General features: G+C 38.3%; 2 protein-coding genes across 4 annotated transcripts; one reads left to right on the top strand and one right to left on the bottom strand.

Moving 5' to 3' along the window:
• Nucleotides 1–5,001: 5,001 nt before the first annotated feature.
• OSGIN2 (oxidative stress induced growth inhibitor family member 2) lies at nucleotides 5,002–25,124 on the top strand. Of its 2 annotated transcripts, none has more exons than XM_049854151.1 (6): nucleotides 5,002–5,076; nucleotides 14,958–15,112; nucleotides 16,957–17,093; nucleotides 17,781–17,972; nucleotides 21,863–21,954; nucleotides 24,094–25,124. In XM_049854151.1, the coding sequence occupies exons 2-6, from the start codon at nucleotides 15,046–15,048 to the stop codon at nucleotides 25,121–25,123; spliced, it is 1,518 nt and encodes a 505-aa protein (XP_049710108.1). In that variant the 5' UTR covers nucleotides 5,002–5,076; nucleotides 14,958–15,045; the 3' UTR covers nucleotide 25,124. The 2 variants fall into 2 exon arrangements, with proteins under 2 accessions (XP_049710108.1, XP_049710107.1); XM_049854150.1 differs by lacking the exon at nucleotides 5,002–5,076 and adding an exon at nucleotides 5,750–5,879.
• A 9,448-nt stretch (nucleotides 25,125–34,572) lies between these two features.
• On the bottom strand, nucleotides 34,573–70,186 carry NBN (nibrin). Of its 2 annotated transcripts, XM_049853995.1 has the most exons (16): nucleotides 69,994–70,183; nucleotides 67,263–67,396; nucleotides 65,560–65,708; nucleotides 64,957–65,116; nucleotides 62,231–62,334; nucleotides 60,447–60,564; nucleotides 59,623–59,816; nucleotides 57,877–57,974; nucleotides 52,086–52,215; nucleotides 50,206–50,481; nucleotides 46,250–46,694; nucleotides 42,374–42,445; nucleotides 40,986–41,141; nucleotides 38,710–38,823; nucleotides 35,920–35,969; nucleotides 34,573–34,734 (listed from the first exon to the last, which is right to left on the bottom strand). In XM_049853995.1, the coding sequence occupies exons 1-16, from the start codon at nucleotides 70,028–70,030 to the stop codon at nucleotides 34,704–34,706; spliced, it is 2,268 nt and encodes a 755-aa protein (XP_049709952.1). In that variant the 5' UTR covers nucleotides 70,031–70,183; the 3' UTR covers nucleotides 34,573–34,703. The 2 variants fall into 2 exon arrangements, with proteins under 2 accessions (XP_049709952.1, XP_049709953.1); XM_049853996.1 differs by lacking the exons at nucleotides 34,573–34,734; nucleotides 35,920–35,969; nucleotides 38,710–38,823; nucleotides 40,986–41,141; nucleotides 42,374–42,445 and adding an exon at nucleotides 42,463–42,555 and having other exon boundaries at nucleotides 69,994–70,186.
• Nucleotides 70,187–72,089: the final 1,903 nt, after the last annotated feature.

The following is a 72,089-nucleotide window of genomic DNA, read 5'->3' as shown; positions in this document are numbered from 1 at the left end:
CCCTCTGGGGCAGTTCTACTCTGTCCTATAGGGTTGCTATGAGTTGGAATCAACTCGACGGCAATGGGTTTTTTATGGCTATGCATTAGGCACTGCTCCAGACACTCGAGTTTCATTAGCAACCAAGACAAAAAACCTTGCCTTCTTAGCTTACTTTGTAGTGAAGGAAACAAACATGAAACAGTGGATACAATAAGGCAAATTATGTAATACGTTAGGAAGTGATAACTGCTACAATAAAAGCAGAGCAGGCTAAGTGAGACTGGGAGTGCCAGTTTGGAGTATAGGGTGCTGGTTTCAGTGTTAAGCAGGGTGATGAGGGTCAGCCTCATTGGGGTGATATTTGAGCTGACTGCAGGAGGTGAGAGAGCCCTGTGAAAGCTGTGTGAAAAGTGTTTCCTGCACAGTGATCCGCGAGCACAAAAGTCCCAAGGAGAGAGCTATTTGGCATCTTTGGAGAACAGCATGGGAGAACTGAGAACAGTAAGAGGTTAAGACCTGAACTGCAACCTGCTGTGTGGGTGTAGAGGGGCTTTTGGCCATTGAATTAACTTTATCAATGAAATAAAAGCTATACAGTTTCTATTTACACTGTAACACTAGAACTAGGTGTTATGATATCAAAGAAATGAGGGCTCTTTCTCAGACTTTAAACTGTATTATGAATATCAGAATTAAAATGGCTAACAAAGTGGCTTGAACCTGTCGTTTGTGTTGCCCATTCAATCAACTGTGCATAAATTGCATGTTAACTGTATGCTAATAATTTGAATCATGTGCCTGAGGCCCCTTCGCATTGTTTTCTTCACTACAATGTAGCAGAGTTGTGAATTTAATTGGTGGGAGGGGAGTGATCCTGCCTAGACATTGATACTTTGCAAAAGTTCGTAGGGTGATTGTAAAATGCAGCCATGCTGGAGAACCACTACTCTGGTGTAAGCGAGTGGACCACAGTCTACTCAGTATGCTAATCCTTGCTGCTTCAGCTCATTTCAGTGTTGTCACTACCTGGAACTGCAAGACCACAAATCCCCCCAATAAAAATCCTGGGACCTCTCCCCGAATCCCACTGGACTGGAAAAGTGGGACAGGCCACATTTCTCCTTTACCTCCATATCCAAGAATTCCCCACACCAACAAGGCTGTGTGTGATGTCTGACTACTGAAGAGTTTTTAGTCAGAGAATGAGAATGTAAGAAAAGGGAGAAAGAAGGAAGAAACATGATTGACATTAATTGCCTAATAACGATTTTTGAGAAAAAGGATGCTTACTGTCTAACTTCAAATGTTTTGCATTATTGTGATAGAAAACATCTTTCTCCAAATCGTCAGTAAAGTCTGTTTTATTTAGGTGTGGCTGGCACATTTTAGAATGAATGAGTGAATTCAAGTAAGCCGATAACAAAAAGCAATGATTCCCCAGCCCATCCTTCCCTACCTCCGATATATATATACATTTTTTAATTGTGCTTTAGATGAAGGTTTGCAGAGCGAGTTCGTTTCTCATCAAGCAATTAATACACATATTGTTTGGTGAAATTGGTTGCCAACCACACATGTCAACACTCTCCCCTTCTGGACCTTGGGTTCCCCATTGCCAGCTTTCCTGTCCCCTTGCTCCTGGGTTGGTGTGCCCATTTAGTCTTGTTTTGTTTTATGGGCTTGTCTAATCTTTGCCTGAAGGATGAACCTCAGGAGTGACTTCAGTACTGAGTTCAAAGGGTGTCTGGGGGCCATACTCTTGGGGTTTCTCCAGTCTCTGTCAGACCAGTATGTCTGGTCTTCTTTTGTGAGTTAGAATTTTATTCTACATTTTTCTCCAGCTCTGTCTGGGACCCTCTATCAGATCCCTGTCAGAGCAGTTGGTGGTGGCAGCTGGGCACCATCTAGTTGTGCTGGACTCAGTCTGGCAGAGGCTGTGGTCGTTGTGGTCCATTAGTCCTCCCTCCAATCTTGCTCTCCAGAGGCAATCTCATTTATGTCATTCTTTTTAGTTACCTTCTCATCTCTACACAATATGCTATGCTGTGAATTCTTGATACATCAATGTTAGATCTTAGATGCTCACTTCCTGTCAAGATAGATAAGTATTTAACTAAAGCCACTCCAAACTTCACCCTACCCACAACACCTAATATATCACTATTGTTAGCTTTCCATTGCTTACACTTGTAATTTTAAATAACATACCTAAACTCTTATCTGTTGTTTCAAAAATAATTAGTGTATCTTCACCTTGGCATGTAACAATACTGTACCCCTTATCGTTTCTGTTATGAGTTGAATTGTGTCCCTCTAAAAAGGCACATTGACGTCTTAACCCCCCTGCTGTTTTTAAAGTGAATGTGGCTTTATTTGGAAATAGGGTCTTTGCAAATATAATCAGTTAAGATGCTGCTGTTTTTAAAGTGAATGTGACTTTATTTGGAAATAGGGTCTTTGCAAATATAATCAGTTAAGATGAAGTTACACCTACGTAGGGTGAGTCCTAATCCAATATGAGTGGTGGCCTTCAGAGGAGAAGAGACACATGGACAGACACAGAGAGACGATGGCCATGTGAAGATGGTGGCAGAGGTTGGAGTTATGCTGTCACAGGTCAAGAAGCACCTGGGGCTCCTGGATGTTAGAAACAGTAAGGAGGGATGTTTCCCTGGATCCTTCTGAGAAAGCATGGCACTGCCAACACCCCGAATTCAGACTTCTGGCCTCCAGGACTGTGAAGAAATGGATTTCTGTTGTTTGAGGTATCCTGTTTGAGGTGCTCAGAGATGCTAAGTAACCTGCTCAAAATCACACAGCTGGCAGAGTAAAGATAACAACATAGAAGTTCCTCTTAGTGACTACATTATAATTTAATGTGTGTAATACTGTATTATGCCAATAAGAAGAGCTGTTTAGTAAGAATTGTATAACCATGTGACGCTGGAAGCCCAGGAGGTACCATGGACTGGCGTGGTTACTAGTATGAGATAAGCCCTTGCTCTAAATATACCATGGGGGGCACTGAAAGGAGGACTGAGGTGCTATCATGTGGTGGTGGGGGGATGTGAGACTCACAGTTTTGGATTACACACCTATTTATGCTTCTACTAGTGAGGTCCGAATATCTGTTTTCCCATGACCTCACCAACCCTGGGTCTTATATTTAAATAAGACCTCACCTGAACTCTCAAAATATGAAAACTCTGATATGCCTCATTTGCATAAGAAAAAAATCTTCTATGTGGCCTGGTTTATCACCGGACATTCTCAAGTATAAACCACAAGCAATGTAGCAAGTTCCCGAGGTTTAAATATAAACCAGGTTAAGCCTAACATTTGCTACGCCGACTTCATTATTTGAGTGGAAGCAAAGCCATAACATTTTATACAAAGTACTGGGTTTTTACTTATAAATTAAGCATTCTTATAATTTTATATATTATTTAGATTGTCTGGATTGGCTTGGCATACCCTTTGGGACTTGGGCCCTTTAAAAGGATACTATGAATGTTAACAGAAAAGTAACCTCACGCTTTACTTTATGAAAAAGTATTACAGTAAAATGAAAGTGTCAAATTGTCAATAGTTCAGAGAAGAGAAAAACAGAATTTTTAAAATGGTAAATATGCTTACAGTGTATAACCCTGGAGACAGGAAGAGCCCTACTATTTTCGTTCAAGGTCCACAGAATTTAAAATACTTGCACACGGCAAGTCTGTTCTTTGACAACGCTGCGCAAAATCTTTAAGCAAACTTTTTTTTTTTAAACTTTTATTGAGCTTCAAGTAAATATTTACAAATCAAGTCAGACTGTCACATATAAGTTTATATACACCTTACTCCATACTCCCACTTGCTCTCCCCCTAATGAGTCAGCCCTTCCAGTCTCTCCTTTCATGACAATTTTGCCAGCTTCCAACTCTCTCCATCCTCCCATCCCCCCTCCAGACAGGAGATGCCAACACAGTCTCAAGTGTCCACCTGATACAAATAGCTCACTCTTCATCAGCATCTCTCTCCTACCCACTGCCCAGTCCCTTCCATGTCTGATGAGTTGTCTTCGGGAATGGTTCCTGTCCTGGGCCAACAGAAGGTTTGGGGACCGTGACTGCCGGGATTCCTCTAGTCTCAGTCAGACCATAATAAGTATGGTCTTTTTGTGAGAATTTGGGGTCTGCATCCCACTGATCTCCTGCTCCCTCAGGGGTTCTCTGTTGTGCTCCCTGTCAGGGCAGTCATCGGTTGTGGCTGGGCACCAACTAGTTCTTCTGGTCTCAGGATGATGTAAGTCTCTGGTTCATGTGGCCCTTTCTGTCTCTTGGGCTCATAGTTACCGTGTGACCTTGGTGTTTTTAAGCAAACATTTTTTAAAAAATATTACCTAAAAGGGGCCCTGGTGGCACAGTGGTTAAGTGTTCGGCTGCTCACCAAAAGGTCACCTTTCCTTCAGCTGCTCCTTGAAAACCTTATGGGGCAGTTCTACTCTGTCCTATAGGGTCGCTATGAGTCAGAATGGGCTCGACGCGAACGGTTTTGTTGTTGGTTTGTTGACACATTTAAAAATTTTTTAAAAAGGTATTTTTATAGATCTTATACTTTATATACTTTTTTTTAAAATATACTTTAAGTGCAAAAATACTTGGAGTAGTAGAAGGGTACCTGCAATCAATCCCTTCTCCTATTTTTCCCCCCTTTAATTTTTGACAAGCATCGAATACTGATACTCACTATTCAGTGCTTCTCGGACTAACAATTGCATCATAGTCATCCAGGGGGACTTAAATACACGTTCCTGCCCTTTCTCCTCCCCTAAACCGACTCGTAGGTCTGGGGCGAAGCTGAGCTTTGGGATTTTTAAAGAGCGATGCAAGCGATTCCCACACTCTTGGAAGTTTGAGAACCACTTAAACTTTAAAAGAAGCTAACCTCATTCAGTAAACTGGCTTCCATAATCAGAAGCTTTGGGGTGGGGCCGGGCACCTGTGCTTTGGCGAGTTCCCCCCGGCGATTGTGATGCGGCGTCAAGTGCGCAAAGCACCTGGGGGCTCTGGACATCTCTGCAACCAGGCCAGCACGAGGCAGTGCAGGAAGGTGGGTCCCCAGGGGGTGCAAAGCTCGACTGTTCACGGGTGTCCTCGGCCGAAGGCCTGCACGGCCGAACTCAGGCGACACCGCGGCGCTCAGGTCGCAGAGGCCGCGCGGCACGCAGGGGTTTTCCCCGCGCCGTCCCGCTGGCCCGGGTTAGCAGCTCCTTCCGTTCTCGTCACTTTGCCCTGTCGCCGCGCATCCGCCAGCCTCGGCCGTGCTACCCTCTTGGCCGCGTGCCGGACGCACGCCGAGGGGCCGAGGGGCCGAGGGGCGCACGCAGAGGCCCAGGCGCCCGCTGGCCGCCGCCGCGGTCCGCTCGGCCCGCCGACCTCCGCCCCAGCCCCGCGCAGCCGCCGCTCCATCAGCCTCGGGCCCTGCTCGGGCCGCGCCTCTACCAATCGCAGGCCTCGCCCGCCGCCGCCGCACCTGCGAGGAGGAGCCCGCGCACCGCCGCCGCCGCCGTCGCAGCGTCCCCGTCCCGCTCCGCCCCCATCGCGGCGCCCCTAGATCAGCCGCTGCCGGCCCCGGCTCCCAGCAGACGAGGGGCATAAGTCGCTTCCTCTGGGGCGGACACCGGCGCGCCTGGGCCGCCTGGGCTGCTGAGCCGCAGCTTCCGGGCCGCTGCCGCAACGGCGAGGCGCAGGGCGCGGGCGCCCCGCGGACCCCACGACCCGGAGCGAGCGGGCGCCGGGAGCCGGCCGTCCCACCGGAGGAGGCGTGGGCGGCGGCGGCTGCGCTCGGGCGTCCGGCGAGCAGCGCTCCATGCCCGTGTGGTGCTGCCGCTGCTCTCTGGCCGGTCATTTCAGGTGACTTCTCGTCGCGGAGTGGTGGGCAGGGGACTCGGTAGGAGGTGGAGAGCGTCCGGGGAGGTGTGAGTAGAAGCCAGGCGGCCCGGGCCGTGGTGGAGGGTGGGGGCCTGGACAGCAGCGTCCTCCCGCCTCGGTCCCCCGCTCCCGGGGAGCAAATCGTCCGGGAGACCCCTTCTCTTGCCCCCTTTCCTCGCCCTTGACTGCACCAGTCGCGGGACTGGGAGACTGACTAGGCCTGGACCGAGTTACAGCGAACTGAGACTTCAAAGTAGTACAAAGTTTGGAAAAGGGTTCCACCAAGGGGCCCCCTTTTCCGATTTTTATTACTTCTTGAAAAACGTCTCCTGATGACGTAAGTTACAGGATTGTAGAAGGTAGGGAGCTACTTTTTAAGTGCCGTGTCTAATTAAAAATAGGTTCTGAGTTGTTAACCAAACGTTAATCATTGTAATTCATATATGGTGTAGAAATTTGGAAAATACGGCGATTTTAGACGCAAACTAAGGAGAAGGTTTTTAGGATTAGTAAGCATGTACATTTTAAAGGAAAAGTGAGTCTCTGTTCTAGGTCTGGCACAGTTGGCCAACCCTTCTGTCAGTTAAGGGGAGAAAGATCAAAGATAGGTTTTAACCTGGGGGTGAAGAAATGTTAAGAGGAATTTCATTGAGCTTAGTGAAGATAGTGAGATACGCTGTTTTACATACACAAATGCTCCGGGTTAACTTGGTTTTTGGTAAAATATGAAATTAAGTAAGAATTCTTAAATTGGGGTTCATAGATAGAATTTAGGTGGTCTGTGAACTTGGATGGAAAGGTACAACTTTATTTTCACTGAACTACCTAAAAACTAATATTTCCTCTAGGTATGAATATAGGCTACAACTCAACAGTATTTGTGGACTTATCAATAACTGATCAATCATCAGTTGCCACAGAGCCGATTCTGATTCATGGCAACCCTATGTGCATCAGAGTAGAACTGTGCTCCATAGGGTTTTCAATGGCTGATTTTTCTCAGGTCGGTCGCCAGGCCTTTCTTCCAAGTCACCTCTGGGTGCAGTTGAACCTCCAAACTTTCCATTAGCGGTGGAGGGCACAAACAGTTTGCACCACCTGGGGACTCCTTTGTCATCAGTAGACATTACTAATACTTTCATATCACATGACAGTTTTTGCAGACATCTAGAAATGTATTTACAGTCATTTTTTCAGAATTAAAGTGATTATTACACATCACCAAGCTTGTTATTTAATGCAGTAGAGATGTATAAATGTATATTGCAAGTTTATTTTTATAACTAGTTTAATATACTCGATGTCCTGTAAATCTTTATTTTACCTATTTAATAACGTTATTCAGCAAAAGGACCCAGAGGCTTCACCACATTGCAAAAGGGGTATAAGGAGCAGAAAAGGTTCATAACTCTCCAGCTGTAATGGAGAGCAGTAATTCAAATTTGTCTAGGTTCTCAATAATTTTGTATGGGTCTCTAAGTTCTGAACATATTTTGGAACATGTTTTATGTAATAAGCTGTTGGAGTTTAAGCTCTAGACAAATTTGTCCATTGACCCGTTGCCAGACGGTGGTTTGAGAGTATCAGATTCACTTTGGACAGTTTTAGAAAACAGATTATCTTACTGAAATCTTGTTAAACTGAAGTCCCCTGGGAAATTCAAGTGCTTTTCAGACAATATTGTCCAAAAGGATTTTGACACCTTTTTGAACAATTGAACTCTAAGGGAAAAAAAAAAAAAGGGAACCAACTAGCAATTAATAACGATTCAGTTAATGCTAGACTGTAAATACGATATGATTACCTTTGTGTACAGAAATATGGAGGAGGGGACAAAAACAAAGTATTTGCTATATTTTGGTCTTGAGAGACAGAAAGAAAACCAGAAGTGTGTGTTAACCAGAAGATAAAAATCATGACTAATAAACTGCATTTGCCTTGTGAAAACGGCTGTCGTGTCTAAAATTAAAAAATATATATATATGTGTGTATATATACACAGTTTGCTTACCAGCACCATCAGGAAGGTGTTTCTGATTTACTAATGCTATTCTTTGGGCAATTTCATTAGAAACACACATCTTAAAATAAGTTGTGACATCTACGTTTTGGCTCTCGTTTAATACATGAAAGAATAAGCATTATGAGAAAAGTGCCCACTAACATTCCAAAGGAGAATAACCCACACTTTCTGTTCTGAAGTGTGTGACTGACTTCATTTGTGACTTCAGAACGTTTCTTTTCATGTGGTAGTATCGATTTGGTAACAATCTAGAATTGTGCTCCCGAAGACTATACTAAAGCGTTCCATCTGAGTTTGATAATTTAAAGAAGTACTGTTACGATTTAAAATGTTTTAGTTATCCAAATATTGTGCCTATGTCATCCTTTTAAATTTATTTTGAAACTCTGGATTTTAACGTTTCAAAAACAAAAAGCAGTTCCCTAAAATCATCTTAAATTTCAAATAGTCTTTTAACTTGATGCCTAACAATACTATTTGCTCCCTGTGAAACTGCTGTTTTTCAGTATTTCCTAAACGATAGTTTTACATATATTCCAGTTTAATTTGTGCCCCAGATTAAGGAAAAGTAGATTTAATTTTTATTACACAAGAAATACTTTTCGTAAGTAGAACAAACATTTGTCGAGGTGGATATCCAAAGTGGAATATGTGATTTAGTATGCGTGTGCTCTGAAACATTGACAGCAATACTAAATTTATAACTTAGGCTCTATTTTTTGGAAAGAGTAATTTCTAGTTGTGCAGGCCCTTGTTTCACTGTTACATTATGTAAAACCAGTGAATTAGACTTTTGTTTTTTGCTTGTCTTGATTCAGAGTTGTCTGTGTTGAACCAGTATTAAATTTATCAGGTAGCGTGCATGTCTATTATGAATAGTTTGTCACAGATTATGGCAATGGCTACTGAAAAAAACAAAACAAATCACCTATATTGTGTAGAGAATTTAGAGAAGCTAAAACTTTGGCTCTACTTACTGTTCTTGAGTCATGGGACGGATTAGAGTCAAATTGCTTGAGGCCCACAAAAAAAAAAAAAAAAAAACCACTAGAACTAATAAACAAATTCAGACATATTGCAGGATACAAAAAACATATAAAAATCAATCGTGTTTCTATACACTAGCAATGAACAATTTGAAAATGAAATTAAGAAAACAATTCCATTTATAATAGCATTGAAAATACTTAGGAACACATTTACCAAAAGAAACCCGAGACTCGTATGCTAAAAACTACAAAACGTTGTTGGAAGAAATAAAAGAAAGCCTAAACTAATGGAAAGAAATCCCAAGTTCTTGGATCAGAAAACAATATTCTTAAGAGGGCAATGCTCCTCAAATTGATTACAGCCTCAATACAATCGCTCTCTCAAACCCAGGTGCCTTTTTTGTAGAAATTGACAAGCAAGGCCTAAAATTCGTGTGAAAATGCAGGGAACCCGGAGTAGCCAAACAGTCTTGAAAAAAACAGAGTTACTTGCTGATGTCAAAATTTAATACAAAACTACAGTAATCAAGACAGTGCAGTGGCATTTAAAAATGAATATATAGGTCAGTGGAATATAGCTGAGAGTTCAGAAATAAATCCTTACATGTATTTATGTTCAGTTGGTTTTCATTGGGGATGCCAAGACAATTCAAGTCGGGAAGAACAGCCTTTTCAGCTGGTGGGGCTTCAACAACTGGATGTCCACATACAGAAGAATGACGTTGGACCCCTGTACAAAAATTAACTCAAAATATATCGAAGACCTAAACATAAGAGCCAAAACTATAAAACTCTTAGAAGAAAACATAGGCACTAATCTTGCGATCTTGAATTAGGCAGTGGTATCAAAAAAAAAAAGAAAAAAAAAATTTTTTTTTTTTTTTTAATCTTAGATAGGACATCAAAAGCACAAGCAATGAAAGAAGAAATAAATTGGACTTCATCATGATGCAATTTTTTTGTGTGCTTCAAAGGCCACCGTCAGGAAAGTGAAAAGACAGTCGACAGAATGGGAGAGACTATTTGAAAATCATGTACCTGAAAGGATATTTGTATCCAGAATATAAAAAGAACTTTTGCAGTTCAACAATAAAAAGACAGCTCAATTAAAAAAATGGGCTAAGGGTTTGACAGGAGGTTTCTCCAGTGAAGCTACTCAGTAAGCTTATGAAAAGATACTGAAAATTATTAGTCACTAAAACCAGTTGCTGCCAAGTTGATTCCAATTCATGGCAACCCCATGAGTGTCAGAGTCGAACTGTATTCCACAGGGCTTTTAATGGCTGATTTTTCGGAAGTAAATGGCAAGGCCTTTCTTCCAAGATGACTCTGGGCAGACTGGAACCTCCAGCTTTTTGGTTAGCAGCCAAACCTGTTAACAGTTTCCACCACCCAAGGACTCCTGGTCAGGCCTTAGACCAAGTTAAATAGAGGGAACCTCAAAAAGAAAATGCCTTTTTTTTCTGAAACAACTTTATTTAAATGTAATTCAATGATAATTCAATAGTAAGTACTAAAGCTGTAAGCTGTAATAATAAAGCTATTTATATTATCTATTGTTACTAAATGCACAAATTATCAAACAATGTTATTAATATCACATGCAAGTAAAATTTTGCTGAAGCTCATTCAAAAGCAGCTGCAGCAGTATATCGACAGGGAACTGCCAGAAATTCAGGCTGGTTTCCGAAGAGGACGTGGAACCAGGGATATCATTGCTGATGTCAGATGGATCCTGGCTGAAAGCAGAGAATACCAGAAAGATGTTTACTTGTGTTTTATTGACTATGCGAAGGCATTCGACTGTGTGGATCATAACAAATTATGCAAAGAATGGGAATTCCAGAACACTTAATTGTGTTCATGAGGAACCTGTACATAGATCAAGAGGCAGTTGTTCAGACAGGACAAGGGGATACTGATTGGTTTAAAGTCAGGAAAGGTATGCATCCGGGTTGTATCCTTTCACCATACCTATTCAGTCTGTATGCTGGACTGTATGAAGAAGAATCGGCATCAGGATTGGAGAAAGACTAATTAACAACCTGCATTATGCAGATGACACAACCTTGCTTGCTGAAAGTGAAGAGGACTTGAAGCACTTACTAATGAAGATCAAAGACCACAGCCTTCAGTATGAATTACATCTCAACATAAAAAAAAAAAAAAAAAATTCCTCACAACTGGACCAATATGCAACATTATGATAAATGGAGAAAAGATTGAAGTGGTCAAGGATTTCATTTTACTTGGATTCACAATCAAACCCATGGAAGTAGCAGTAAAGAAATCAAATGACACATTGCATTGGGCAAATCTGCTGCAAAGGACCTCTTTTTATAAAGTGTCGAAAAGCAAAGATGTCACGTTGAAGACTAAGGTGCGCCTAACCCAAGCCATGGTATTTTTAATCGCCTCATATGCATGCGAAAGCTGGACAATGAATAAGGAAGACCAAAGAAGAATTGACGCCTTTGAATTGTGGTGTTGGCGAAGAATACTGAACATACCATGGACTGCCAAAAGAACGAACAAATCTGTCTTGGGGGAAGTACAACCAGAATGCCCCTTAGAAGCAAGGATGGCGAGACTGTGTCTTACATACTTTGGACATGTTGTCAGGAGGAATCAGTCCTTGGAGAAGGACATCATGCTTGGTAAAATACAGGGTCAGCGGAAAAGAGGAAGACCCTCAACGAGATGGATTGACACAGTGGCTGCAACAGTGGGCTCAAGCATAACTATTGTGAGGATGGTGCAGGACTGGGCAGTGTTTTGTTCTGTGGTACATAGAGTCACTATGAGTCAGAACTGAGTCAGTGGCACCTAACAACAACATTATTTATTGTTATTATATATTATATAAAAATCCAGTTGCCATCCTGTAGATTCCGTGAGTCCCTCGGTGGTGCATTCAGTTCTGTGCTTGACTACTAACTGATAGGCACCCAGAGACACCTTGAAAGAAAGGCCTGGTGATCTGCTTCTGAAAGGTCACAGCCTTTAAAACACCGTGGAGAGCAGTTCTACTCTGCATACATGGGGTTGCCATAATCATAAATAGCCTAAACCCATTGCCGTCGAGTCTATTCCGACTCATAGCGACCCCTAAAGGACAAAGTAGAACTGCCCCATTGGGCTTCCAAGGCTGTAAATCTTTTTTGTTTTAATTTTGATTGTGCTTTAATTCAAAGTTTACAAATCAAGTCAGTCTCTCACACAAAAATTTATATATGCTTTGCTATATACTCCTAGTTGCTCTCCCCCTAATGAGACAGCACACTCCTCTCTGCCCTGTATTCCCCTGTCCATTCAGCCAGCTTCTGTCCCCCTCTGCCTTCTCATCTCCCCTCCAGACGGGAGCTGCCCACGTAATCTCATTGTGTCTACTTGAGCCGAGAAGCTCACTCCTCACCAGTATCATTTTCTGTGTTATAGTCCAGTCCAATCTCTGTCTGAAGAGTTGGCTTTGGAAATGGTTCCAGTCTTGGGCTAACAGAAGGTCTGGGGACCATGACCTCCGGGGTCCTTCTAGTGCCGTGTTCCCTGTCAGGGCAGTCATCGGTTGTAGTTCTTCTGGTCTCAGGCTGATGTAGTCTCTGATTTATGTGGCCCTTTCTGTCTCTTGGGCTCATTATTACCTTGTGTCTTTGATGTTTTTCATTATCCTTCGCTCCAGGTGGGTTGAGACCAATTGATGCATCTTAGATGGCCACTTGCCAGCATTTAAAACCCCAGATGCCACTCACCAAAGTGGGATGCGGAATGTTTTCTTAACAGATTTTATTATGCCAGCTGACCTAGATATCCCCTGAAACCATGGTCCTCAGACCTCCACCCCTGCTACTCTGGCCTTCGAAGAGTTCTGTTTATTCAGGAAACTTCTTTGCTTTTGGTTTAGTCCAGTTGTGCCGACCTCTCCTGTATCATGTGTTGTCTTTCCCTTCACCTAAAATAGTTCTTGTCTACTATCTAATTAGTGAATACCCGTCTTCCTCCCTCCCTCCCCGCTCTTGTAACCATCAAAGTACATTTTTTTCTCTGTTTAAACTATTTCTTGAGTTCTTATAATAGTGGTCTCATACCATATTTGTACTTTTGTAACTAATTTCACTCAGCATAATGCCTTCCAGATTCCTCCACGTTATGAAATGTTTCACGGATTCATCATTGTTTTTTATTAATGAGTAGTAGTCTATTGTGTGAATATACCATAATTTATCCATCCATTCATGGGCACCTTGGTTGCTTCCATCTTTTTTTTTCGTTATAAACAGTGCTGCAGTGAACATAGATGTGCATATGTCTGCCCGTGTAAAGGCTGTTATTGCTCTACGATATATTCCGAGGTGTGGGATTACTGGGCCATATGGTAGTTCTATTTGTAGCTTTTTAAGGAAGCGCCAAATCGATTTCCAGAGTGGTTGTATCATTTTTACATTCCCATCAGCAGAGTATAAGTGTTCCAGTCTCTCCACAACCTCTCCAACATGTATTATTTTGTGCTTTTTGGATTAATGCCAAAGGCTATAAATCTTTATGGAAGCAGATTGCCGTATCTTTCTCCCGTGGAGCAACTGGTGGGTTCAAACTGCAGACCTTTTGGTTAGCATCTGAGTGCTTAACCACTATACCACTATGGCTCCTTAGTGACATATAGCTATAAAAATAAAGCTGTAAATATAATCAAATTCTCTAACTTGGCAGAAAAAAAAAATTGCTTGAGATATATTGACTTGGAATATTAAATGTCTCCTAATAATGATGAGGAACTGGAGCCCCGGTGGTACAGTGGTTAGGAGCTCAAGCTGCTAACCAAAAGGTTGGCAGTTCAAATTCACTAGCCCCTTTTTTTTTTTTTATGGGGCAGTTCTGCTCTGTCCTGTAGGGTTGTTATGAGTTGGAATTCACTTGACAGCAGTGGGTTTGTCCTTAAAGAATGTGAATATCAAGTTTTCATTCCACAACACTTATTTATAGAGTTAAGAAACTGATCAAGGCATTTTAGATTATTGAGTTTTGCTTATAAAATCAAATATGGTTGCTGTCAAGTTGATTCTGACTCATGGTGGCTTCAAGGATGTGCAGTAGAATTGCTTCATAGAGTTTTCAAGGCTGTGACCTTTCAGAAGTAGATCACCAGGCCTTTCTTCCGAGGTGCTGCTCGATGGGTCGAAACTGCCACTGTTTCAGCTAATAGTCAACTGTTCAACCATTTATGCCTCCCAGGGACTCCTCAAATATGGTAGTAACTGCTAAAATGCCTTCATTCACAGTCATTTGCAAAGGATCATCAGTTTGCTTTGAGAGTAGTTAGGGTATTAGATAATATTTAAGTAGTCTAGCTTAATGTATGTACTCTCAAAATGACAACCCCAAGCAGATCCTCATTTTTTTTTTCTTTTGGTTTGTTTTAATGTGAAATCTTTGTTAAAGTTTAGAGAAGGAAACATCTTTGTACTTGCCAAAATCTTAGAGTGATAATCATGTTTATTATTTCTCAGGTTACACATGAAAGCAGCAGTGTTGAGGTAGGGATTTCTGGGAGAGATTGAATGTGAGGCCTGCATCTCCTGAAAAAGAATTGTGACCTTTCCAACAACAGTAATACTAGTCAGGCTTGGGTAGCCAAAAGAACTTTGCTTAGGAGCATCCAAAGGGGGCTGGGGAATCTTTCCAGGGCAGACACTTTGGAGAAGTATCCAGGACAGTATAGTAGAGTAAAAAGTAACCATTCTCGGGAGATGGAAACACTCCCTGTTTCAATGCTGTGTCTTTGGTTGTTAAAGATAGCTTATTTAGTAGGGACTTGCCTACAAGGTACTATTTAGGAATTAGCCATGTAGGAATTTTGGCCTTAAAGGTGGTATAGGTTGCCAGGAAGCTAAGTAACTATTTTGAAAGCATAAATCAGAAGGATGTCTTTTTCTTGTTCTATTGAATAATCTATAGTCTACATAAATTTTGGAGTAAAGCTAGAAAAATCCGAGACGAGAATGCTTTTTCTAAAGGTTATATTGACTTTTGTTTCTGTTACATGTTTTAAAGGAACTATAGCGACTCTGAAACCGAAGGAGAGATTTTTAATTCCTTAGTGCAATATTTTGGTGATAGTTTGGGGCGAAAAGTTAAAGCGATGCCATTAGTTGAAGAAACTTCTTTACTTGAAGATTCATCAGTGACTTTGCCTATGGTAATAATAGGTAAGTTATTGCATTGAATTTCTTAAAATAGTTATGACCCTTACCATTTTTACAAGTTCCTGGGAATTGTATTGAAAAATATTCTTAGGTTGCTTGATGTGTTAAAATGACAATCAAATCTTTGGGTAGTGTAATTTATTTAACATTAGATTCTGATGTTAGAATGCAGCATATTTTTACGGAAAGATTGATATTACTGTATTATGTTCAAGTACTGCCTGTCAGTGGTAAGTGGTAGGTGTCACGGTGATGATGGTAACCAACAGGATTATAGTACTGTACAGAGCATTCGCTGTACATTGTAGGATTATAATTTATAACCCTACAACACTCTGTTGGTAGTGCAGATGCAGACCGGGAAACTGATTCAGAAGTTCAAGTTAGTAAGGGTGCAACCGATTGTGCAAGTTGGTAATCAGTGCTCAGTTAGCAGTGATCGTTGTAGCACTCTGCAGTAATGTTGGTAATTATGATTAACCATAGCATTGCTATTATTATATATCCTTTGTATCACCTTAATAAATAGGCATATGAAATATTAAAACTTAAGCTATTAATAAACCTAATTACTTCAGAATTTTAAAGGTTTTTATGATTTACTTTTATTACATCCATTTAATTACCTGTCATATTTATCTTCCGCCTAATATTCAAACTGAAGGAAGTCAGACAAGCACATAGTGAAGCCAAGTCAAAGGAGAAATTTGTAGGAAATAGGCATGCTGGTGGCTTGGAACTTCCTCAGCTTCTTTGATAACCTGTTTCAAAGTTAGTGGGAAGAAGAGAAAAGTCCTGTCACCTGACTGGCATATGCAAGAGGTTAGGAAGGAAGGAAGCAAAGGAGGAGAGCAAGACTGTTCTTCTATACTAGATTCTCCTCTAGAGGATATTGTAGAGATGACAGTTTTTTCAGTAATCCTCATTCAGGGTAGATCTCAGGGACCATACCTAGTGTTCCCTTTTTCTGCTTATGTTTAGTGCTGGCTTTCCATGCTGGAAGTCTTGGAATAAGTAAGGACGCCTTGGCTTCCTCTTCTAGCTGGCCTGTGGGAGTGTTAGAAAAGGAAAAACCGTCTTCATCTCTACCTGCCCATCTCAGTTCCCCTAAAACAATCTATCCCTATCCCTGTGTTTGTCTCAGCCTATGAGTAGCTTAACCTAATGTTTATAGGGCCGTTGGCAATAGCACCACCAGCCTGAGCACAGGGAAAATGCTGGTTTCCATACTATATGTATTAGTTTTTATTGCTGCAGTAACAAATTACTGCAAACCTAGTGTAACCGTGTTCTGTTCTTAATAATCCAGTCTCTCACTTCAGGCTCCTGAAAGTTTCCTGATGTGGGAGATTAGATTATTGGCAGGACTGTGGAGAGCAACACACATTCAAAAAACCTCCGTTGGCCACCGTCTTTGAGTGGGCCACAAGAGATTTGGTTGCAATGCAATGCCTATGCTGCCCTGGTTTCCCTTGGCCATGACTGAACCAATTAGAAACAGTTTGAAGCCCTGGTTATTAGTGGGCCAGTCAGGTGGAATAAAGAAATAGCATTTGGAAATGTAGGATACATTTTTGGGAAAGAAGTCAGCTTAGAGATCTAATTTTGGAAGTCAGTAGCACAGAGAGTCTTGAGTTGGTGAGAGTTGAAGCCTTGAGTAGATGAGACTCCCAGAAGAAAACAGGAGAAGAGAAGGCAAAGGTCAGAATCTGGTTTTAAGAGATGATAGAAGCAAGAACTGGTGAGGGGTAAAAGCCATCTAAGAAGTAGGAGAAAAGCCAAAGAACAAGAGTGTTAAGATGCGTGTTATACTCTTTCCCATTGTTTTTATTTTTGTTTTTTAATAGGAAATGGACCCTCAGGGATATGCCTTTCTTATATGTTATCAGGCTACAGACCATATTTATCAGCAGAAGCAATACATCCAAATACGATCTTACATAGTAAATTAGAAGAAGCAAGACATCTTTCCATTGTTGATCAGGTATTTTTTACATGTCAATTCTTTTTATTTTTTTTAATGCTGAAACAAGATTAGTTTTATGTTCCTATAAACATGTTTCTTAGTTGCAAATTAAAAAAACTGAACCCACTGCCATCGAGTCGATTCCGACTCATAGCGACCCTATAGGACAGAGTAGAATTGCACTGTAGAGTTTCCAGGGAGCACCTGGTAGATTCAAACTGCTGACCTCTTGGTTAGCAGCCATAGCACTTAACCACTACACCACCAGGGTTTCCTAGTTGCAAATAATCTATTCTAAATAAAGCTTTCTCTTATTTTTCTTTCAGATTAATAAATATATCCTACTAAATTTCTTCTGTTTATTTTCTTAAATTGATTAGAGCAGAATTTCCCAAATTATTTCCTGATGGACTTTTAGTAGGTGCTCTCTGTTGAGATAAGTTTGGGGAATGCTGCTTTTTATTATTGGAGTGTCACGGTAGACATTAAGATACTGAAAGCATCTTCAAATTTTGCAAAAAAAAGATCTAGTTAGCTTGGTTGAAACTCAGCCTTTTCCCTTATTTATTTTGTCCCAAGAATCTTCTATTAAGATCTCAAGGAAATGTTGGGTTAGAGTGATGGCCTTCACCATTATCGTACTTGTTTTATTTCCATTGCTAAACTCTTTCTGCGCCGCCCCCCCACCCTTTTTTTTTAATTCAGGACTTAGAGTACTTGTGTGAAGGCCTAGAGGGCCGATCATCTAATCCAGTTGCAGTACTTTTTGACACACTGCTTCATCCAGATGCTGACTTTGGCTATGATTATCCATCTGTTTTGCACTGGAAACTAGAACAACATCATTATATCCCTCACATAGTTCTTGGTAAAGGTCCTCCTGGTGGGGCTTGGCATGTGAGTATTTTTCTTAACACTTTGCTTCATTATCATGTGTCATCTTGATAAAATCAACTTGATTGTTAAGCGTTATGGTAGTGCTGTTATGTGTTTACCACATTTTTATCTGAGGAGAATTTTAATGCAGTTCATTTAGTTAAATATGGGTTAATTACTACTGGTAGTAGTTAAGCTACATTTGATTACTGACTTAGCCTTAGAATAAGTGTATCTCTATTATGAGAATTCCATAGAAAACATTACAGGAATGTTTTGCATAGTAAAAAATTAAAAATTCAGTTATTCAATTTAGAATTTATAAAATCTCACACATTTGATTTCAAATCGATTTCCATTATTTCCCTATATTTTCAAAATCTTGAATGAAAAATGTAGTATAAAAGAAAGAGGTGTTTTTAAACTGAAGAACTGGTAAGGATTCATTCAATTGCATTTGATTAGGGGACCAGCAACTAGTAATGACTCTTCACCCCTGTGTGGTCAGCAGTTAACATAGTGTCTAGCGTATAGTGAACGTTCATTTGTTGTACAAATAAATGGTAAATATTTTTGCTGCTTAGAAAAATATGCAGACAATAATTGAACTCTATGTGACTCCCTTTCCTCTGCTTATATAGGAAAGTTAAAGTATTGATAAGCTTTGATTACTAAAAACACATTTGAATCAGTGGTAAAGCTTGGAATATACATAAAGCTTTCTGATTTTTTCTGGGCATTTATTAGAGCCACTAGAATGTGATGTAAGTAAATGATATTTAAGCTGCAATCCAGTCCTCAAGTATCACCTTCTTGACGCCCCCAAGCTCATTATTTGTTCCCATCTCTGCATTCCGTGCCTTATTCTTGCTCTTCCAGTGTTTGCCTGTAGTACTGTTTACCTGCTTATGCAGCCCTCTCCCCTGCCATGCTCCACATACATCCTTGGTTACTACCCAAGATGTAATCTGCTTAAGTCCTCTGTCCTCTCATCCTCATCCTCATCCTCATCCAGTTCTCTCTTTCTTTTGTTATCCAGGTTCTCATCATTCTTCACCGTCTCAAGCTTCCCAGTTATGCTCTCTGGTACTCCAGTTAGTGGTAAACAGCTCTCCCACATCCTTACCCCTTTTGGCCAAATGCTTCTACTCCCTTCCTTGAAACCTTGCTCTTTCCTGAAGATTCCTCTCCGGTTGCAGCTCCCCGAAATGGAGCCTATAGTCCCCTATCCTGGAAGATGAGCTAGTGAGCTTGATGTTCTCTTTACTCCCCATTGCTTTCTGTAAAAGCCTCTATTCCCTTGAAAAGGCCTTGCTGTTTTCTCGCTCCTCTACCATTCCACACTATGCCCATCCAACACTGAATCTGTAACACTTACTTCATGGTCTTCCATTGTATCTGATTTTATCATCACCTTAAATGACCCTACTGTCTACATACATGATACAGAACCAACACTTTAACTTTTTAGTCCAGAAATTCATTTCTGAGGAGCTTTTCTTCCATTCTTCATTAGCTACGAACTCGAGTGGCTGCACTATAGATCTTATCTCACAACACTTAACTGTGAAAAACTAAGTCAAAAATATCTTACTTTCTGTTCACAACATCCTCTGTACCTAATCTTCAAACACAGAGAGCACTTGAGGCCCCCATCTTCACCTCCTTACCTCTCCAGTTAGGTTCTATAATTCAGGATTGAACTATTCTCCTTAAAACCCATTGTCCTTCCATCACGTAGCTTGAGCAAAAAAAACAATTCATCTTACTTTTCACTTTACCTTTTCCTATAATTAGGCTGTCAGATGTTACCAGAGGAAAATCATACAACTGTGAAAATTGTTCTCCAGTCTCAGCTGGGCTGTGAAACTGTTTGGTAATCCTTCGATATTTCCTTAAATTCTGTCTTCTCAAACCTCTATCCTTTTTTCCCTCTTTATGCTTAGAAATATTCTTGTTTCTTTACAGAGAAAATGGAATCCATTAGGATTGAACTTCCACAGTTTCACACCCAAACCTGCAGACCTGTCTGCATTCATGTTAATTCTTTGTTTCTTGTCCCCTGAAGTAGTTCTCTATGCATATAATCTCCATGCCTTTGCCTCCTACTTCTTAGCTTACTTCACTCTAGCTTGTGTCACTGTTTTTCGACTAGAATTGCTCTTTTCCATGGTTAGTACCTTCCTTTTTTTGCTCAATTTGATGGAGTCTCAGTTTGTTTTCCCTGACCTCTGCAACATTTAACAATGTTGATGTCCTTCTTGGATTCTCTTACCCTTCATTCTGCTTGTTCGTCTTCCTGTTTGGTCACTCCTTTCTAATTACCTTTGTGGATTCTTATTCCTCATACTGTCTCTTTAAAAATGTGCTTTTCTAGACTCTGTCCCAAGCCTTGGTCTTTCTGATAATCTTCATTCTCCCTGGGCTACCTCACCTACTTCTGTGGCTCATATGAATGCTGATGATTCCCAAATCAAGATCTCTGGTCCAGATTTCTCTGTTACGTATCCACCTAGATTCAGTCTCCTAATTATTCCACAGGTGTCCTCAAACTCATCATGCCTAAAACCAGTCATTTTTATCTTTGAATTCTGTTTTTAATTTCTTTATCATCGTAGTTAAGAGATTGGCTGCTAACTGAAAGGTCCACAGTTCGAATCCACCAGCAGCTCCTTGGAAACCTGATGGGGTAGCTCTATTCTGTCCTATAGGGTCACTATGAGTCAGAATCAAGTTGATGGCAACAGGTTTAGTTTTTTTTTTTTTTTAATCATCGAATGACATGATCATGTAGTTTACTCAAGCAGAAATGTGAGGGTCATCATTGATTTCTCTTTCCTCAACTCCCACATGAAATGCGTCACCAAATCGTCTCCATTTTTTACTGTAAACATATTTGGAATCCATCTACCCTAATTCTGTCCATCACCATTGTGTGATGAAATTCTTGGTAACTTTTCTTCTGATGATTCTCGTTTTCCATCTTCTTGGTTCATGTCAGAGCCAGTCTGGCTCAAAGCAGGGGCAGTCTGCTGCATTCTCTCCCTATGGTGATCTTCTGTGTACTTCACAGATAATGCTTCATAGGACCTACTATAGAGTAAGTGCTCTGTAAATTTTAGCCAGTAATAATTTTTATTATAATAACCATGTATGCCGTTCCTAATACTGGGCTGTGTAGAAGCAGGGGCAAGAAGAGTTTTGAGAAAAGAAGCCATAAATTAAAAGAGTTGGCTCAAAGAGATTATCTTTACTCTTGGGACAGCTGCCTGGTCTTGGACTTCTCTTGCTTTGTATTGAGAAGGCAGAAGTAAGTAGGAGAAGGGAGCTTGAAGTGCTCATGTTCCTTGAGGGCAGCATTTCCCTCAGTGGTCAGTCCTTTCTTTCTGAGGCAACCATTGCTTATTACCCTACTCTTCGGAAGAGATGTTGCTATATCCAACCAGCCTGTACTTCAGAGTTAAAATTGATGAAGAAGGAGAAACTGTTTTGCTGCCAATTTTTAAAAATCTAATATTATTAGAATAGAAAGACATCTAAAGTATTAGAAATTAATGAACTTGTCTTCCTTTAACAAGTGAAAATATTGATCTGTAACATAATATTGTACATCTCAATTATAGATTGTATTCCAAAGTTATCAACATTATATAGGCATTGTGCAGTATTGTAAATTTGTTTGTATAAGTCTGTAACTATATGAAAGAAGGAATGTAGATGGATACTACCAAATCATGAAAGTATATAAAAGTTTACCAGAAAAAGTTTCAGGTGATTTATACAACCATTTAGAACTGTTTTCAATACTCCTTATCTAGAGTCTTAATTATTGTAAATGAAATGGTTTGGTAAAGAAAACCCATGTTACTGCTTAAATATGTTTTTTGGTTGTACTTTTTTTATTCTAAAAGAATATGGAAGGCTCCATGTTGACAATCAGCTTTGGAAATTGGATGGAGCTACCTGGACTTAAATTTAAGGATTGGGTGTCTAGCAAACGAAGGTAAAGATCAACCTGTATTAATATTCTTTGGTGTACAATGAAAAAGAGACTGTGAGTAAATTTCAAAATATTGTGATCATGTTTTAGATGAATAATGTAAATGTGCATTTCTTACAAATAAAAATACCTCTTTGCAGTGGTGATTGTAATGAGGTAGTTTAGTTTTGAAACTAAGCACAGAGGTAAGGAATTGCCTGTAGATTGGCTTCATGTGACTTCTCTATTAACCACGGATTTATCTCTCCCATTAAATCTTTGTTTAGTTACTAACTTTCTTATCTGCCCACACGTACTTCCCATGCTTTTATCTTAATTTTTATGGTGGATATATATATATCTTCATGTATGCATATCTCCTGTGTAGATATCTAGATATCTAAAATGTTTGACTTTAAGGTTAGAAGAGTGTATGATTAAGAATTTAGAATGATGAAATGAAACTAGAATATAGGTCAGTCGGAAGATGTGATTGGCTGAGTATGAACATAAGTGTTTAACAAGAAATCTGAAAGTAGGAGTAACAGAAGAAATCTCAACTTGGAAGAATACAAGTTTATTTATTTTGAGGGAGAAAACCTAAGATTTAAAAAAAAAAGGTATGAAAAGCCGTAACATTTTCAAGGATAGTAAATATTCAATTAGATAGGAATTACTAATACTGTTTTATCTATTCACAAAAACAATAAAGCAGGAAGTTATTTAACCTGTGTTAAGAAAGAGATGTAGCATTTGAATGCTTGACACCCTGCTAGACACCATATTAATTCGTACAGATCTCTCTAACTGGAGAAGAAGAGCAAATTTAGACCAGCTTTTTAAATAATTGAGATTAAGTCTTCCCCAAAACTTCCATTTTTTAAAAAGGAATTACATGTGTGTTTAAAACTTAAGGTTGCAAAACTGGGCAAGTCGTACAAGTTCTTGATTTTCAAAAGTAAACAAGTGGAATTGCTCAATACCTGCCTCCTTTTGTGACATGGGTAAGAAAGGGAATGCTTCCTAATTTGTGTACCAGAAGTATTGTTTCTAAATTACGCTTATTGTATATTAAAGTAATATGTGAAAATGAATCTTTTGATAAATATTTGCTTTTAGTTCTGGCCTTTGTATAATGTTAAGAGCAGACTCTTAGGTCACTGTAGATATTGACAGGGTTTGAACCCTGACCCTCTAACTTCTCATGTTGTGACTTTGGACAGATACCAAACTAGCTGTCATTTCCTTGACTGTAAAATGAGGATGATAATAGTATTAACTATTACAGAGGGTTTCTATAAAAACTGAGAATTAATACATTCTAAGTGTTAATTGTTAATTATAATCATAGAATTTTAAGAAGAAAAAATTTTATGAACCTTGAGTAACAAAAAAAAAACAAGTTACACTGAATTAAGTTAAATGATTTGGTATGTTCTTGCTGCTACTTATCTCTAATTGGGGCACAGTATTTAGGAGCGCTAATGCCTGCCATTGTAAAGTACAAATGGAAAATGAAAGATGTAATAGTGCCATTTTTTCATAAAAAGATGATATGTTTAGATCTCTTTATGAGTAGGACAACACACAGAAATGTTGTATTTACTTGGACATAAGATCTTTTTGTTCAGCAGAAGACTATGATCTGAATTTTTTTCTGCAACTGGGAAAATAGAGCAGATTACTAAAAATCTTGTCAGGATGGGTATACATAACCCTTAAGAAACCCATGCTTTAGAAGTAGATCTGTAGTATCTCACAGTTATAATCTAAATGAGTTAGCAGTCTAATTTTCAGACATCCACATTTTTAATCACTTCATTTATTCAGTAAAAGTTTATCAAGCTAATTTGAGCAGACACTGCCAGGTACTGAGGAAACAAAGATATGTTAAATACCATCCCTGCCCTCATGGGACTCCCTCTATTGATAAAACTCATTCATTGATATTTTTAACTAAAGGAAAAAAAAAAAAAAAAGCTTTTTTTCAAAGTGTTAGAATAATTTGTAGCTAAGACAGTCCAGAAAAATTAAAAAGATATAGAAGCTTATAGGTGGAGCAGTAAGAATCATGGAAACTAAAAGTAGTACTATATACAAAAAAGTTTTTTTTTTTTTTAGTACTATATACCTCATAGAATATTCTTCCTTTTCCTTTTTAAGGAACCTAAAAGGGGACCGAGTCATGCCAGAGGAAATAGCTCGCTACTATAAACATTATGTAAACGTCATGGGTCTTCAGAAGAATTTCAGAGAGAATACGTACATAACCTCTGTGTCAAGACTCTACAGAGACCAAGATGATAATGCTGGTCAAGACAGAGATATTTCAACAAAGCATTTACAGATAGAGAAGTCAAAATTTATCAAGAGAAACTGGGAAATCAGGGGTTATCAGCGAGTAGCTGATGGTTCTCATGTTCCCTTTTGTCTCTTTGCTGAGAATGTAGCTCTGGCAACTGGAACGTTGGATTCTCCTGCCCATCTGGAAATTGAAGGGGAAGATTTTCCTTTCGTGTTTCATTCAATGCCTGAATTTGGAGCTGCTGTAAGCAGAGGAAGGTTGCGTGGCAAAGTGGATCCGGTGTTAATTGTCGGTTCAGGGCTTACTGCAGCTGATGCAGTACTGTGTGCTTACAACAATAATATCCCTGTGATCCATGCATTTCGCAGACGAGTAACTGATCCAGGCTTAATTTTCAAACAGCTTCCCCAAAAGCTTTATCCTGAATACCATAAAGTCTATCATATGATGTGTACTCAGTTATACTCTGCAGACTCGAGTTTATCTGACTATACCAGTTTTCCTGAGCACCATGTGCTTTCCTTTAAGTCGGACATGAAATGCATTCTTCAGAGTGTCTCTGGATTGAAGAAAATATTTAAGCTTTCTGCAGCAGTAGTATTGATAGGTTCTCATCCTAATCTATCTTTTCTGAAGGAGCAAGGGTGTTACCTAGGCCATAACTCAAGCCAGCCAATTACATGTAAGGGTAATCCTGTAGAAATAGATGCGTATACCTATGAGTGCGTTAAAGAAGCCAACCTTTTTGCCTTAGGTCCTTTGGTCGGGGACAATTTTGTTCGATTTTTAAAGGGAGGGGCACTGGGTGTTACACACTGTTTAGTTACAAGACAGAAGAAAAAGCAGCATTTATTTGTTGAAAGAGGAGGAGGAGATGGGATAGCTTAAAGCAAGTATACGCGTAATTTATATGGACAGTTTACCATTAAAGATTTTTAATATAGTGGTTTTGCAGTGTACTCGCTTGAATTTTCTGGACCTGAATTGCCTGGAGGAGAGCCACAAGCTCTAGTAATCATTTTTTAAAGTTACAAGAACTCTGTGTCCTGTTTCTACTGTAATGCATCAAAGGCATCACTGTCAGGCAAGGACTGCCAAGTTGCCTGGTTTACGTTATGCTCTCATTTAACTGAAACGTGCGTTTCTTCCAAGACATGCTTTTGATGGTTTTTGGTTATTTCTTACATTTGATTCCAAGATACTATAGCCTTGAATCTATAAAATCACACAGTGATCAGGCCAGAAATTGTCCTAATTGATATCTGGTTACCTTGCTGGTTAAAGGTGGTTGAAGCACCAGCAGCATCAGCTTCACCCGTGGCTTGTTAGAAATGCAGACTTTCAGGCCCCACACCAGAGTTACCAAATCCAAAGCTTCATTTTAACAAGATCCCAAGTGGTTTGTATGCGCCTTAAAGTTTGAGACACACCGATCTAAAATGGTAGATAAGGTATGTACACTGGGGGTGGAGTAGGGACTAGGGGCATCTAAAACTCAGGTTTTATTTATTTTGAAATTATCAACTATATAAATCTAATTTATTACCAAATATGATGGTCTTTAAAAAAAAGATTTTTATTGCTGAAAACTTGACAGGAGGTTCATATTCTTAGCTTCTCATAATTTAAACAGTCCAATAATGTTGGCGTATGCTTATATATCAAAGAACCAGCCAAGATAGTTTTTGGAGATTTGTTCTCTTCTTAACAACTGTAACGGTTAATTATTCTGATTTGCAGTTCAATAAATTGGTGATTTACTTATCCCTGTGTGTATAATGAGTTAATTTCTATCACTGAACCTAAGATATTTGGACATGGTAAATACTATCATAATACTGTTTTGGTATTGCCAGAGTTACTAAAGGTTAAAATTGAAAATAAGATTAAAAGCTGTCTCTTCATTCCCAAAGTCATTATTACTCTGAAATCTCTAACCTGGATGTTTTGCTCATTGGAGATGATAAAGCAAGTTATACTATGGTTGTTATTTATTGAATTTATCTGCTGTAATTAATCTTGATTTATTTAGATGTGCTCAATGAGTGTATTTTCACACAAATTCCCGGAATTTTTAGTGTTAAACCAAAAAAAAAAAAAAAAAAAAACTTCTAAAGTTCTCCCTGGCAAATTGAATTTTTTAGTGTTTTTCTTTTGGTGAAATTTATTTCATCTGGAATGTGTTTGTTGAGCATCTAATTCTGTTTTTCTTAGGATAAAAAATGGATCAAATTGTCATTTTTTCTATTTTATTGCAATGTTATGTGCTTGTTTTACCAGAGATCATAACTTACCTTAAATATAGTTGTTGAGAATATATTTGCTTCTGCCAACTAGCTGCTTCAGATGAATTCTTAGACTTTTGATAATTGTCATGCCTGACGAAGTTCAACTTGATGTTACTAACCATGTCATCCAGTGTTAGTATCCTATTATAACTGTTTTTGAACTGCTTTCATGCCTTATTGAAATAATGGCTTAACATCCTCTGACTGTACTTGATTCAGTATTGTCCTGTTGGCCTGTTCTTTTAAGGTTCTAAATGAGTTGGATTAGATGTTTTTCTTAATGTCACTTCTAACTTGAAAATGATGACTGTATTATAAAGATGAACTCTGAGGAAGGATAGACCTGTTGTCATCCCCTTGTGTTTTGAAAGCCTACTTTGACTCAGCTGATACAATTTTTTGCGATGAGGGTATGCACAAAAAATGACTTCAGGGAAAATAAAGCGTCAGTAGGGCCCTAGGTAAACCTGGTGAATAATTTATCTCTGGAACCTTCCATGTCCTTCAGACGCAGCTGCACTGTGTTGCATGTAACACTCAAGCCTTTTCTCTGCTGTACTTTACCCCTGTACTTCAAAACTTCCCTACCTTAATTACTATTTCATAATAACAAATTTCCCTTGTTCTTTAATAGCTATTTGGGGGAAGGGAAGGGAATGTGTCACTAAGTATTTGACTAGTTAGCCATACCATGATGTGGGCATCTTCCTTTCCTCCCACAACAACTTTATCCCCCAAAGCCTAGCACAGTATTTGACACAGTCCATACTCAATAGCTATTAAAAAGAATGTTTACAAAGCAGAATCAATTTGGGGTTTTTACAATGATGTAATAATAAGATTTAGTCACCTCTATAAAAAAAAAAAAATTTTTTTTTTTTTTTTTTTTTAATCAGTATTTCGGAGCCCTGGTGGGGCAGTGCTTAAGAGCTATAGCTGCTGACCAGATCAGCAGTTCAAATCCACCAGCTGCTCCTTGGAAATCCTATGGGCAGTTCTACTGTCCTGTAGGTTTGCTATGAGTCAGAATTGATGGCAATGGGTTTGGTTTTTTTGTATCAGTATTTTAGACACAGTATCTGAATTTAATACGAACGTTTATTTTTGGAAAACCTTAGAGGCTTTACCATGTAAACATATTTTAAAAGCATCAAATTTAAACATTAAAAAAACTGAAAGGTGTTTTAAAAAGTTATATAGTCACTAGAGGTGAGAAAATTCTTCCTAAACCTTGCTGTTGAAGAAAGTTGTGTTAAGTCCCAGCCTCTGCAACACTGTGGCACCCAGAATGAAACAAAATTTAGATTGAAAACGTTTAACTTGGTTACAGAGACTATTGCATAAAGCTATTTTGGTCAGATTTGGTCACATAATTTAAAAAAACTCAGTTGGATACATTTCTATGTGGGGGCTGGGAAGGAGGAGGAAAGAGCCAAGGTCCCTGAAACTAGCCTGAAAAGAGTGTGTAGAATAAGGATTGAGGAGATATTTTGCTGTTTCCAAATTACTCCACCCTTTAGGATATATAAGAAAAATTGTGAAAGGAGCAAGATAAAAAAGATAAAGAGATGAATGATAAGCCACAAAAAGAACTAAAAATAACCTTCAAATTTAAAGATCGAAAGGACTGATGGAGTAATGAGAATTGGACTTAATCATCACTGTAATCAGGTTTAAAACTAAGAAATATGTGGGAAAATAGCGTGGGGGTGATGTCTGACCTCTAACTTCACAAGGGAAAAGGAAAATCAACATCAACAACCCAAGGCAGATCCCTATGAGGCAAAAATCAGACACACCTCCTCTCCCCACCGTCTTTACCAATTCTGGCACCAACCATCCCTCCCATTGCACTCCTACTTCTCTGCTGGGTTCGGTAATTCGTTGCAATGGCCACACAGAACTCACAGACAATACAATTATGGGGCTTATTAGGGAAGTAACAAGTTACAATTCAGGTTCAGGAACTCTACTCCCCACCCCCAAGCCTCCCGCCCAAAGGCACTCAGCTTTATTGCTTCATTGGCCGGGAAGTCCACCACGCTGTCTCCCGCTGTTGTTTCTCTGTCACCAATTCTCGAGCTCATGCTCTTTCTGTCTCCTGGTTCCAGGAGCTTCTCAGCACAGGAATCCTGGGTCCAAAGGGTGTACTCTCTGCTTCTGGCAGTTAGAGTGGTCCTGGCTGTTCTCCCTTGGTGGTGATGGGATTTCGTCTTTCCTGCCTCAGGGGTGGCTCATTTCAGGCCCAGCGGGGTGGCAAAACTAATCAGTCCCTTCGGTGGGCCACAATTACCTTCTCCGCACAGTCCCACCCAATCACTTGGGTGGGAGCTACAAGACCATGGCTAGAAAGGCCACACAAAAGCAACCCAATACATTGCAATATGTAAAGCAATATTTTCAGGTACTGGACAACAACCGAGGTCTGACTTTTTTTTAATACTTTTTAAAATTGGTGTAAAAATAGAGAACACATTTGCCAATCCACCATTTGCATGTACAATTCAGTGAGACCAATTTTAATCATGTTGTGCAAACATCACCAAAATCTATGGCCAAATTTTCCATCACCGTAAACAGAAACTCCCAAAACTGATAATTTTAAGAGGAAGAAATAGGTGAGCTCTACAATCTTGACTTCTGCCTGTGGGCACTTAACACAGGAAATGGATCTCTTGTTAGGTGCTGATAATCAGTCTGACTCATACAGACCCTAAGTACAACAAAAATTCATCTGGAATGTGCTTTCCTCACAATCCTCAGATCCTGCGTCATCCTCACAGTCATTGCTATGTTCCATCTCGTTCAGGGGTCTTCCTCTCCTTCACTGACCCTGTACTTTACCAAGCATGATGTCCTTCTCCAGGAACTGGTCCTTCCCTGAAAACATGTCCAAAATACATGAGAAGTCTTACCATCCATGCTTCTAAGGAACATTCTGGTTGTACTTCTTCCAAGACAGACTTGTTTGTTCTTCTGGCAGTCAATGGTATATTCAGTATTCTTTGTCAACACCATAAATGCATTAATTCTTCGGTCTTCCTTATTCGCTATCTAGTTTTCGCGTGCATATGAGGCAATTGAAATCACCATGGCTTGGTCGGGCAAACCTTAGTCTCTAGATGGGGAAAAACAGGTTTGCAGAGAGCATGAATATGTCAGGCAGGGTATTGAGGTGCAAGCTCCAGATATTTGCATAAGGATTTAAGTCTGGTTGAATACTAAATGTTGTTGGGTGCCCTGTGGAAGGTTTCCTAAGCTGTGGGTGAGGTCTTTTCTCACAGGGCAGCTGGTGGATTCAAACCTTTGACCTGGTTAACAGCCAAGCGCTTAACCCTTGCACCACCAGGGCTCCCTTACTAAACTGCATAGAGGGAGAGAAACCAGGATACTTACCAGAGATTGGCTATTGGGGACTAGGAGCTGATCAGAAATCCTGGAGGTTACACAGTTCTGGAAGACACTGGATTTCTAACCAGCCAGAGAAGGAAGGAGACCTTGCCGAGCACCCTATCTAACCCTGCAAACAGGATAAACAGGAACACATCATGCCCATCACAATCAAACTGATGAAAAAGACAATTTTAAAAGCTGCCAGAGGAAGAAAGACATAACAGGAAAGAATGATAAGAATGAACAACTGACCAGGAAAAAATGCAGTTAAGAAGATAGTGGAACAATGCCTTTAAAATGCTGAAGTAAAAACCCATCCAATTCTGTAGCAAAAATATTGTTCAAAAACAAAGGTGAAGTAAAGATTTTTTTGGATAATTGAAAGCTGAGAAAATTTGTTACTAGACCTGCACTACAAGGACTGTTAAAGGAAGTTCACACTGAAGATATGTGATACCAGATTAAATATACACATATCTACATGAAGGCAGAAATACAATTATTTCTTTTTCTCCTTAAATTATCTAAAAGCCAATTGGCCACTGAAAGGAAAATAACTGTTTACAACAAAAATAAAGATTACAAAATTGTAAGATTTATAAGTAGCATCTGGGGTCTTAAAAGCCTGAGAGTGGCCCCCCAAGATGCTCCACTGGTCTCACCCTGTCTGGAGCAAGGGAGAATGAAGAAGACTAAAGATACAAGGGGAAGATGAGTGCAGGGGACTACTGGACCACGTTTACCACAGCTTCCACCAGACTGAGTCCAGTACAACTAGATGGTGCCTGGCTACCACCACTGACTGCTCTGACAGGAATCACAACAGAGGGTTCCAGAAGGGAGAATGTTGACATGTCATGGGCTTGTTAACCAATGTCATGAAAAAATGTGTACTGTTTAATAAGCTAGTTTGTTCTGTAAACCTTCATCTAAAGTACGATTAAAAAAAACTGTAGGATTTAGGACATGTAGAAGGAAAATATGCGGCAATACAATAATAGCACAAAAAAAAGTAAATGAAAGTACAGATTTATAAGGCATATACATGAAGTGGTATACCTTTATTTAAGGTAGACTGTGATAAGGATGGAGCCCTGGTGGTACAGTAGTTAAGAGCTTGATTGTTTACCAAAAGGTTGACAGTTCAAATCCACCAGTTGCTCCCTGGAAACTTTACGGGACAGTTCTACTCTGTCCTATAGGGTCACTATGAATCGGAATTGACTCAGTGGCAACTGGTTTGGTGATAAGGACACACACATCCACACAGCAACTACTAAAAAAAAAAAAAAAGATAAAATGGAATACTAGAAAGTAATTGATTAATCCAAAAGAAGACAGAAAAGGACGGAAAAAGGAACAAAGACCAGATAGAAAACAAGCAAGGTAGTCTGCAACCCAGCCATATCAATAATTATATTACATGTACATGGGCTAAACACCACCAATTTAAAGGCAAAGATTATCAGACTGGATAAAAAAGCAAGCTTCAACAATGTTTACAAATGACTCATGTAAATGATAGGTTATAAGGATGGAAAAAGTTAGATCATGAAACACTGATCATAAGAAAGATTTCAAGACAAGAAACATTACTAGGGATATAGTCATAATGATAAAAAAAAAAAAAGGCTTAGTTAATTCAGAAGGCATCCCAATCCTAAATGTGTATGCACCTGCTTCTCCTCTTCACTCCATTGGTGAGGGAGGGAGGCCCGTCGTAGGGTTCTAGGGTTGGCCAAACACATTAACACCCAACACTGGATAGATGAGTTTGACAGTTTATTAGTCACATATACCCCAGAGCAGGCACTACACCATGCAGGACCACACTGGGTTGTTTTTAGGAGCTGAGTGAACCAGCACGGAGTGTGGGAGGCAGGCTTTGCAGTAACAAGAGAGTGGGGTGATGCTGTTTCCCATGGAAGGTGGTGATTGGCTTGTTTGAATAATATCATGAGCTGAAAGGACTAAGTGGAGTGCAGCTGGTCTGCCTGATAAGGAAACTAGCCAGGTGGGAAGCCTTTCCTGTTAGGTGGGGGTGTTTTATAATCATGTATGATTATAGATTCTTTGGGTAATGTAACACAACATAGATACTCAGATAGATGAAAAGCAGACTCATTCTTACAGCTCTAAATGAGGGAAGGTGACCAGGCAGGGCCACATGGGATTGCACCTGGGGACAGGGTAACAGCCAGCCGGAATTGTAGGAGGCAGCTTACGTGAGTGGGGTAGGGTTAGCTAGGTTTTGCGGGGTTTCCTGTGTATTGGGTATAATTCCATGGTCCCAAAGAAGAGGCCATCCTTGGGTGTTAGGTATTTGGAGGCATCCATGTATTAAAACCCAGAAGTGTTGGAGCCTGACAAGGAATTAGTTGGTGTGTGGGCTTAGAAAACTGCCTGCGAAGGAAAATTGAGTTTTTTAGCCATGATCTTAAAACCACAAGATAGCACCCGTGAAATAGTATATTGCAGGGGGGCATATCTAGCAAGAGTGGGGGAACTGAGGCCTTTGGATCTGAGTCTTACAAAACCAGTGATGGGAATCAGAATGAGGTGGAACTAGCCCTGGGGAAAAGGACGAAAATGGAGAACTGTGGCATTAGTCCACGTCCTCTAAAAAGCAGATACCAATAGGACTAAAAACGCAACAAATTAGTGGAATCACCTGTAAGGGAACAATGGCTTCAACATTCAACACTCTGTTGGTGGTCCTAACCAATGTAATAAGGCAAAAAAAAAAAAAAACAGATTGGAAAGGAAGAAGTAAAACTTCTTTATGCATGGATGTGCACATAAAAATCTTAAGGAATCTACCAAAAAAAAAAAAAGTTACCAGAACAGGTGGGTTTAATAAGTTTGCAGGATCCAAATTGTATATACAAAAAGGAATTGTATTTCCATACACTAGCAATAACTTAGAAAATTTAAATTTAAGAAGTACCATTGGCATTAGTATCAAAAACATTTAATACCCACGGATAAATTTCTTAAAAAGCTCTGCAAGCCTCTACACTGAAAAAACAAAACTGAGGGAAAGAAGATCTAAGTAAGTAAATGAACAGATGTATTATACTCATGGACTGGAAGACTGAAGATTTTTAACGTGTCTATTCTTCCCAAATTGATTTCTTAAATCCAACATAATCCCAAACGAAATCCTAGTAGGTTTTTCAAAATAGAAATTGACAAGCTTGGAGAATTTATAGTGCCTGAGTTCAAGCCTTAATTCAAGCCTTAATATAAGCTATAGTTATCAAGACAGGGTGGTGCCAGTATGGTGGTGGTGGTGGTAATTGCTATCAAGTCAGTTCCCACTCATGGCAACCCCGTAAGTTCAGAGCAGAACTGCTCCATGGGGTTTTTAAGGCTGTGACCTTTCAGAAGCAGATCCCCAGACCTGTCTTCCGAACTGTCTCTGGATGGGTTAATTCGCCAATCTTTCGGCTAGTAGTTGAGCACTTAACGGTTTGAGCCACCTAGGGACTCCATGGTATGAATGTTAAGGACAAATAGATCAATGCAAAGTACAGAGTCCAGAAATAGACCCATTCAAATACTGTCAATTAATTTTTTACAAAGTTGCCTAGATAATTTCATGAGAAAAGGACAGTTCTTTCAACAAATGGTACTAAATACTAGAATGACTGAATAATCATATGGGCGGGGAGGCGGGGAATGGACCCTGACTCATACTTTCAGCATATTCAAAAATTAATTTCAGATGGATCATGGACATATATATGTATATATAAAATTTCTAGAAGAAAACATAGGAAAATATTTTTGCAATCTTGGGGTTGAATAAAATATCCTAGAATACAAAAATAATTAACCATAAAATAAAAAAGTGGATAAATTTGACTTTAGCAAAATTTAAAGCACCCTAGCTTAGTAACAGAAAACCCTGGTGGCATAGTGGTTAAGTGCTATGGCTGCTAACCAAAGGGTCGGCAGCCCGAATCCGCCAGGCGCTCCCTGCAAACTCTGTGTGGCAGTTTTACTCTGTCCTGTAGAGTCGCTATGAGTTGGAACCGACTTGACAGCACTGGGTTTGGTTTTGGGTTTTAGCTCAGTAATATCACCAAAAAGTACAGGCCTTCCCTATTCTGGTGAGACCAATCTATAAGTCCGATAAAGTCTTCTAGATTGTTTTCAGTTTCCAATACTAGAATAACATGTGGGTGGCAGCTTCCCCACTGAAATGCATTTTAGCTCAGCAAAAGCTAACACCATAATGGAAAAGAAACAAAATTAAAAGAAAAAAATAATGTTCTGATATGCCTTTGATCCTCAAACCTATTACGTGAAACAGACCAAGGTGTCAGCCTTATATATGTTCTGCTATCGTTTGTGTAGAAACTTATGGGGAAATGGTATATACGGGAATTTGGATATACATAAAAAATCTCTAGGAAGACTCACAAAAAACGGGTATTACGGCTTTCTTTCGGGAAAGGGAAACCAAGTAGCTGGGACACAGTGGTGGGAGGGAGACTTTACCCTTTTGTATGTAGGAGAACTTTGAACTGATTATTTTAACTAAAATAATAATAAAAAAAAAATTTTTTTAATAAAAATTTACTGTGAGAGATGATGAAATCTGAAGACAGAAAAAATGATATTCATTTTCACACACAAAAGAAATGGAATTTTGTGCATTTTATTTAACAAACTTAGGCCACAAAATATGTGTAATTTAAATCTTCTATAGACTATATTCATGTACTCTGGGAAACATGAAGCTTGCTAGGAAAGGTTTTTCCATGGCTTCTTAAAAATTGTTATCTTCTCCTTTTTACATTAGGATTATATCTGCAAAGAGAGAGATGGAATTAAATGACATCTAGATAAAGGATGGCATGTCTTTTTCACTTTTAAAGTTAAAAGGCTTTCAAAATATAATCTCTTCTTTTGTAAAATAGGATAAGAATGCCAATTTCATCCTTACGATCAGATTCTAGGCACTGACATTTTTCCTTCCATTTATCCCTTGGATGAATATTTCATAAAAACAAAACATAACAACAAAAAATCCTGTAAAGCACTAAAATAATTAATGAAAACAACAGCTTAAAAATCAGTATGTATTTATACTTGTAATTTTGGTTTCAAACACACACATACAAAATAGTACACCATTTGCACAAAAGAACATAATGAAGCGAAAACGTAATTTCCTTTTTACAAAATTTTCTCCTAAAGTAATGAACCAAATGTAGCTAGGTGGCCAGATATTCTCATTTGACTATTTATTGAAATTAACAGTTTGTCAATATCTTCACCATTAATTTATATTGTCAATAATGAAATTAGAGAATCAATCAAACTGCCTGCAAAATAGACTAAAAAATATCGTACTTCTTGGTTCTACCTTTAAGTAGGCTTGGGAAAATGTTATCCTCTGCCAGCCATGACTTATCTATAATTATTTTATGAGTTTTTAGAGGTAAATTGTTATAATGTTTATTAGGCCTGCAGGAATGCTAAAAATGTGTTAAATCAGAAATTATAATCACCCACTATAATGCTTCTAAAACTATGTACAAAAACCTGCTTTGAAACTCTAATCTAGCCTTTTGTTTTTATGCATATACCAAGTAAAACTAAGTGGTTTGGCATTTTACTTGCCTTAATTCAAAACCCATTCATTCATGGTTCTGTTAATGCTGAAAATGTCACAAATTTATAAGCCAAATTAACCCAGCTCAGGAACCTTCTTTTGGTTGAATGCCCCCATACAAATTTTAAGTACCTTGTGATTTCAGCAAAACAGAATCAACCTCAAACCTCACGGCTATATCCGGTAAACCCAATTAAGAGGTACTCAAAGAGTAAAAAGAAACAAGTTTAAAAAAAAAAAAAATTCTTCAGGTGAAGGGACTAGTTATCTCTTTATAAGGAGAAAGGAGAGACGGAACAATTACTTAATTTTTTTATGAACAGAAATGTTATGTACATCTCTCAAAGGTACACGAGAAAGCTGAAATGAAACTTTACCTAAAGAGATCATCGGCAAGAGACTCTTCTTTCGCATGTTGATTTTGCACCTGTCAAAATTAAAATAATTTAAGTACCTGCTCAATGATGAATGTATAGTTAATGACCTGCTACACTGGGAAGCCACAGTCATCTCTGAGGTTTTCATATCCAGCAGGCCACTGAGTCCTATAAGCTCTTGCCTCTACATCTCTCCTAGCCAACAGATCCTCTCCATTTTCACTTCATGTCAAGATTATTGTGGAAGTCCCTACTTAAACCACTTTCTCAGTCATCTCCTCTCCAAAGCCGCCAACATATTGTTGCTAGCTTGTTAGTTTTTAAACATTCTTCCCAGCAAAATCATTTTACCAATGAAATTTCAGTGCTTTGAGGGTCAGAACACTGGTGAAGAGTGCAATATTGACCCTTAAGAGTCCTGGTGGTGCAGCGGCTAAGAGCTCAGCTGCTAACCAAAAGGTTGGCAGTTCGAGCCCACCAGCCGCTCCTTGGAAACCCTATGGGTCAGTTCTACTCTGTCCTATAGGGTCACTAGAAGTCGGAATCGACTCGGTGACAATGGGTTTGTTTGTTTTAACCAGAACAGTTCACAGGTGACTTGGCTCCCTTTTTCTGATCCCAAATCAGGTCTAAGAAGCTGTTGTTGAATTACCTCACTCACAAAGTAATTTTAAATATAATATCACCAAACTCCTAAAGCACTTCTAAGAGGTAGGATCTGAAAAACACTGTCCTGGGTATATATTCCTAAACTCCAGCTATGATCCTACCGTTTACCATGTAAATTCAGTTAGCAACCTAAAATGCTAAGTTATTTCCTGTGGGGGGTGGAGTACACACCCTGGTACAGGGTATTTAATTGAAATTCCAGGAGAGGGCCAGCCCCATTTTTTCCATAAAAGCAGCACATAGCTCCAGCTGAGCCCTTCCTTTCCCCATTCACTGTCTTTAGGCAACAGAAACTCTGCAATGTGCCTGACTGCTTGAGTGCGCTGCCATGCTGACAGTGAGGTCCCAGGGTAACTCTGTTCTTTAAGGGCAAGCTGAGAGGGCTAGGAGAATTCTGATTACAGGCAGTTCCGGGGTCACGAACATCCACTTTGCAGACAGCTCATACTTAAGAATACTTAAGAATGCATTGCCATAAAACCTATTATATTAAAAATTTGAGTTAAATACAATGGTTCATAATAACAAATGCACGCACTATTTTGTGACACTCATGAAAACATTGCACAGTTTGGAAGCATTTGATTTACAAGCGTAGAAAGGTAAAATATATACTATATAGTAAGACAACATTTAACTAACTGATGCTTAATAAGAACTGTATGTATTTGTTCTGATGTACCTACAAATTCGACATAAAGACAGACTTAGGAACAGATCTCATTCATAACCCAAGGACTGCCTGCACGTTAAATTTTTTGCCTCCCAAAATGGCTTTAGAAGCTAATCCCTGCAGAAGATGGTACTTGCTGTTTCATAAGGCAAACAGAATCCCTCTTTAGGCAGCTGTTAGACGGAAAAAAAAAAAAAAAACAGCAAAGTTACTCCATAAACTAGAGAAAAGAGAGAGAGAGATGTTGGAACAGAACATGCAAGACAGATGAAGAACCCAGTCTGCACCAATAACCTGAAACAAAAAATAAGAACATGAAAGCAATAAAATAAGAACAAAAGATTAGATGATTAGAGAACCACAAAATATATACTTAGAAACAAGACACCATGAAAGAACTAGCTGAAACAGATCCACAAAGATTTCAGGTACTGGTATTATTAGGCAAAGAATATAACTGTTTAATATGCTTAAAGACACAAAAGAGGAGCTTAAGATATCAGCAGGAAAGAAGATTTAAAAAAGAATGAAACAGACTTCTAGAAATGAAAAAACAGGTTTAATTTAAACTCAGTAGATGGATGGGATACCAGACAGCTGAAGAAAAAAGTAGTAAACTAGAACACAATTTGAAGAAATTACTAAGAGACAAAGAGATGAAACACATAGACAAGAAGTTAAGACACATGGAGGAGAAAGTGAGATTTAACTTAGGTCAAACTGAAGTTCCAGGGGAGATAACAGACAAAACAGGAAAAAGACATTATTTGAAAAAATAATGATGAGAAATGTTCAGAATTGTTGAAAGAAAATTCCCAGATTTAGAAAGCCAAGACCACACATACATTAAAACCAAAAAAAAAAAAAAAAACACCAAACCCAACCCACTGCCGTTTAGTCAATTCCAACTCATAGCAACCCTAAAGGATAAGATAGAATTGCCCCACAAGGGTTTCCAAGGCTGTGAATTTTTATAGAAGCAGAACGCCATGTATTTCTCCCGTGGATTGGCTGGTGGGTTTGAACTGCTCACTTTTTGATTAGCAACCAAGCATTTTAACCATTGCGCCACGAGAGCACCTATCTTATATATTATATAACTGATATATTTATAATAACCTAACGTCTTTTAATTGTTACCCTTCACTTAAATTTTTGTAGTCAGTCCTGAAGTTCCTTTTACATTAAGATACAAACTGAGCTGTTTAGTTCCCATTTTATATACATATTTTTTTCGTTAACAAAATAAACCTAGAGTTCCCTTAAAGAAGTGTTAGGGATGATGCAAAGTCATCTTAATGCTTTGGCATCAGTTTTCCTGAACGAATGACTGAATGATCTTGGCTCACTTATTCTAAACTTGGTTTTAAGAAGAATTTGCTCTAAGGAAACCACAAAGGACCAAAAATGCAATTCAAGTACAAGTCTGGGCCTCAGTTCTTACGAACCTCCATTTCCTGCCTTAACCACTCTTCTAATTCTCTGTTCTTCTGAGCATGATGAGCTATCAGATCTGATCCTCCAATGATGTGTGGAAGTTTTCCTGCTCCAGGAAACGTGACCTGTTAAATAATGTAAGTAATGAGGTTAAACACAAATTGAGATAATTGTTTTTTAAAAAGCAAAGACTGTAAATTGAGCATAACCTAAGAGCCAAAGATAGTTGTATCCTATAGATGAAAATCAGTGAGAGGTAACTATGTTGCTGGACCCATCTGTTTTTGCCCTCATCTCTTCTAGCTATTACTATATCCAGATTTAGACACGACACTGAGATTTACGCACTAGGAAAAATTTAAGATCTTTATTTTGGGGTTAGGGCCTCAGCTCATCATCTAGCAATTAAAGCAATTCAAGGTGAACGTACACTCCAGAATTTAAGGCACTCTTTTTTGTTCTAAAGATTTTAAAATTGAAGCCATTTCTAGCATCCTGAAAATCTAAGTTTTTTGAAAACTTTCTAGTTTATAGATCCCTAACAAGAGATGTTGAAGATGGTAACAGTTTATACTTTCAAAATAATTTTTCATTGTTTATAAATAAGTGACTGCTATAAAAAGGGGGAAATTCTATGTGAAAGGCATATCAAGCACACTGTTAATATTGTATTTAGGGAGTAAGTAATAAATTCTTAATATTTATGGGACATACTTTTAAAATTTCAGTGTATGAAGTGGAAAGTGAATTTTAAATTTGTCTTCATCAATAAGCAGTATCTTAAAAGTACAAAGAGAGCCATGTCATTGGTTTAGAGATTTAAAGAACAACTCGATCAAAAAATGCCTTCACTACAGAGACCATCCAGTTAAATATCTTTCTACATTTTGGTTTGAATTTGATAGGTTCAAAACAAATTCCTTGGTCAAAGGTATTAATATTTCTGAAGGTTTTAAAAGTTTTTCCAAAACACTTTCCAGATGTTTGTACTACTTTATACTTCTTTCTAGTATTAATATGACACTCCTGTGCCAACAGAGAACATTATTACTTTTTCCTTGGTAATTTAACCAATTAAAAAAAAAGAGCACGTCTGTTTAATTCTGGTTTCTTTAACAGTTACATTTTTTAACACCATACTGAACATGAAGTAACCATGCAGTAAGAATGGCCCTGTGAGACTCACAAGACACAGCTGTGGGGTGGGACAGAGTAAATGGTATAAAACACAAAAGTAGCAAGTTAGAGATATTCTCTTCTTCCACTCCAAGTAGAAGAGATTCTTCCTGTCGAATTAAGTTCAGAATCCTTTAGACACTGTCATAGCAGGCAGAAAACTAATTTAACCTTGAAAATGTTAATAGTAAATGCTCACATTAGAGAAAGCTACAATACCTCATAATCATGGCAAGAATCGTATAAACCACATGTAGAGAAAAGCAGTCTTGCACAGAAATCACTTTTGAAATAATAATTATTGTAGTCTCATCAATGTATAAGCAAAGGATAGCAGTTAGTAGGTCTGCAGCAAGAAGCAAGTATCTCAGAAGAGATTGCAAAAGGATAAACAAGAGAATACTGACTGGATCAGGACTATTTGTTTAATCATACTGATAAAATAATTACCATTTCCTTAGGGAGGAGGAACGCAGGTCTGATGGCAATGCTTACTGTATATATTTATATCTCATTGTATTTATACAGAAACCCATGTGGCATAGTGGTTAAGTGCTACGGCTGCTAAACCAAAGGGTCTGCAGTTCAAATCCGCCAGGTGCTCCTTAGAAACTCTATGGGGCAGTTCTACTCTGTCCTGTAGGGTCACTATGAGTCGGAATCGACTCAACAGCACTGGGTTTGGTTTGGTTTTGGTGTATTTATACATGTATAGTAAAGGCTATAGTTTTCATTATTTAATGTGCTCAGTTATTTTAACAAATGCCATCTTTATAAAGCCCGGAATTAAAGAACCCCTTCAGGTAGTCATCAAACAATATTAGAATTGGTAGAACCATGTCCTTACACAGCTAGAAGCCTGTTGCTTAAGGTGGGGAAAACCAGGTAAATAGCATTCTTTTTAAAGAATTCAGTCTTGATGAAGTTTCTTTCATTCCAGGTGTTTAATATATTCACTATCACGTTATGTCTTTCCTCATTTTTTAAACTGTTTTAAGCAGAAGAATATCATCAGGTATCAACATAAACCGCTTTTCTTACTATTTAGCACTAAGAGTAGCTCTAAAAACATTTCAAACACTGCCCTCTTGTGATGTAAAGAAATACCTACCTTTTTGAATTTCTTGAAATTCTTTAGTTGACCATAATCATTATCTACAAGGGATGGATTTCTGGAGGCAGAGTTACTAACCACCAGTGATCTAAATTCAGTCAGTATCACCTTTCTTGGAAGCTTCTCACCGTCATCCTGAAGTTCATCATTGTTCTGAAATGGGGTAAAGATGGAGAGACAAGAAAGAAAATAAGTTACTTGTTATTTAGGGATCTAGAGAAAAAAGTTCAACTACTTGAAAAACAGTAAAAAAAAAAAAAAAAAAGGTTTATTTCTGGTACCTGAATTATTTTTTTGGAATCAAATCATATATATTTCAAAACCATAAAATTACTCAAATGTTCTATAACTTTGGAAATTTTATAACAAACTCATCTATAACAGAAGGCTGAAAATGATACAGTATTTTTAGTTTAGTAGCCTATCCTAATATCATCTCAAAAAACAATTTACCTTCTAGAATATTTTTTGACACAAAATCTCAGCACTGTCTACTTTTCATTAAAAATGTACACCAAGATTATTATACATATTGTTTCTATCGGTCTTCATCTTTAAGTTTTATCGATTCTCAATAGTTTGTATTTTCAGTACCGCTGACACTTCAAAAAAATCAACCATTTTGGACAAACTACCTCTTCAAATGACAAGCTACTTTTTAATTCTAAAAGATTTACTTGAATATATATGTTAAATCTGCCTGAAGATTTCCTCTTGTTACCATTCAATTGCTGGATAAAATTCTTTGCTTTACGTCATTTACTATTAACTGTCTAATTAGTTGCATATCAGCATTTCTACAGCTACTCAAGGCTGACCATCTTAGTTCTTTTCACTGCTGAACTATATAATTCAAATGGAAGTAGCTAACAGGTCTAAGATAAAGGTAGTCAGAGAGAGAAGGAAAAAAAAAGAAAAATTCAAAAGAAAAGCTTCATCTGATAGTGACAGAATGAATTAGGATCTCTAATAATTTATTATTTTTTATATTTTTTTAATAAAATACAGAGCCTACTACTTTTGTACTGTGTGAGTTTATAAATATTTCATATCCATTACCCTATGCAATAGACACAACAACCTTGTTGGAAGAATAGCAACCTCGCTTTAGAAACAGATGGCTTAATGTTCATAAATGTGAACATGATTCGTTCAAAGCCACAGATCTACAGACTAGCAGATCAAGCACCTACACCCAGGCTTCTCTCCACACTCACTCTTTTCACTGTATCATGTCATAATATGATCTATTTCCAGAGGAGGCACAATTGTGAAACTGACCAAAATTGCAGAAAAAGAAATAATCCTAAGGTAAATGGACAGAAATCGATGAGATCATGGTCAAATCTTTGTAAAGAGTAAGTAATACATAAAAACTTCCTTACAGACAGTTCTTCTTTACTTGACAATAGTGACTCTTCCTTGTTCTCACATTTCTTTCCAATTTCATTTTCTTGCTAAAGAAATAAAAAATATTTGTTCTTTGGAGTATAAAATGATACCTTTCAGAAAACTTCAGACATATTCATCATCTTTGACCCAGTGATTTGACTTTCAAATATCTTTCCTAGGAAAATTAAGAGCAATGAGAATAAAAGTATATGTAGACAGAGACATTACAGCATGAGTTATAATAGCAAATTAGAAGCAATCTAAGTTCATGTAAGTAATATGTTTAAAGAATATTTAATGAGAAAATGATCATAATATAAGTAAATAAAAAGTGGCTTCAAAATTGCATTAACAGTAGATTCCAAGTATGCAAAATAAGATTTAAAAACGAAAGTATCAAAATTCAGAGAGTCTGGGAAATTGAAAGTAAGGCCAACACTAAGGCAGAGTTATCATTTACATAAGCATAAACTAGTAGGAGTATCCTGCCAATAGTTTTCCAAATATTTTCAGCGTAACAGGAAATCTTACAGATATACTTTATACTTAGAATTCAAAAATAGAAAAATGGCAGTTCTGTCAGCAACATGTTTTCGAGATTGCCTTTCTGAAATAAAGGAATCCATCATCAAAGTATCACATTTTGGCTTTGTTAAAATTACAAAAGATTTTTTAAATAAAAGGATACAATTTTTTTTTCTGGTAATCTCTTCTGTAGTTAGAAAAATTAAGTGCAATTCCTTCAATCCATCAGTATTCACAAGGATGTCTAAACAAATTCTTAAAATGATAAAAATAAAGAGTTAAAAATAAGCTCACACCCTCTGAATAAGGTTGGTGGATTTTACCAATCAATGTTAATTTCCTGGTTGTGATATGGTACTCCAGTTATGCAAGATGTTACAATTGGGGGAAACTGGGTGAAGAGTTTATGGGACCTCTGTGTATCTTCTTGACAACTGCATGTGAATCAACAATTATCTCAAAATAAAGACTTTTAAAAAAATATACCCCACTTTGGAAGCCAACATAATTTTGTGACTAGTTTTCTTACTGAAAAAATGTAATGTTGGAATACAATGATTTAAATCTTATTATATCTAACAGCATATCAAAATCAAATTCACTTTCTAAAGGTCTAGTACAACATATTTTGTACTGTAGTTTTTATTTAGAATGTCATGAATGCTGAGATACTAAAATAAGAATAAAGGAACTTATGCTATAGAATCACAGAATAAAATAAAATAATTACATTCCTTTACATCATTATATACCATGTAAACAAAGCTTGGATATTAAATCAAGGTCTTTTTTGGTCCAATGAAGACTGTTTAATGGCTCCCAAGTCACTGGTACATGGTGCTCAATTCTTGCCTTTCCCAATCTGGGCTCGAATGCCCAATTCCTTGGGTGATAAGGGCTCTGGGAAAATATGCTATGAAAGCTGGGATTCAGGAAGATTAATTAGCAGCCATACAGGATGGACCAAAGAGTTCCACGACTAACAAAACCACCACCATTTCCAGACAGAGCTGTGGCCACTGTGAGCAGTAGGATAATCTGTGATAGAATTTAATGAAAAAGAAATGGCTATAAAAGAAAAAGGATAAAGTATGCAGTATGACAAGAAGACTAGAAACAGAAAGTAAGAATATATCAGAGAAAATGAAACAAATACAGGAGGAAAGGGTACCACAAGGGAAATGGACTTCCAAAGGTCCACCCAAAATAATGTAATATAAACAGGGTCTAATTTTCTTAAGACTAAACACTTACAATAGAAGTATCCTGAAGAGTTTGGAGCTAAGGTGCCAGTGTAAACTCATAATGCAAGCAGAATAAACATATCTTTATGAAGGTATGTACATTTATTAAACTTACCAAATCATCCCTTGCATTTCACCAAACACCCCATTAAACTAATTTATCTACTTCTACCTTGGCCCCTCCCTGCCTTCTCTTTCTCCTGGGAAAGTAGACCTGATGGCTGGAAGAGGGGCCATCTCATACAGCAAAGACTAAGAAATTGATTTAAAAAGAGAAAACACCAGTTGCCAGAGTCAACTCTGACTCATGGCAACCCTACGTGTCAGAACAGAGCTATGCTCCATGGTGTTTTCAAAGGCTAATTTTGGGGAAGTAGATTACCAGGCCTTTCTTCTGAGGCACCTCTGGGTGGACTTGAACCTCAAACTTCCAACCTTTCGGTTATCAGCCGAGCAAATCAACCATTTGTACCACCCAGGCATTCCAGGAAACTGATAATACCATGAAACTGACAATGCAGTTTTGGATTACCTACTTCCAGGCTTCTTTTATTGGAGAAAAATAATCCTATCTTATTTAAGCCACTGTTTTGAAACAAGTCAAAAGGAATTCTTAATACAATCAGGAAACCTTCTCTGGTAGAAATTCAGTACTGAATCCAGATCTCTGGGGCTCTGGCCCGTGAATCCATACTTTCAGAAAACTCACCAGGTGATTCCAATGCAACTGGTTTACAGAGGGCATTCAGAATTCAAGCAGGAGAAATCACAGATGCTGAGGATTCTCTACCTTTAGGGAAAGTCAAAGGCGCCTACACATGATTTGTTCTTTTAATAGCGGTTATCGACTCATGTGGGGGCAGTGGTGGTTCAGTGGTAAAATTCATGCCTTCCACGCAGGAGACCTGGGTTTGAATCCTGCCTTGGCAATGCACCTCAAGAGCAGCTACCACGCATCTGTCAGGTCTTCAGTGGAGGCTACGTGTTGCTATGATGGTGGCCAGATTTCAGTGGCACTTCCAGACTAAGACTACGAAGAAAAGCCTGGAAACGTATTTGTGAAAATCAGTCAATGAAACCCCACGGATCACAATGGTCCAATCTCGTTGTGCTTAGTTAGGGTTGCCATGAATTGGGGGCTGACCTGATGGCAGCTAACAACAACAACAGATTTATGGAGCGCTTCACCTGGTAGCACAGTGGTTTAAGAGCTCAGCTGCTAGCCACAGGTCAGCAGTTTGAATCCACCAGTGCTCCTTGGAAATCCTAAGGGGTAGTTCTACTCTGTCCTATAGGGTTGCTATGAGTTGGAATCAATTCACGGCAATGGGTTTTGGTCGCACACACCAGGTTTTCAACAAATGCTTATCGAAATGATTGTAGCTTCCAATAATTCAATCCTCATCCTTTCACTTAGAATTGTCCTTATCTTGTAGCTGTTTATAGGAGGGGGTGCCTACTGCCAAGAATACAGAATGAGCTAACAAACCCAGGCTGGAAATCAGAATATGAACATTTTGATTTCATCAGGTCTGTGCTCTCACCTAATGAGCTAACCAGTCTACAAATGATGAGTCACTTTACTGATTCAGAAAACAGGATATAATCTGAAGGATTTCTTAAACCGAAGTGGGTAAGACAAATTATCACCATTCACGAAAACAGAAAAAGACATTAATGACCAAAATAAAAATAAAAATTCCTAGTGACAGTATACATGTTTTATCCTGAAAATTTGTTAGTAAACACTTTGTTTTAGTAACTTTCTTCTGCTTTCTCTGCCTGTTTACTCTGTTAGGGCACCTCCTATACTTAACATTGTGGCCAAATTTCTGATATAATACTACCGCCTAATCTGGAAGTCTATGAAAAAACCACATATATGAGTTCTCATTCATTTTATGCTATTGACGTATCAATGCATTTTACCATATTGACCAACAAATTCTTACACTTAATGGCTTTTGAAGACATTAATTTTTTTCCTTTTTTCCCTCAAGTATTCGTAACAAATGCTCATACTGTCAATACAAAATCTAAAGTACTTCTTAACATTCTAAGTTTTTGTTTGCAAGAATTCTCATTAAAAATGTTACTTACAGATACTTTGTTACTTTCTGATACTGTTTCATCATTAAACATGCCATTTGATTCTATAAGCAACTTTGGTTTTTTTCTAATATTGATATCTTCCTCTTGTTTTTTAACTTTCATTTCAATTTCCAACTCTGGTTTTGTGTTCTTGAGTAACTGCTCTAATACTTCATCTTCTATGGCCAAGTCATCAATTTCTTTTCTTTTTTTGGACGTTAGCTTTTCTGGAGGAAGAGATGCGTTGGTGGGATTTTTCACATTCGATTTTAAATCTGTATCTGTAAATACATGGTCTGGCTTTTTGTCCACAGGCTCATTCTGAAACGGATTCTGTTCCTCGTGTCTCCATGTTGACAGTGTAGCCGGTTGTGTTTGCTCCAAAAGAGAACAAGACATTTCTATTCTGGCTGATTTGGATGAAGACATTTCTTGATTTTCTTCACCCCTCCCCCTTTATTTAAAAAAAAAAGGAGAGAAAAAAACAAAAACAGAAAATGAACTCAGCTAGGTAATTTTTAGTTTGGCAATAGTTGTCCCCCTTTCCTGTCCCCATATAATTCACACTGTACTCTTGATTTTATTAACAATCACTGCAAACCAAAAAATAGACATTTTAAAAGAATACACAATTCACATACACGCTACTGTTTTGATAGGACTGATCATCTCTGTGGCTAAAACAATATGGGGATGTCTATGTTCTCAGCTGAAGCAGTGTTAGTTGACAAATCAACACGGTGGAAAAGGTAGAAAACGTAAAAATACAAAGGACCTGTTGCCAGGAGACCGCAGCTATTGTAAGGAACTGGTGGGCAGGGAGCACTTCCCCTGGGAACAAAACCTGATGGACTAATGAGAGTTGGATTCAGGATAACAAATCAGAGTGGCTAAATCCAGAATATGCTGCAGACTGTATACTGCAAATAATATATGACTAAGAGTTTCTTATACAACATTATATCATTCATTCTATAAAAACTGAATGTAAATTGTACTAAGCGCCATAGAGTACACAGAGACTTTGCTCCTCAGGAGTTTACTGGATTCATGGTGATATTTTAATAATAGTGGTCTCATGTCAGAAGCCCTGGTGGTACAATGGTTAAGTATTTGGCTGCTAACCAAAAGGCAGGTGGTTTGAATCCATCCAGCAGTTCCATGGAAGAAAGACCTGGCAATCTGCTCCCATAAAGATTACAGCCTAGAAAACCCTATAGGGCAGTTCTACTCTGTCCCGTGAGGTCACTATGAGTCAAAATTGACTGCACAGCACCTAACAACAACAACAATCTAATGTCAGGATACAGGACGCACTGAAGACAGACCAATGAAGAGGTTTTATAATAATTTAGGTGATCAGAGTTTTAACCAGGAAGTGGGCAACAGAAATAGGTGGAATTTATATGACACTGAAAATAAGAATCAACATTATTAGTTTGAGGAAGCAGAGGAGAAAGAAAGATTATGATAAGGTGAACCACTAACAAACAAAAACTCAAAACATTCAGTAAGAGGGAAGAAGAGGTTTTAGGCATATTAACTGGGAGAATAGCAAAAAATTCCTGGGGAAAAGTAAAAGTGAAAGCTTTTAAGGAGAAGTTAGGGCCAAACATACTGATCCTTCCTATAGTCATGAAATTCTCAAGGTAGAGTATACAAAGTATTAAGAGCAGTAGGGGAAGGAAGAGAAGTCTTTAAAGTGCACAAAGGGGAGAGTCAGAAAGGAAGAAGCTGGACACGACTCTACCACTACAAAAACCAAGAAAAGAGACCGCAAGGAAGAGAAAGGCTCAGGAGCTGAATGTTACCAAAAGGTCACGACAGTCAGTAATTGCAATTTCAATGATGTCCTATCAAGATGAAATACTCAGGTTAAGAAATAGTTCATACAGAAATGGAAGCATTAACAATAGTCTTCTTTTCTGAGAAGTTTAACAGTGACTGTAAAGAAAGAAGAAGAAAAAAAGCAGTAGCTAAAGGAAGAAAGTGGATAATTTTTTTTTTTTGCTTTAAGTGAAAGTTTACAATTCAATTCAGTTTCTCATACAAAACCTTAGACATATTGTTATGACCCTCCTTGCTCCTCCTATAATGTGACAGCACACTCCTCCTTTCTACCCTGTATTTCTCATACCCATTCAACCAGCTCCTGTCCCCCTCTGCCTTCTCATCTTGCCTCCAGACAGGAGCTACCCACATAGTCTTATATGTCTACTTGAGGTAAGAAGCACACTCTTCACCAGCCTCATTTTATGTCTCATGGTCTAGTCTTTGTCTGAAGAGTTGACTTTGTGCATGGTTTTAGTTTTGGGCTAACAGAGAGTCTGGGGGCCATGAACTCTGGGATCCCTCCAGTCTTAGTCAGACCATTTAGTCTGGTCTTTTTACTAGAATTTGAGGTCTGCATCCCACTTTTCTCCTGCTCCGTCAGGGATTCTCTGTTGTGTTCCCTGTCAGGGCAGTCACTGGTGGTAGCTGGGCACCATCTAGTTCTTCCGGTCTCAGGCTGATGGAGTCTCTGGTTTATGTGGCCCTTTCTCTTGGGCTCATATTTTCATTGTCTTTGGTGCTCTTCATTTGCCTTCGCTCCAGGTGGGTTGGGACTAATTGATGCATCTTAGATGGCTGCTTGCTAGCTTTTAAGACCCCAGAACACCACTCACCAAAGTGGGATCCAGAACATTTTCTTAATACACTGTGTTATGCCAATTGACCTAGATGTCCCTTGAAACCATGGTCCCTAGATCCTCGCCCTTGCTACTCTGTCCCTCAAAGTGTTTGGCTGTATTTAGGAAACTTCTTAACTTTTGGATTAGTCCAGTTATGCTGACTGCCCCTATATTGTATATTGTCCTTCCCTTCACCTAAAATAATTCTTGTCTACTATCTAATTAGTGAATACCCTTTCTCTCCCTCCCCACCCTCGTAACCATCAAACAGTGTTTTCTTCTGTGTTTAAACCTTTTCTTGAGTTCTTATAATAGTGGTCTTATACAATATTTACCCTTTCACAACTAATTTCACTCAGCATAATGCCTTCCAGATTTATCCATGTTATGTTTCATGGATTAATCATTGTTCTCTATTGTTGCGTAGTATTCCATTGTGTGAATATACCAAAATTTGTTAATCCATTTATCTGTTGATGGGCACCTTGGTTGTTTCCATCTTTTTTCCACTGTAAACAGTGGTACAATGAACATGGGTGTGCATATATCTATTCCTGTGAAGGCTCTTATTTCTCTAGGATATATTCCAAGGAGTAGGATTGCTGGAAGTTATGGTAGTTCTATTTCTAGCTTTTTAAGGAAGCACCAAATCAATCTCCAAAGTGGTTGTACCATTTCACATTCCCACCAGCAGTGTGTAAGTGTTCCAGTCTCTTCACAATCTCCCCAATATTTATTATTTTGTGTTTTTTTTTTAAATTAATGCCAGCCTTATTGGAGTGAGATGGTATCTCATTGTAGTTCTGATCTGCATTGCTCTAATTGCTAGTGACCATGAGCATTTCCTCATGTCAGATCAAGGAAATGTTTTAAAAAATAAGAGGGAGATTGGGCATTTGAAAACAGAAGAAAAAGATTTAGAAGATACTAAAAATGATAGAAATTGAGAAAATAATTGATGGAACATGATCCTTGAGAAGGTGAGTGAAGAGATCAAAGGCAAGAGGTAGAAAAGTCATTTTAGAACTCAGCTGTGGGAAAACTCTTCTTCAATAAAGGAAGAAGAAGTGGAAAGGAAGTGCAGTGAATGAAGCGACAGATTAGTTAAGGTACAGAGAAAGGAAGAGGAGGGAGAATCTATCTAATGACTGTAGAGAAAGAGATTAGGGCATTTCTTAGAAGGAACAAGGTCAAAGTGCCACAGCTTTCCAAGGAAGCATACTTAACCAGAACACAGACTCAAGACAGTACCATTCTACAATATTTTCAGGAGTAGAATTATTGAAAATATACCTTTTTTTGGTCGATGGCTGAAAGTAGTTTTTGATGGAGTTGGTCTGTTGCTGCTGAGAAACCCGATCTCTACCTTTACTTATACCTGTGAATTTGGTTGGCGAAAGCTGATAGTCTGGGACTTTCACCTTGACGAGAGTATTTGAGACTATATTATCACTATTACAGCTTGTTTTAGGAGGTTCCTTTACAGCGGATGTTTCTGGTGAAAGCATTCTGAATTTTTGTTCCATTCTGGAGATTTTGATTTCTTTTGGACTTCCACTGAAATCCATACTGTAGCAAAAGAAAAGAATGCAAGGAAAACAATCAAGGCTACAGCAACATTTATCTAAAAACAAAGTTCTTTAAATAGTTCTAATATCATGTAGGGAAACCCTGGTGGCGTAGCTGTTAAGTACTATGGCTGCTAACCAAAGGGTCGGCAGTTCAAATCCGCCAGGCGCTCCTTGGAAACTCTATGGGGCAGTTCTACTCTGTCCTATAGGGTTGCTATGAGTTGGAATCGACTTGACGGCACTCAGTAATATCATATAGCTTTAGAAGATAATTGTCTTTAGACAATAATTCAGTGAATATATTTTATCATCACAAAAATGTAGCTCCTTTGTCATCTAAGCTCCTTGAAGGATGATACCTTACTCTCCTTTATAACCTACAGCACAAATCACCAGGAAGGTTCTACTACAAATAACTACCCACACACTTATGGAAATATCAACTTACTTTTCTATTATAAATTAACCAAGGTGATAATCCTAGGTAACTTTGGTTCTGCTGAAAATTTTTAAAATTATTTACATGCAAATACTACAAAAGGAAAAATTTTTTAAAAATCAGAAAAACAATAATCTACTATCATCCCAGTATCATATATAATGGGGTATTTAGATCACTTTGAATATTTTCTTATGGTTATATTGCATCCAGATGGCAGTCTCTAGAAGAGAATAAAACTCTGGCTACCAGAAATATTTTAAACACACATATACATAGTTCTATAATCTATGGCTGAATAGACACCACCTTTGCTATTCTTACTTCACAAAAACACAAGGAGTAAAGGTGTTGTTCAACTAACAGTTTCTCTCTAAAAAGTTAAATCTGGCCTCAGTGTAAAACAGAGGTGTAGCAAAAATTAACATAAACGTGGTCTAATACAGTGACACCAGTGGTATCCTTCAATATGAACACCTTATTATGGAATGTTTAAAATAAAATACACAGTCATAAATGCAAAACATCACAGAATCCGGAAGAGCTACTCTCTTCTTCCTCAAGAATACCCTCTTCAAACAGAGAACCACTGAAAAAACTATCCTTATGAACAAGTATTAACTACTTAGTCAGCCAGGTATGCATATAAAGTAGCTCCAATATTCAAATGAAGTTAATGTCATATAAACAAACAAATTTGTCCCAAATTTATTCCACTCATCACAAAGTAGCATAATTCTTTATAGCTTTCCATGTACATTTGTGCAGAATGAAAAAAAAAAAACTTTATCGATAGGGGTTGGCAAATTATGGCCTGCAGGCTAAATCCAGCCAACCACTTGTTTTTGTAAATAAAGTTTTATTGAAACACAGTCATGTGCTTTCATCTATGAGTTGTCTATGTCTGCTTTCATGCTACAATGGCAGAGCTGAGTAGTTGCAACAGAGACCAACAGCCTGGAAAGCTGGAAAAATTTACTCTCTGGCCCACTACAGAAAAAGTTTGCTAATCTCTATCCTAAGATATATTTTCCCTGACATCCTACTCTCCTATGCTTTATCTCCTGAGAGAGGTACTGATAAAAGCACTGCCCTTACTTCTTGAATATGCTATTCATTTACTGAAGACTACTAACAATAGTTTGTTAACAAAGAAACTTTACCATGTGTTGGCTTGCTCTGATTCTGTGTCAGGTACATATGTTGTGGTATTCACTGGGACAGTTGGCATTAGCTTTTCACTGAATGACAAGCCTTGGGAAAGGCTTGGCCCTGGAGTCGTTGGCTTTAATCCTGTAAATCACAGAAGTGAAAAGAATCACAACTGCTAGACACAAGCTGAACATTTGGACACTTAAAATGGTTAGACTGTGACATGCTGAGGGAATTAATGAGGTAATATAGCACACACTTGTCTCCAGTCAATAGAGCCAACAAGTATTTAACAAAATAGTTATGAGCTGCCTGCCGGCATCTATGATGGGCTTCTTTAAACCAAATCATTTTAAGGCACCTCAAATCTTTTGTGATAAAAATGTCAACTTAAATAAAATCAACTTAAATTCTAGTTCAAGCTACGCTTTCAGACAGTAGACTAAACAATTACAATTTCTCCCCACATAAGTTATCTTTATACCAACATCTACACAGATCAGAATTAATGTGAATTTTATTTTTAGAAAAAATATGTTATTTGAAATGAAGGCACTTAATAGTTTTAGACATAAATTTTTGGCTACTTCAGAAAACCTTAAAGATTACCATATTGTTTTACTTACTCAAATAGCATCTTAGTTCAAGTGCCAGTCTCCTGAGATACTTCAACCTCTCACATTGAACGAGGCGCCCCTCACTTCTGCTCCCATACCACTCTGTGCTTCACTCTATGAACACACTCATCACCACCAAAGTCCCTGGTTAAGTTATTTAACCTCTCTATGCCTTAGTCTCCTCATCTGTAAAATGCAGGTACTTACGGTACCTTTCTCACAAGGTTGCTTCGAGGACAAAATGAATATATGGATGTGTGTGTGTGTGTTAGTTGCTGTCGAGTCAGCCCAATTCATGGCAACCTCATGCATTACAGAGTAGAACTGCTCCATAGGGTTTTCTTGGCTGTAATCTTTACAGAAACAGTTCACCAGGCCTTTCTTCTGTGGAGCTCCTGGGTGGGTCTGAACCACCAACCTTTGGGTTAGTAGCTAATCGCAAACTACTTCTAACACCCATGGCACTTAGAAAGGTGCTTGCTACACAGTATACACTGTGTAAGTGGTGGCTGCTATTACTATCATCACTTTATGCTATACATGTTTACTTGTTACTTTCCCTTATAAGACTGGAATCTGCTTGAGAAGAGGGACTAAGTCTTGCTCATTTCTGTCTCTCCAGTGCCTAGAGCAATGTTTGGTACATAATAGATATAAATAAATTAATGAAATCAAATTGTTAACTGAAAAATTTTAAAAGTTGACATTTACTTAATACCTAAGCTAAATTATCACTGTTAGGTCTTCGTGACACAGGATATGCTAAATAAACGTTCATTACTGATTGAATGTATCATGGACTGCCAGAAGAATGAACAAGTGTGTCTTCGAAGAAGTACAGCCAGAGTGCTCCTTGGAAGCCAAGATGGTGAGACTTTGTCTCACGTACTTTGGACATGTTATCAGGAGGGACTAGTTCCTAGAGAAAGCCATCATGCTTGGTCCATGAGAAAAAGGAAGACCTTCAATGAGACACACTGACACAGTGGCTGCAACAATGGCCCCAGGCATAACGATGACTGTGAGGATGTCACAGGACCAGGTAGTCTTTCATTCTGTTGTACATAGGGTCACTATGAGCTGGAACTGACTCGACGGTATCTAACAACAACTGATTCCAAATGCAAGTATTTCAATTACTTCTACCACTTTTCTTGCATGACCTCCTTAAAAGTTTACTGGCATTTCCTTAAAGACACATATCCCTACAGTTCATTTCAGCTTACACAGAAATCTGCAAATAATAATAATAAATGCTCACCAGAAGAAACATCTGCGTACCTAATTTAATGACGCAGAATAACTGGCGTTTGTTAACAGTAAGATTATTTACAATGATCTCCTTAATAAAAATACCATGACAGTGGGAATTTGGTTGGATGTGCTCACCTCACTATTCTAAGCACTGAGCATAGTTACAAGCATGTAACAACTGCTCAATAAATATTTGTTGAATAAATACATGAATGAATACGGAAGAAAAGTGTTTGGTACATAGCACGGAAGGGCGAGGGAAGGAGGAAGATACACATTCAAGGCTGGTTGTGTCCTAAAATTGTTTGCAAGTCAGAGATCCATAACTTGGAACCCACACAGACCTATCTATGAATATGGACAAGAAGTGATACTAATAATTATAACATCTATTTCCACTCACATTTATGACTTTGTTTCTACATGAAAAGATACAACAGAAAAATTACTGACTTAAGAGTCAGAAAACCTGAATTTTATAATTCGCTCAGCCATAAAGTACTTATAGGACTTTAACTTCACTTGGCCTTGTTGTCCCTTACCTTTTAATAGAAAGACAGATTAGATGGTCTCTGAGGCCCTTTCAGCCATAAATACTATTCCAACAGTGGGTGATAACAACGTGTTGCTCCACACTGGCAAAAATAATCTTGTGCACCAATAACTTTATTCAGTTAAACTAATATTTAGACCTACTATGAACAAATGCTGTGCCTGTTGCTGTCATGGGATCCAAAATTAATAAGAACTTATGATCAGGTAGCTGAGAAAGAAATGGAAAGTGATCATATTGCAAAGTACAAAGAAAGAAAATCTATCACTGAGATACAAAAAAAGTTAACTAGAGTGTAGAACACAGAATAATCAATTCTGACTCAGAGGAGTTATGGAGGGAGAGAAAACGACTTAGAAAAACTTCATGAAGGAGGAGACAGGATTTGTGGAATGAGTCAGATTTTGATAAGCGAGACTAGCATTCTAGGAACAAAGATCATGATGAACAAAGTCAAGGAGTATGGGAACTGTGAGTAATACGGCACATATATTCCATAGGGAAGCACACAAAAAAACATGAGGATAGAAAGAGTTAGGCTGCAGCTAAACCGTTGAGGGCCTGGGAGTCTAGACAAAGGGACTGGAGACTTGTCCTGTAGATAATGAAAGCCAGTAAAAATTTTGAGAAAACAGCAGGTGACTGAAGTGGCAAAGTGAAAGAGTAACTGTAGAAATAAGTTTGGAGGCAGAATCCTTACTGAGGGCAATTATAACAGCCTGCAGCAAAGAAAGATGAAAGGGCTTTAAATGGGACAGTGACTGCAAGAAGGGATGGGAGCAGACCTCTTGAGTAGGTTTTGCTGAGGGACAATTTCAGGTCTGGTGATTCAGTGGATGTGAAAGGTAAGGAAAAGAAAGAATAAAAAATGACCAGAATGCCTCCTCCATTTATATAAAGAAGACACCTTTCTAGTTCAGTCCTTCCCAAGATATTCTAAACCAGCGGATTTTGGAGGAGTTTGTATGAGAAACACCAGCTTAAAATCTAACAAAACAATACAAACAAACCAAAAAAATCCCCAATGGCTAGGCCACATTATAGAATATCCTGTATTATGCAGAATGTGAATGTGCATTAAACAATGTTTCTAAAGCATATACCAGGTGAGAACCAGTTTTCTAAATAGAGAAACAAAGGACCATTGCCCCCAAAAGGGGTCTGGGAGAGTAGGGAGCTACTGACTTAGATCTAACAATTCTGTTTATTTTTATAGGTTTTTTTTGTTGTTGGTAAACTCTGAAACTGCTGATAGCAATCTTTTTTTTTCTATACCAGAATAGAAACCCACTGTCAACAAAATAATACCTACAGCACATGCTATTTATAAAGGTTGTACGAATTTCTAACAGGTAGGGGAAGAGTAGTTACTGCAAGAATACTTCTCTCTAGTTTCTGACTCTAAGGATGAGTTTTGGTAACGTTCATCATAGATTTCTGGGAAATATTAATTATATCACGATCCCACCAAAATAGGTTATCTGGCCATTTATGGAACTTCATAAACCAAGTGTCTGTATCTGAAGGTCACCTATGCCTAGACACAAACATACCTAGTGTACTCAATGGGAAAGGGTAGAGATATCAGGTGAACACACATTCTTATTCAAATTATACAATACTAGCCTGTCAATTTTTTATCAGATGTCTTTCCTCCTGTGTATGTTCCCAGTCATTCCCACACCATCAGTTCTCACCTGCACACGTCAAAGTATAAGCCATCTGCACTGCAGTATAATCATGTCATAAGAGCTGGGGCTTAAGAATCAGCTTGAACCAATTACTTGCTATGTGATCACGGGCAAACTTACTAACCTCTCTGTATCTCAGTTCCCTGATCTATAAAATGCAGATAATGTCATCTATTATAAAAGGGCTGGTTTCCAGATTACACTTTGGTCATGTACATAAATCACTTGCTCCAGTCCCCCCACACTCAAGAGACAGCAGCTATTACTATTACTAATGATTTACACACTTAATTAATCCCTGATGATTAGGCCCTGACAGTCCACTCCTTCCAAAATCTAATTTAACACATTCTTTAGTTATTTAAACCAGGGTTTCAGAGTATAGCCACTTAGGCAGTGCACTGCCCAACTCTACGGGTGTCTTTTAAAGGATGATAACATGAATGATATCCCTTGGAGTGTACAATGAGGTGCTCCTATTCTAACCTATCTCTTTTAGCAAAGTCCAATAAGACTTGACGAAATTACTGGAGAAAGAACCCAGGAGGCAAGTAAATGTATACAGGAATACCGAATGGATGCTTTTGATAGCTAGGCAAAGAAAAGTTACCAGAGAGAATAAATGTAAAAATCTCCAAGGCAAAAAAGCAGGAAGATGAGAATGAAGGCACCATCTTTATGATGGCATCATTAGCTAATTTTCAAGAAAGCTATAGGAATGTTTTCTAAACGACAAAGAGGTAATAGTGACTGCCTCTAAGTACATTGGCTTTCATGACAGTCAGCTCTGAGAGGATTATGATAAGCACTCCTTATTTCAGAACGTGGCGCCACCATCCACCCAGTTACTCCATGGCAAAAAACCAAGAATTGTTTCTAACTCCTCCACAGCCAACTTCTGCTGAGTCTAGTTCCAAAATAAATCTTGAATCTGTTCCTTTTCTGCACCTCCACCACTACGACCCTGATCCAAGGTACCAGGCTCTCCCTCACCGGTATCCTTACTTCTGTTTTGGACCCCTGCACGTGACTGCTAAGCTAAAGGTTGGTAGTTTGAAACCACACAGTTATATCATGGAAGAAAAAGCCTGGCATTATGCTTCTGTAAAGATTACAGCCAAGGAAACCCTACGGAGCAGTTCTATTCTGTAACACGTGGGGTTGCCTTGAGTTGGAAACGACTCGACAGCAATAACAACAAAAGGATCCATTTTCCACACAAAAGCCAGAGTGCTCTGTTCCTTCTACTGCCCAGTTTCTCACATGGCTTCCTTATTTTGGTCATTCAGGACACATGAGGCTCAAATGCCACATTCTCAGTGCGACCTTCCCCGACCACCTCATCTACAATAACCTGCTGCCAGTCATTGCTGTTGTATCTTCCTCCTTGTACTGGTCCCTCTCTGAAATCATGTGTGTTTGCTTGTTTACTGTCTGAATCTGGACCTTTAGGATATAAAGCCCACAGTAGTAGGGACCTTGTTTATTTGGTCAGCACTGTATCTCCAGCACTTAGAACAGTGCCTGGTACAGCCACAAATATTTATAGAATAAATAAATAAATAAGTAAATGAGTTGTGAAAGACGGTGTATATGATTAATCCTGGCAAGAGTAATGTGCATATAGCCTATAATCAATTTACATAACAAAGTTACTAAAGAATTAATAAAATGATGTTTTAATTACCTGTACCGGGCTGGCCCCGAGGATCACAGTAATTCTCCATAGTCATGAAAATAACTGCCAATCCAATTTCTGATTCAGGAATAGGTCTAAGACCCTGCCTATTAGAATAAGATAGTTTAAGTATAATGGCATATTAAAACTAACAACTTCTATTAATAAGATGCTATCAAGCTGAATCAATCTTTTTTTTCCCCCTAAAGAAATATCACAATTTTATGGTATGAAAAGAATTTCAAATACGGTGGACAGGTGTTATTTTAAGTGATTGCCTTCCTGAAACTATAAAATTACCCTCCCCCACCAAAAGAAAACAAACAAAAAATCACTGAGGCCAAAGACTACAGAGCCAAATGTCAACTCAGGATGGAGGCATCAGCCTGTGGGCAACCCTTCTTGGTTGCACTCTAGGTTCTTTCTTACCTCAGGGCCTTTGTACAAACTGAAAGACAGTGTGATACAACGGTGAAGAGCATGGAATCTGGAATGAGTGCTTCTCTTCTCACTACCTGTGTTCTACTCAAACTCAAACTTGTTTTTGTCTCAGTTCCTTCATGTGTATAATGGGAGCCATAACGTAAATACAAACAGGGTTGTGTGAGGATTACAAGTCTTAATGTACATAAAGCTCTTACCACAGTATGTTGTATCAGTGAAGTTATTACTACTGTTGTCCTGCCTGGCACATTCTTCTCACTCTTTGAAAGATTGTTATGTTATAGGTAAAATGTTGGCTCAAAGAGGACTTCTCTATTTAGTATAAGGTTCTCATCTCTGTCCTGTTATTCTGTTTCCTTTACATGTATTTGTAACTATCTGTTTACTTGTCTTTTAGCTGTCTCCTCCTCTAGTCAGTGAGCTCCAATATGGCAGGGACTAAGGCTATCTTGTCTATCACTATATTTTCTGTACCTAAAATACAATAAGGCCATTGTAAGTATTCATTGGAGTAGCAAGATGGTATTTTTATTTATACAGTGTCTTTTTTGCAGCATGTAATAAATCTCCTTTAAATAAAATATTCACAGGATAGATGACTGGAATTCACTTTTTATTTCAGCCATGAGAGAAAAAGCAATGCCCATGGTCAGATGGACTCCTGGGAAAGGAAAATTGAACCTTTGGTGGTGAGCTGGCTTTGGCCTTTTCAGGCATATAAATACCCTAGGCCCTAACAACTTTTTGTTAGGTAAAGAAAAATCTAGTCAACAGGCTGCTAAGCTTACTATTTATAATAGATTTTGGTTTCAACAACGCTAAAATTATTATCAATAAAGAGTCTAGGAAACAAACCTTTGATCTAGCTCTTTCACAGTCTCTTTCCCCAGTACAAACACCATTCTAAGATACCTGATATTTCTCCTGTAATACCCTATATATGAGCAATAGGAATCTTTAAGTGCATTTTTAATGGATAATAAACATCAAAGGACAAGTATATTTCAGCTCTAGATAATGTCAGGAAAATTTTTACCTAGAGTTTTAACTCTTGCAACTGCCACATATTCTACAGAAACACTTAATAAATACTACCTTACTAATGTAGAAATGTAAATTCTACAAATTTTATTAAAGTGTAAAGTAACAGAGAGAGGCAGCATGCTGAGAATCAATTTTTGACTACCCTATAGGATAAAACCTTTATAATTCTTGCTTCTACTTTTAACATTGGAAAGTGGAGTGTAACCAAAAAGTTATATATGAAATAACCTAACTGTATGTTTCTACCAATAAAGAATAATTCTGTACCTCTTGAGCAAATCCATAATTGAATGAATACAGTTTTTCTGAGAGTCAGAAATTAAAGTCTGTGAATTTGTTATCCCTACATCAACAACACAGGTTCCAGGAGCTAAAAAGAAATCATCTTCTTCTTCATTTTCTTCTGTTATCAACCTAGTTTGCCCACCTCCAAAAACAACTGCTGAACTTAACTTCTTATGCTAAAAATGGAAAGGAAAAAAAAAAGTAATTTAAATAGCCAAATTTAATTTCTTGAGTATATCCTTATTAACTTTATGAATTTCGATTTTAGAATTAAAATAAAATTCATGTAGAATTGGCTCCACTTCTTGAACGGGGCTCCACTCTAAGAAAATTATTAGCTTTCTAGGTATTTCTGTAGCCCTCCAATCATTACATTTTCTGTTTTTCCTCATCATACTTACCGCACAGTCATTTAACTTGGGCTTGCTTACATGGTTTTTCCACTACAACATAAACTCTTGGGATCCCTATTTAGGCACACAGAAGACATTTAACAGATATTTACTAAATCAACCAGGTAGGGCTCACACCAAAGTTTTCTATCCACCTCCTCTAACAATCAATTACTAGGCCAATTATCAAAAGTGAATCAGGGCCAACTCGATGGCAGGTAACAACAGTAAGTATCATAGTTGTGTTCATAGGCACTGAGCAGGTTCTGGAGCCTCATCAATTTTTTTATTCCACTTCACACTGCTACACAAAGTCCCAGAATGAAATGCATTAACAACTATGGATAACAGATATTAATAATTTATCCTTGTTTGTGATGTTTGCTATTGAGGAAACTGAGCTTACAATATTACCTGTTTGGCATTTAGAAATACAAATGTTTTCCCTTTGAAGATTTGTTTTCTTTCCTTTCGCTCTGATAGATCGATATTTTTATTTCCGATAGCTGGTTCATCAATAGGTGGGTAAAAGCTGTAAAAGTAATTAAAATATACCCCAGTTATATACTACTCTATATGTTTGCTATTACATTTATAAATGGGCTGGCTATCTAGACATTAAAGGCTTAATCGCCATAACACCTTTACAGTATTTAAAAAAGAAAAAGGGTTTTATCTAGAAATATGGTAATAGGTGCTACATAGAATAATAGGATTGTTTCTTATTTTCTAAAAATATATCATCGAATGTAGACAATATTAAAAAGATATATATTAAACACAGATAAATCAGACAAGTTTTGTCAATTACAAAAGGCTGAGAGAAATAGCATCTACAAAGATCAAATTCTGTTAGAATTTTATGTTTGTTTGAGGACCAATAGGTATTAACAATGTTCACATTCTAATTCTTAGAACGGATACTATGCTTTGTTATACATCTCTTTGAAGAAGCTTAGGAAATCTCAAAACTTACATGAGCATTTTCAGTTTAAATAAAATTTTCAAAGTGAGATTAAGGATCATAATTTTTAGCTAAAGAACATAACCTAAAAAATAAAATAGACTATGATGCAATAAAAACATATTAATTGTCCATGGAAATGGGGAAAAAGAAGAAAACTGAGAAGTCAAGAGGTAAGCCCCAAGGCTTTATCGGTTCATGGTTTCATCTTTCTGTATAATCAGATCTGTTGCTACAGCTGCTCCTAACTGATCGGCCTGACAACGTGTCTATCTTCTAGTAAAAATTACTATGCATCATGATGATGATAGGAAGACAATATAAGGGCGAAATTCACAACATGGATAATCAGTCATTAAAGAACCAAGAATTAAATATCTGCACAGAGCAACATCTAATGTCAGGAAAAATTTTTCAGTCATCAGAGCCACCATTTAGTACTTTAGAACTAATATGCTTACGTTTTTCCCCAGATTTTTCCTTGGCAATACATGTATTTCATAAAGTAAAGCTGAATCCTTATTGAACAATTCAAAATTTTAATGAAGAACACAAATGCAAGAGTTTTAATTCACAACAATGCTCCAAGTCTATTCTAAAGTAGTGATTTCTAGAACCTGGAATCTCAAATGCGTGGGTGATCAGCAGGCGAGAGCAGACATGGTTGGCAGGGTGGAATACATGCTACTGCACTATTCTGATCTTCTCAATAACTGACTTTAAAATCCTATTTGTCCTACTTTTAAAAATATATGTGTACACCAATGTTCAGAAGCCCTGGTGGCACAGTGGTTAAGTGCTTGGCTGCTAACCAAAAGATTGGTGGTTCAAACCCACCAGCCTCTTCAAAGGAGAAAAAGATGGCAGTCTGCTTCCGTAAAGACTTACAGCTTTGGAAACCCTATGGGGCAGTTCTACTCTGTCCTATAAGGTCACTATGAGTTGGAATCGACTCAACGGGGGTGAGTTTGGGCACCAGTGTTCATTGCAGCACTATTCACAATAGCCAAAAGGTAAAAACAACCCAAGTGTGCATCAATGAGTGAATGGATAAACAAGACAAGGTATGTACATACAATGGAACGTTATTTAGGCATAAAGAGGAATGAAGTTCTGATATATTCTCTGACATACATGAACCTGGAAAACATTATGCTGAGTGAAGTCAGTCAGATAGAGAAGGACAAATATTGTATAATCCTACTTATATGAAATATCTAGAATGCATACATACCTTTCAATTTGTGGAGGCTGTTTATTGGACTGAACTGCTTGGAGAAATTCAGTAAAATATTCTGGCTTTACAATTGGACATCCACAAATGAGTGCACATATTGTCTAAAATAAAGAAAAACTGCTTTTTAGGGTGTGGAACAACGCAGCATAAGACATATAAATCAATTTTAAGGTGTATTTCAATTTCAAAAACACTAAAATATTAAAAGTATATCCTAGAAATTAGTAACCCAGAAAAGACAGTATAAACAGATAAATATGAGAGAGAAAATCTGTTCAGCCTTATTTGACTTTCACAAAGACTTTAACCATGGATTAAAACCTTTCCAAACAAGTAAATAAAGGATTAACTATAAAGGATTGGAATAAAGTTCAAAATAAGTACAAATAGTTAAAGGAAGGGGAAAAAAATTGACTAACACATGAATTAAGCTCTAAACTTAAATAAGAACCACAAAATATGTGAAAGATTAGAAAATATCACCCTTAGGAATATAAATGAAAATATAAATAAGATTCAGCATGCACCTGGGAAATAACCCAACTGAAGATACTTTGTGCACAGGCTTCTAAGAACAGAGAATTACCTACATAGGAGGAAGCAACTTTAGGGTATCTCCCAAGAATCAAATCTGAAAAACACCAATCTCAAACATGAATAAAATAACTTCTAGGTGAAGCGGTATGTACAACACTGGACTGAGTAAGCTCCAACACATGTAACTCTGGGCAAATTATTTAATTGTGCCATGCCTCAGATTCTTCTTCAGAAAATAATAATTGAACGAAATGCTCTAAAAGTTCCCTTCTGCTTGTAACATTAAATGATTTTAAACAAACATACATAAATCTGTATGTCTGGAAAATTTACCAAAAAACAAACACATACATATATAAATATTTTGGTGTAGATATGTCTATTGTGTCGCTATGAATTGAATAGACAACGGGTTTACATATATATAAACCCACTGCCATCGAGTTGATTCCGACTCATAACAACCCTATAGGACAGAGAAGAACTGCCCCATAGAGTTTCCAAGGAGCACCTGGTGGATTCGAACTGATGACCTCTTGGTTAGCAGCCATAGCTCTTAACTACTACACACACATACATATATACAAAAAGACAAAGTTCCTTTTTTTTGGCATGTGATTGAGCATAAATACTGAAAGAGGAGGACCACTCAGCAAGTCTCTGTTGGTGCTTATCCAGCACTCTCCAATGGGAGAGCCATGAGTGAACATTGGCATCCCAGTCACTGGAACAGTGCACGCTCTTGTGAATGGGTGCCTTTTCAGGTTTTGTTCCGGCCTCGGTAAAGCATCTCTCCAGACCCATCTAACTGCCCTTGTTCTTATTTCATACCCACCAAGCAGGGGCATGATTCCCTATTCCACTTCTCAGATACCTTGATATCCTCAAGGGGGCGGTGCTGGATCCCACATGTAAATATTTTGGTCCCTGTGATGGTATATCCGTACTGTAAACTAATAAATGGATACTTCAATTTATTCATCTATTATCTGTGGGTTTATTAGCATAATTAGTACGCCTCTAAAGCTAATAAAGGAACTCTAGTAGCACAGTGGTTAATCATTTGGTTACTCACCCAAAGACTGGCAGTTCAAATCCACCAGCTGCTCCTTGGATAACCCTATGGGGCAGTTCTACTCTGCCCTAGAGGGTCGCTATGAATTGGAATCAACTCGATGGCAACAAGTTTGGTTTTTGGTTTTGAAGCTAATAAAGCTGCTGAACTTAGAAAATCAATTTTATAAACTTGCAAAGATGAGAGACACTCGATCAGAGATAGCTCCACCAAGGTATGAATTTAACTTGCGGTTTAACCTGAGCAGCAAGCCTGTCTCCATGACACCTCTTTAGCTATATACACGCATTCTAATTTAAGTAATTATATTAATTACTAAATTCAACTTATAAGGATTTTTATATAACCTAATAAAGGAATCTAAATATTTGTTGCTTTTCACTATAGGTATTAACCCAAAACAATCCCATATATCCAGGATCAACCTGTTTAAAAGGAGACAATTCACCTCCCAATGTTTCTTCTATTAGCTGTTGTTATAACCAAATGTGACGGAAATGTGAAATTTGAAAATATACCAAATATATCATCGCGCTAATGAATAATCAGCATCTTCTAAAAGTGAAATCTGTGTATATCTATAGGTTATGACAACATATTAAGGTAATATTAAACTATAAGAACTTAGAAGTCTTTGTGATTAGGGACTTAAATGAATACTACATATAAGAGCTTGAGATCATGAGAGGATATCACAGACCGGAGGAAGACAACTTGATAGATGAGAGATGAGATGTTAACCTCGAAGACTGTCAGTTGATCTATAGTAGTTTTCCTTTTAAGCTGAAAACAAACTGTGCAATATAAATAAAGCCTTCTTGGTGAAAGAATAACATAATTTTTTTTAAAAGCTAAATCAAGGGTCTGGGTAAATCAAAATTAAAGTCTAATTTTATGTGCCTTTACTTGCCTCAGACAATAAAAAAGACATCAGAAAAGCCATTTTGGCCTACATAGCATCTAAAGGCACGGGATGGAAATTTGCAGGTTCACAACTAACAGTTCTGATAGTTTTTAAAGTAAAGGACTTAAAGGTTTGTATACAGTGGGGAACTGCAGAACTTCAACTCACAGAACTTACTGTAACATAATAACAATGCATTCAACTTACTTTAATGGTAACTTTAACCGATGTCATGACAAGGTGAGTACATTCTTCTGTCCAGTTGTTTACAGAAAGTCCTCCAAGTTGAAAAATAGTTTGATTCAAAGCAGCTTTCCCAGGGACATCTAAACAAGAAGAGCACGCAACCAAAGGCTCGTACTCTACTCTGTGAATGAGAATAAGTTACATCAAGTTATATTAGCAGTTAGAGTGACGGCAACTCATACTACTTCAAAACTGTAAGCTACCATCATGTGCAATCATTGTTATGTACTATTATACTTTCTAATGTGTGAAATTATCACTCCCTAAGTCTTTAGCCCAAGTTAAGAAAAAACAGTGATCAAAGTTAATGTTATAATTTCACCTAGGCAGAATCAAACACATGTAGCTCCAGACAAGGCTCTCAGGGCCCCTCATTCACTGTCATAACCATCTACGTTAACACTCTAGGGTGTAAACATCTGTGGCACAAAGTTCACTACTGGGGTAAGGAGGTACTAAATTACATTGTCTTCAGCTCATCATCCATAAATAGCCTTTTACCTTACAAAATGATCAGTGTCAAATAAAGTTGTCCATTTTAATATCAATTAAAAAAATTCTTACCTGAATTTACTTTCAAAAACTCCAAAGGTAACTCTATCCCCTGTCTTCAAAGTTTGGGAAACACATGTCTGTACTTTTTCGGCATTAACAAAGGTACCATACTTAGAAGTATCTTTTATTGTCAATATAGGAATTTCATCCGCCTGACTCTGAAAAATCAACAAGTTAATGTCTTTTACCACTTAGTAACTATAATTCCTGGGGGGAAGTTTCAAAAGAAAAGGGAGGTTGACAACTTTTTAAATAGGCAATAGATAGGTGGCAACCTCCCAACACAGTACACAATACAGTTATTGCTTTGGTTACCCAGAATGATCACTCAACTAGCAATTCGTATTTCCTCAACAACAACAAACAACAAACCAGGCGAGCCCACGTGTGTCAGAGTAGGACTATGCTCCACGAGGTTTTCCGTGGCGGATTTTTTGGAAGCAGATCGCCAGTTCTTTCTTCCAAGGTGACTCTGGATTGACTTGAGCAACCAAGAGTGTTAACTATTTGCACCACCCAGGGATTCACCAATTTTAATAGCTGCCCCTAATTGCCCCTCTCAGAACATACATTTTTTTCTTTTTTCCAAGTCAGGGAAAATTTTTCCTGATCGATCAGTTGCATGTATTTGAGAATTCTGTGTTTCTGTGTACGTTCTGTTTCGTGTATAACATGATAGCATCATTCTCAATTTTTTTTTTTTTTTACATTATCAATGTCCCATTGTAAAAACTGGTCGAATGAGAAAAAAGGGAATTAAAGGCTAGTTTCTGACGTTTGTAGCAACAATTTTACTTCTTCTGTAGGAATTTCAATGCTTTTCTATGCCTAAAATAAGGAGCCCTGGTGGTACAAGTGGTGAAGCATTCGACTGCTAACCGAAAGGTCAGTGGTTCAAACCCACCAGCCTCTCCTCGGGAGAAAGATGAGGCAGTCTCCTTTTGTAAAGATTTACAGCCTTGGAAACCCTAAGGGCAGTTCTACTGTGTCCTACAGGGTCACTATGAGTCGACATCGACTGGATGGCAATGAGTTTGGTTTTTGGTTTGATACCTAAAATACAGGCATAAAACCTAAATATCACCAAACAAATCGAACACTTACTTATATGCAATTTCTGCTCAAAATAATGGCTTTTCTTTCTTATTACCACCAGCATTATCAACAGCAGAGCTATTTGTATTTTTTTAATCACTTCTATCCCCCACAGTTGTGATTAAAAAAATCAAACAAAAAACTATATTTAAAAAAAAAATCATTCAAAGGAGCTGTGTAACATAATCAACAGTCGTTCTTCCTTGTAAGACAAATCAATTCTCATTGTGAAAACTTATACAGGAAATGCCAGTGTTCACATGGCTGCATTAAAAACAGGATTCTCCATGGTGTGTTCTCTGCTCTATTACCAGGCACAGTCGCTGACACACGGTAAGCACTCAATAAACACTGAAGTAAATAAATATGAGTATACCCAACCTCTTCTGAGTTTCTAAGTCACTAAAACAAACAGGCTTTTAAAACATAGGTAAAATTCTGGTCAAAATAAACACATACCACTGGTACTACTGCCAAAGTATAAGTATTTAACATTTAAAAGAATAGCTTTATGAAATGAAAAGTTCTTCGAAATCTCTCTTACACATGTGCCAAGGCAATCACTTGTGATTTCAACTACCTTTCTGCAAACCAGTAAAATAAAATTAGTAACATACCGAGTTGGTTACAGAAAAGTTAGCAGTTAACACAGCATGATTTCGACTGATTGACTGATCATTGTCAATTAGAATTCTACAGTTTTTCCTTCCAACAATGTATTCAACACCAGTCAAAAGTCTGTATGGTTCTCCTAAAAGAAATTTTAAAAAAAGAGAAAAGTAATTTGATACACACACACACTTATATATAAACATACATGTATGTATATAACATAGCTATGACAAATATTTAAACATTTTAATTTTGTTATTTAAGCATTAATCATTACATGAAATCAAACTTGTGTTTTTTATTAAAGTCTCACTGAAGGGTATAAAAGATTATCTGAATAGATGGAAAGCCATTCTACGCTTCCGAAAGGAAAAACAATATTGAAAGGAATCAATTCTCCCCCAAAATTAACTTATCCATTTAATGTGTCATCAGACAAAACCACAACACCACGTTTGGAACTTGACATTGTTGATCATGTCAAGTCAATTCTGACTCATGGCGACCCCATGTGTGCCGAGTAGAACCACCCTACAGGGTTTTCAAGACTGTGACCTTTCGGAAGCAGGTTGCCAGGCCTGTCTTCTGAGGTACCTCTGGGTGGGTTTGAGCCGCCAACCTTTTGGCTAGTAGTCCAGTGCTTAACCGTTTCCACCACCCTGGAACTTGACAAACTGACTCAAAACTTCATTTGGAAAATACAATGTAAAAAAAATAGTCAAGAAAAAACTGAATAATATTATAGGAATTTGCCCTACCAGATGGCAAAATATGCCATAAAGGTATAATAATTAAAAAGCTTAGTTTTGGATCAAGAGTAAACAACATAGATCAATGCAATAAAATCCAGGCTAGATTCATGTATATTTACATGAGCATTCTGTTTATGTTAAAGGTAGCATTTCAAACAGTGTTGGAAAGGGTTATTGGTTTAAAAAAAAAATGTTGGGAATCACAAATTGTCAGCCTAACAACAAATACACTGGAGACTTAAGGAGTTTTAGTTTGGGAGAACAACATCCATTAGGAGAGTAGTAGGAAGATCGATTCTACAGCACACAACAGGAAGATTAGGGCAGATAAACCAGACAAGGAAGAAGTGGACCAGGAAAGCTTTGAATACCATTTTAAAGTGTTTAGATTATCTCTTGTTAATTAGAGATCTTAAGTTAGAGTAGACCATTTCAAGGGAACAATTTTCTGTTCCGCTGCTATTCATAAGGTTTTCACGGGATAAATCTTTCAGGAGTAGTCCACTAGGTCCTTCTTCCTAGTCTGTCTTAGTCTGGAAGCTCAACTGAAACCTGTCCAACATGGGTGACCCTGCTGGTATTTGAAACGCTAGTGGCACAGCTTCTAGCGTTACAGCAACATGCAAGCCACCAAAGTGTGACAAACTGACAGATGCGTGAAGTACTTTTCCATCAAGCCCGGTAAAGGCGACAGTCAGTGAAAAAGAGGAAGACCCTCGAAGAGATGGATTGGCACAGTGGCTGCAGCAATGGGCTCCTCAACTGTGCGAATGGTGCAGGACTGGGCAGTGTTTCCTTGTGTTGTACACAGGGTTGCTGTGAGTTGGAATTGACTCAATGGCACGTAACAACAATTTCGTGTGTTGGTTTATCTACATTTCTTCTGGAAAAATGGGTTCATACTTCCATCAGCTTTTGAAGAGTTCATGACCCTCCAAAAGTTAAGAATGCTGGTCACTAATGCTGAAGACATTTGCTTTCTGCTACCACCCTTCAAGAACCCTAAGAGCCAGCCACAGGCTGTGTTCCTCTAGTGTGACTGACTCCTAGGCACCCATCAAGACAAAGTTTATGTCCCACATTGGCAAGCATTCCAAGTCACAGTGAGGACTTTATGTTTAAGCCGTTGTAGTATCTATTTTCCCTACCATTAGTTTAGTCTTCCTAGTATTGCCTTATACTGTCAATTTGGCATCTACACACATCCTATTTTTTCCAATCATAATATAAATTACCTGAGGGCAAGGACCAATCATATGCTATATAACTCTGCACCTTTCCATCAACTAACAAGGATTTACATATGCTAGGCAACCTGTTAACATGGGATAGCCATTTTCCACTGCTGCACACGCAGAAAAGAAAAACAAAAACAAAAATGTAACTACTTTTTCAGCTGTCCTGATGACATTATGCAAAAAGTAAAACCAATTATGCATTCCTGTGGTTGCCATTTCCCCAAGTCCTATCTGTGGTACTTTGCAAAGATAATGTGCTCGAGGCAGAGTCACCACTGTGTGTTCTCGCACGGGTGATAACGTATTGTGAACTTTTATTCCCTAAAAGCTTAACAGATGGGATGTCACAGCAGGTATTCGGCCAAAGCTCAATTAATTCTGCAGGCCATCAAGGGCCCCAAATAGAATCATCCCCAGGGGCGGTGGTCTCAACCACTGAGAATTAAGATCGGGCGAGAAGGCGCAAGTCACCGAAGGGCCCGTCGCCCTACGCGTACTCCACCATCCGGACTAAAACCTGCTCGGAAGTCACCGCGCTTTCCGGGAAGACCGCGCGACCCCCAGACATCAAAATACACGTCATTCCCTCTCATCCCGCTTCCGCCATCTCCCAGGGCGGGAATGGAGGAGGCGCCGGAAGCCGGCAAGAGGGACGAGAATGCACCGGAAACATCGTTTCGCAAACCCTGTCCCCACGGCAGCCGTTCCCGGGAAATGGGCCACCGACGCCTCCCTTCCGCCGTTACCTGGGGCCGCGCCCGTGGCAGGGAGTAGCTTCCACATGGGTCCGGTTCCTCAGGGCCTGGCAGCGGCGAGCGTGTAACCGCGCCCAACCACGTATGCGTCACCAGCGCCGGCAACGGCCGCGGGCTCCGGGACGTGCGCGCTCCCGGGCTCCCTGGAGCGGCGCCTGCCTTCGGAGTTGAGGCAGGAGTGGGATCTGGGCGCCCATCGCCACCTCGTGGCTAGGATGGAAACATCGCAAGCTGGATGGAAAAATGCTGTGTTAAAAGCGCATGAACGAGCCTGGGCGGTGCAAGCGGTTTGCGACAGGTTGCAAAACCAAGATTGGCCATTGGAAGCCACGCAGTGGCTGACTCAGAAGAAGGGCCTAGCAATCTGCTTTCGTAAAGATTACAGCCGAGAAAGCCCTATAGAGCACGGTTCTACTCTGTCACACGTGAGGCCCCGTGAGCTGGGAGTCAACTCTAGGGCAGCTAGCTAACAACAAAAGGGTATGAGGTGTAGAGTCCATTTTAAGGTGATGACGAATATAAGATTTTTTTTTTTTCTGATTGGGAATGAAAAGAATTTTTAAACTTAGCTCCAAAGTAACATAAGGAAAGTTTCTAATTAAAGACATTAAAATACTGACCAGTTATGTAAGATCATTCATTTACGATTTCTTAAATTGTAGTCATTCTTTTGCATGTGTCCTAATAAGTGTAATAATAGTGAAAATAGGGATTTCATTCCAAATCCAATCATTTCTACTCTTCTCCAAGACCAAATGAATTCCTCTGTTTCATGTTACATTTTCAAATCTAATTTAGGTGCTAAATACTGGAGAGTCTACTCTTCCTTTCCATTTCTATCTGTATCAAACTGGCTCAGGGTCTCCTGTACTACTGCACCCAGACACCAGGATCTGTAGCTTGAACTACTTTTATTGCTACACTCAACTCTATAGCTCACTTGGCAATGAACCCTAACAAATCCCCCAACAATGAGTCAATCCTACAATCAGCCTTCTATAGTGAGCCTCCTGGATAAAATCTGCCTATCTTTGAAAATACGGAGCCGATGCAAATTCATAACCTCTAATGTCAGTTGAAATACAGAACATGATTCGTCAGCCCTTTTACTCGCTTTGATTTTTAAATCCATATCCTATTAGCCAAGGAGCTGTTTCACAACTTTGCCAAACTCCTCAAATCTATTCATTTCCTGCCCTCCTTCAAAGAACATGGCATCATATCTTACTGAGGAAGTTGATGCGAGAACTTTCTTACGAATTCTGATCCTATGCTGTGCCTACCTCCATTGTAAGATAAACTCTTTTTCATTTTAAATATATACTTACACTTCATTCTTATGGTCTTATCTCTGCTTTCAGGGTATGATGTGACCCTTCAATTCAAGACCAATCCCTCCTTTTGTGCTTAACATAAATCCATCTCCTTTATTTCCCCTAGGGTTTTACTTCATCAGTTAACCCTCTTTTCTATACATCTTCAACTTCTCTCTTTGGTTCCTTACCCTTAGCCTTAAGAACATTTTGAAGACTGTCCTGTCCTCCAAAAATTCCCTTAAACCTAACAACAACTTCTAACTAATGTTAAGCTAAAGCATAAATTTAAATGAGTTAGGTTTTAATTTTCTCAAGATTACATAATGAGTAACTAACAAAGGTAGCTAAGCTTCCTCTTATGTATGTTGTTAGCTAGCTTTGAGTTGGCCTCCAGCTCATGGCAACCCCTTGCACAATGGAAAGAAACGCTGCCTGGTCCTATGCCATCCCTAAGACTGGTTTCATATCTGACCATTGTGATCCATAGAGTTTTCACTGGCTGATTTTCAGAAGTAGATTGCCAGGCCTTTCTTTCTAGTCCATCTTAGGCTGGAAGCTCTGCTGAAACCTGTTTAGCATCATAGTAGCACACAAGCCTCCACTGACAGACAGATGGCCTCTTATATACTCGTGGAATTACATAAGAGATGTTGTTATCAGGTGCCCTTGAGTTGGTTCTGGCTAGTAGTAACCCTGTGTAAAACAGAATGAACCCTTGCCCAGTACTGCACCATCCTCACAATCTATGTGTTTGAGCCCATTTTTGCAGCT

The sequence above is a fragment of the Elephas maximus genome, chromosome 15 (assembly GCF_024166365.1).
Source record: "Elephas maximus indicus isolate mEleMax1 chromosome 15, mEleMax1 primary haplotype, whole genome shotgun sequence".
NCBI lineage: Eukaryota > Metazoa > Chordata > Mammalia > Proboscidea > Elephantidae > Elephas > Elephas maximus.
This window is presented reverse-complemented; position numbering and strand designations above follow the sequence as displayed.

Excerpts from the sequence above, each read along its gene's own strand:
- NBN (XM_049853995.1), bottom strand. The coding sequence starts at position 70,030 with ATGTGGAAGCTACTCCCTGCCACGGGCGCGGCCCCAG. Across the intron at positions 67,397-69,993 it reads TGCCACGGGCGCGGCCCCAG|GAGAACCATACAGACTTTTG; the intron begins GTAACGGCGGAA and ends AATTTCTTTTAG. Across the intron at positions 41,142-42,373 it reads CAAGTAAAGAAGAACTGTCT|AACAATGATGAACTTCAGGA; the intron begins GTAAGGAAGTTT and ends ACCCCATTTCAG.
- OSGIN2 (XM_049854150.1), top strand. The coding sequence starts at position 5,836 with ATGCCCGTGTGGTGCTGCCGCTGCTCTCTGGCCGGTCATTTCAG. Across the intron at positions 15,113-16,956 it reads TTTGCCTATGGTAATAATAG|GAAATGGACCCTCAGGGATA; the intron begins GTAAGTTATTGC and ends GTTTTTTAATAG. Across the intron at positions 17,094-17,780 it reads ATCTTTCCATTGTTGATCAG|GACTTAGAGTACTTGTGTGA; the intron begins GTATTTTTTACA and ends TTTTTAATTCAG.